We start from the raw sequence: 63989 nt of genomic DNA on the forward strand, positions 1-63989 counted from the left end.
TAATTATTATTACTAATAAAAAAAGACCCGGACATAAACGGGTGTCTACATATATAAATAATTATATCAATGTAAATACTTATATTCCCATTCACAGCTAAGCATTTCAATGTAAATAGTGATATTCATAACCCAGTTAAACATTTCAATATAAGTAGTTATATTCAAATCCCAGCTAAACATTTCAGTAACATTTCAATGTAAGTATTCACATTCAATATTTCTTCATCAGTTTTCATATTGGTGTTAAGAAAAATACCAATTTGTCTTTTCCTTTTTTTAATGGTCTTGTAATTCCCTTAGTTGTAGAAATCAAAGTGGCAGACTTCTTAATTGTTGAGGATGATTCCACAGTCGTATTTGTATTCAACTGTAAAATCATATAAGTTAGTGTATAAAGAACCTCCAAAATAAATTAAATAAGATTAAAGAATACCTGATTTAATAAGATTAAAGAATACCTGGTTTAGGGACTCATTGGCTCTTATTTGTGGACAAGTTTGCCTGTTGTGGCCCACTGTTTTACAAACACCACATATCATTTTAAAGCCTGATCTTGGGTATTTTCCACTTTTCAATTTTTGTTCATCTTTATCTTTTCTCCGCTTTTTCTTGGGTCTTCTAGGTTGGATCTTCACTATACGAGGTAGAATTGGAGCAAGATCCTTGGGCCAAATTTTTTTTCCTCTTAGAAGTTGCAGGATATATCTATTACTTGCCATATACTTCTCCTTATTATACCACTCAGAAGCATAGTCTTCATGTGCTTTTGATTCTTGATATATTGCACATATGGCATGACAACAAGAAATTCCACTGATTCCCCATTCCTTACAAGTGCATGTCAATTTTTTTAAATCAACCACATGTTGGTTATCTAAATGAATAATCTCAAAGCCCCATCACCATTCCATTGAAGCCTACATTGAGTGGAATTTACCATGTTCCTTTCTAGCTTTTCAAGTGCTCTTGGTGAAATGTTGGTTCTCCACTTTTGTTTACAAATTCTTTTAACATACATCCTAGTCATTACCATGATTCTAATTTGTTCAAGCATGTTAATGATGGGATTACATCTTACTTTAACTATCCATCCATTAAATGCTTCGACCATGTTGTCCACCACATCGCACTTGCAAGTATATTTAAAATAGGCCTTTGACCAATGTTGCACATGAATCTCTAAAAGGTCTTTTTAGGCATCTTGCCATAATGCTTCCAATTTTTGCAACTATTCGTCGAAGTCTTCAACAAAGATGGCTCGAACGGTATTTCAGAATTGAACTCTTCTGTTCATCCATTTTCATTTTTTATGCCAATATGCATAGATGTGTCATGCACACATCTTATGATTTATATCAGGGAATGATTCCTTTGAAGTTGGTATAAGTCATTGTAGTAACAAAAAAATATAGTTTTTATTTGTAACCAAACACATATAAATATTAGTTAAAAAATAATAAAATAACAAATTTCAACCTTTTGCATGTCTGACATTAATGGAATTCCCTTACCAGTAGGGTGATCTAAATAAAACATAAGTTTTTGTAAAACCCATCTTCAGAAATCTTTTCCTTCCCCTCTACAACATCCTAAACAATTAGAAGCATTTAATTATTTCCATCTCTTCCAATAGCAACAAGTAATATCCCTTTCATAATATATTTCAAAAAACAACCATCAATACCAATATATAAATGGTCTACAACATTCTTTCCAATATTCCTTCAGTGCATGTAAACAAACATGCATCCTATGGAATGTTGTTACACCAATATTATCTCTATTCATTTGAATTGTTATTGTACTTCCAGCGTTAGAGTGTAGCAACTCTGCAACATACCGTAAAAAAAGTAGCAAACTCGTTTATAAAAGAGCCGCGTATCTCCTTCAACATAACAAATCTTACTCTTTGACACATATTATATGTTGCATAAGCTTTTAGCTTTGTTTTGCACAATTCCTTCAATGTTGAAATTTTCATTTTCGGTTCCATTAAAATCCTATCTCTGAATTTGTTTTGGAGCATCTTACATGACAACATTGTGTGTTTATTACTCCTACAACATTTGTGCACTAGATTATATCTTCACAACATAACAATCGAATTGTCTGTCATGACTAGAAAATATTATCCAAGCAATCCCTTCCTTACAACACACTCGTATCCTCTTCACTTCATTTTTCAAAAGTTTCAATTACACACTTTTTGCCATAGAATACTTATTCACAATCTCTTTGAATTGAATGTTATTTTCAAATCGCATACCATGTTACCATGTTGGAATTTCACATTTTGGATCATATCTAGGTCTTATTGTTCGACATCTAGAATATTCCCCACAAATATTTGGAGAGTCATTATTGCACCACATTCTCCTGGATCAAATGAGTCTAAGTACTCACTATGATTATCACCATCATCTTCACTAATTTCAACATCCTCGCCATCGTCTTCACCCACTTCAACATCTTCATCACTACCTTCACTTACTTCAACATGTTTCTTTTCCCTTTTTTGCCCACTGATAAACTCTTTTCTTATTTATACAATTTCATCATTTATATCAGATGTTATTTCTATATCATGTAAGAAATAATCTTTATCATCCATATCAGTAGCCCCTAAATCAACATGTTCACCATCATAATCCTCGAAAATATCAATAGTAGCAGCTAACTCATCTACACGAGTAAGCCTAAACACTCCCTCAACAACCCCTAACCCATTTACACTAGTTGGCCCAAACACTTCCTCAACAACCCCTAACCCATCTATAACAGTTAGGCCACTTACACTAGTATACCCTACCTCAACAACCCCTAAGCCATCTACACCAGTTGCCCCACTTACACCAGCATCCCTTACATCACCCATAATTATCTTACCCTTAACCACCTTATTAACTTTTCACATCCAACATTAATTTTTGTACTATCCAAATCATAATTAATTGTGTGGTCCACATATATATCTACAATACCATTTTCAACAATAAATCTGTCATCTTCCTAACTGTATCATCATTGTGAATCAACACCCATTTTTTTCTTCATATCCTAAAAATTCCATATTTTTTTGCATATCCCATAGACAAACAATCTGGATCAACCTGAAATTTTTTAGAAGCTCCATTTATATATTCAAACCTAGGACTTGTCTTAAATTTACCACCATGAAAATATTGCAACACATATACTGGATCAAACATATGGAGCTTTGCTATCACATGATAACAACAAAAAAAGTACACAAGTAAACACACATGAATCACATGTCAAAATTTTACAAATGTGCTAACAAACAATAAAAACTTCACATAGACAAATAGGAACCACATGCTATCACATTTTATCAAATCTTTACTTTTACCATCAAACCTAAACAATGAAACACTAAATAAAGATATATACAAAATAACAGTCAAACATTCACAAATAGTAAAACTACATTAGCAATTACAATCAAACAATGTTGTTCATGCATATTACCTTGATGCTTTTATATTGATGCCAACCACATGAACATGTGAGATCAAGAATAAAAAATCGTTAGTTTTCTCAAAGTAATACTAATAATCTATAACAAACATAAAAATACTAAAGTATTTGGGAAAAAGTTATACATTTTTAAAGTGGGCATCCCTCATACTCAAATATCAAAACATGAGATTTTAGGGCTCTACTTCCTTCGAATAACGACAAGGATCTACTTTCTTCCAATTTCAAAAAATGAAAATCCCTAAAAAGTTTTGCTAAAACTTATTGATTTTAGGGCTCCACTTCCTTTTGAATGTTTTCACTTTTCCTTGTGAGGTTTATATTTTCGGTTTCCTGACTGAGTTTTTCACAAAAGCAACACTAGATTATGGATTTTAGAACAGACACATATTGGGTTTTAAGTCTGACTTCTGAATGAGTTTAGAACAAAGGTTTACTAAAAACAAGGATTTTAAGTTTCTTCACTAGGTTTTCACTTCATTTTTTCGACAAAAGCAAGAAAAGATTATGGGTTTCTTGACCGAGTTTCAAGAAGAAAGAAATTTTCAGACGAATGATTTTGACAATTAAGTTTTTTGATTCAAGGATTTGTTTCCCGATTTTCTAGGATGCAATGCATGGCGTGTATGTAAGTTTCATTTAGGTTTCCTGTAAAAATTAATTTATTTGTTATTAATTTTTTAATTTTCCTAGTTAGCAATTTTATCCTAGTCATAGCCTAATAATCAACAAAAAAGGGGTTAGAGAGCTTAATGTTCCACGTCGTCAAAAACTAACGACCCGTCGGTTAGAGATGAAAATCGTCGGTCAAATGATCATATTAAGTTTTTTTTTCTAAACTGGAGGGCAACATTGAGAGAGAAAAAAAATGAAGAGACACATTGCGGTTTTTTTTTTCTTGAAAAGTTGAGGGTCTGATATACCTTTTGCCTTCTTATAATTATTATAAGCAAACTGAGACGACTTGTTTTAATTAAAAGAAAAATAGTAGTTTCTCGAGTACAATAATGCCTATGCCAATGCCTTGCCCATTCAGTAAAGCATAACGAGTTCATGACTTTAAACAATTTTCAATTTTTATTTACTTTAAATTTTCTTAAAAAAGTAAATATTTTATGTCCTTTGCATGAAAATAATAACTCTTAAAAACATAATAAATTGAATAAAGTTTTCTTTTCCCTATTTTGCGTAGATTTTTACAGGGTTAAATGAAATTCAATGCCTGCCTTCTACTTTATATGGCTGCCTCAAATTTTGCTTGGTATTGTGATGAAAGTATGCATGCTAAGGTATTGAGTGATTGTTTGGCCAAAAAAACAACAGGCAGTTTACAATGTAGGAGAAAACAGCATTTTATGATCTAGAATTACAGAGAAGCAGTGGATTCAAAGAAACCATTTTTTTCAGCAAGAACCGAGTGGTATGTTTGAAACATGTCAATGAAAAAGGGGAAATGTATTAATACAATACAATGTAAATAACTTTTCGCAGAAATCAGATCAATTGCAAAGCCATTGTGGCTCACTTTCTTTTAGCTTCAGTTGATGTAGTACTTCTCAGCTTTAGTGACAAAATAGCTCAATAGGGTGGCGGAGGATAGATTCCGGCTGGGGCTGTAACAATCATCACAAATTCAGATAAAGTAAAAAAAAAATCAAGATTGACAGAAGTGCACAAGCGATAGCTAAGCAGAAATGTACCTGGTGGATAGCAAGGTGAAGGCTGAGGAGGAGGTGGGTATACTTGTGGAGGATAAGTATAACTTGCAGGAGGATAGCCAGCGTATGGAGATGGTGGATATGTTGTTGTTGTAGTAGGAGGATACGAATTGTAAGAAGATAGGCCGAGGGCTGCATATGGCATCGGAGTCGGATATGGAGCTGCTGGTGGATGAGCATACGGTGTGACCTGGGCTAAGGGGGCAGATGGTGCATATCCTGGAAATGACGGAGCTCCTTTTGTCATCCAGTTTTGCGGTTGCTACAATTGAAAACCATGGCATGGTTACTCGGTCAGGCTATACAACAGGATATCAATGATATATGGAATGGAACTTACTCTTGCATTGGGGTAGTACATTATTAGTCTAACTTCTCCTGAATGTCTGTAGCAAAAGAAATCAATCGGAGATGTACGAGGCTATGGTTATAATATATACCAAACCTTGTATTTAACTAACCTGCCAGTTTTGCTTTGAAGAGGCCAGGTGCAATCTTCAAAACCTTGGGACAGAACTGTGTGGAGTTGAATCCTGTAAAGCAAGTCATAAAACTGGATTTAGCTACAGGGTTTAGGGAATTTTTTGTTTTAATTAAATGGAAAGAGTGAATCTTACCTTCCACTGCCGATAAAATCATCGGCGACGAGAGTGTTGCTGTTCCAAACCCCACATTCAACTCCCTGAGGCCTTCAATAAGTGTGAAAATGAACTTCTCTTGAAAAGTAGGATTCCTCCCTCCATCTAATTACAAGATTCGTCAACTCGGGAGATTTATCACTTGAAAATGATGTCATATTAATTAGCAAATCAAACACCAAAAGAGACAGATTAATTACCTGTGCAGGTTTTGGTTCGATACTTGGCACTCCCATAATCTAGACATACATAAGGATCCTGTCTCGATACCCATTCCTTGTCTTGCAAGTTATAACATCCAACAACTGCATAGGGAATATTAGAATAAGAACTCGAAGCAGTGAAGACGATTAGGAACTGAGGTTAAATCAAATGTATCACTATCATACCTGTAACCTCCAAAGTCAGGCCATGGATTCCGAGATCGACATGATCGCAAGCGTGAAACCACTGTATCCCGATCTAAATCCTTGGTGTTACTTTGAAAATATACAAAGTATTAATTCCTACTACCAGTAGCATTTATAGGGATGAACGAAACAATCTCTATTAGCAAAAGGTTGACTGAACTCTTCTAGTCATCCAGGTGAGCTGTATTAACCATGGGGTGCTTTGGATTTTTAATGGAGAAACCAACCAACTTGCGGAAGTGTGAAGGAATAGGATAAGCATGCCATTGCGCGTTAATTGAGAAGAAAAATCTCCAATGCATGCTAATGCAGTAAAGTTTAGTAAACAATTACGGCCTCATGAAATGTTCACAAATTTAGTCATTTTAAAGATTAAATTCTATTCCAAATTGTAGATTGGTGAAAGTCACGGAGAAAAGGGGGGAGGGGGTATCTTACTCCTCCAGAGTTGACAATGAAGCGCTTCGCGTAAACTCGTTCTAATGGGGGAAGTCAATGGTTCTGTTGCCAACAACGTGCCAACTCAGTTTTGTTAGCTGATTCTGGTATTGACTTTCAGAGATGTTGCTAGGCATCCGACTGCCTTATCTTCATAAATCATGACCATGTCAAATCTAATAATTAATCACTATAATTATAAGCTAAAATAATAGTAGCATTTATGCAGGTAAGTTTAAACAACCAGCGAGTAAAAGAATAAATGCTCTGGGTCGAAAGAGTTGCCGAGTGACCCGACTGGGGCTTCTTTAGACTTGGGCCATTCTTGTCTGGGCTAAGCAGAAACTTGAAAGCTCAAAACTTGGCCTTCGCTTCTCCTCAGCCTGTTTTGGTTCAGAGGGAGGAAATCAATGACTGTCTCTGGGAGTAATGTTAATAAGAAGAATTTTCCTTCTTTCTTTGCTTCCTGTGTCTTTTCTTATTTTCTACCGTCGCAATTAGTAATCTAACAAAGAGTAGAAACGTGTCTTAATCATGCAAGATTTTTGTTGATTTGGACCTCTCAAAGACGGACGAGGACATGGTTTGAATTGTGAAGCTCAACTCATTAGTCATTAGGATAATCAAACTATATTATCATCAAAAGATATGATTTCTCTTCCTTTTGCTCATTCTTCTTATGTTCATGTCTGTGAAACATTAGAATTATTTAATAAGATGTAATAACCTTCGAACAGGAAGAATAAAAAACGGAGGTTAACATAGGCTGCATTGACCATGCATAATTATATTCAGTTCAAACTCCATAATTTGTTGAATTCATATATTTCAAATATTATATCTTCATCTTCGAATTTAAAATCATGCAAAACTGTTCAAATTAGCATAAAGGAAAATATTAAACTGATATAGAACCAACCATAAGAGAAGGATAGGATTGACAGATCAATTCTGGAAAGTTGTTGCAAAATGATGATTTATTATTGCTTAAATTATGTATTATTTTATTATTAATTACTCATTGATTAGTTATTTTAAGTTGTTAATTTGGACTTTTTTCGTTCATAACGTAGGACAATAGATTCTAAATTTTTTGTTAAAATTGATGAAATTGTGCAATTTTTTTATTTTCTGGAGTCATGACTGGATTTGTGGGCATGACTTGAGACATGACGCATCTGATATGGCGTCCAGTCAGCAACTTGGAGGGAACAGGAGATTCAGCTGCATTTTTCAAATTTAAATTAGGATTTATTTTTAATTTTAGGAATTATATTTCATTATTATATTTTAGTTTGAATATAATCTTTTAAGGTTGTTGAGGACTATAAAAGCCTCAATTCATCATTGAGATCATTCACTCTTGAATTCTCTTGTTTCTTTCTTTAGTTTTGTAAAGTTTTAATTTTTCTTTTACTTTTCTTTCTTTTATTTTTTTTAAAGATTTTCTTTTAAAAATGCTAAGTACGATTTCTATCATACTTAGCTAAGTTTTTTATAGCCAAAGGTTGAAGCGATGACTCAATTCCTAACATGAGAATTGAAAAGTACCTCATACCCTTTCGGGTTAAATTCTCAATTTTCTGGAAACTAGATTGGTGATCGGTCTTTCTTAAAATCAAAACGTTTTCACTTCAAAAAAATTTTTGGCTTGGATGTTGTGATGGATTAACGTTGGGATTATAGAATCAATTGATTTGAATTCCCTTGAACACACTTAGAGATGGCACGCGAAGGGAAATTGGGATCAAGTTCGACTTTCATAGATAAAACATAATTCGAGTCGGGTTTTTTCAAGTGCTTTAGAACTATTTTGAGTTAATAATGATAGTTGAAGTTAATCTGAACAAGGATTGCGATTAGTAAAATAGATTTGGAAAATCAATCACCAAAGAGGAAAATGAGCTACAAGAATTGAACCTTGTGGATTCAAACCATCATTTAACCGGAGGAAAATCTTATTCAATGATTGATTAGAATTTGAGGCAAAGCGAAAGCTTGAGGCTGTTTTTAATCATCTTGAATTTTTACATTTTCTTTTAATTTCTTTCAATCTTTATATTTTTTATAATCTTTCAAACCCCCCATTTTTCTTTTACTTGTTATTATTTGACTATTTCAAAAATCAATAACAACCAATTCAGAATCTTCCTTAGTCCCTGCGAATCGACCCTTACTCTCCCTACTTCATTGCCATACATCCCCGTGTGGAGGGCACTTTGGTGGGATGAGGACTGTTGTAAAGGTCCTCCATTCCACCTTCTACGGCCTACCTTATTCAAGAATGCACATGACTTCTATAAGTTATGTGATCGTTGTCAGCGCACTGGGAGCATATCGAAGAGAAATAAGATGCTATGGCAAAACATTTTGGAAGTTGAGCTCTTCGATGTATGGGGGATCGATTTTATGGGACATTTCCTATCGTTCTTTGGTGATTTGTACATACTCTTGGTAGTATACTATGTTTCCAAATGGGTTGAACTCGTGGCCACATCTCACAATGAATCCAAGACCGTATTGAAATTCTTGTACAAAAACATATTCACGCGTTTTAGAGCACCACGAGCAATTACCACTGATGAAGGTACTCACTTCGACAACAAATTAATTTCCAAGGCTTTGATGAGATACTGGGTGTGTCATATAATTGACATGGCATATCATCCCCATACTAATGGGCAGCCTGAGGTCTCTAATCGCGAGATCAAGCAGAATCTTGAAATGGTGGTCAACTCAAAGCGCAAAGATTGGTCGTCGATGCTCAATGAGACATTGTAGGCCTACCGTACAACATTTAAAATGCCACTCGGAATGTCTTTATTCAAGTTAGTTTATGGAAAGACGTATCATTTTCCCGTGGAATTAGAACACAAAGCATTTTGGGCCATTAATAAACTAAATATGGATGCGTAACTTGCTGGAGAAAGAAGATTGTTAGAGCTTAATGAAATGGATGAACTTAGAGCTCAAGCGTATGAAAATGTCCGCCTTTACAAAGAAAATACGAAAAATGGCATGACAGAAAATTTTTGCCTAGGTAATTTTTTCCTGGACAATAAGTATTGCTTTATAATTCACGACTCAAGCTATTTCTAGGCAAGCTGAAATCTTGATAGTCAGGATCGTTCATCGTACATCGAGTCCATAGCCGTGGCGTAGTAGAAATTAAGAACATGTATGATGGGTCAACCTTTAAGGTGAATGGTCAACGACTAAAGGCGTACAATAGAGCACCCATCCTGCGTGATAAATTGACGTCGTTAGTTCACGATGCCCAAGAGTTTGCCTTTCTTCCCTGAACAAATTTGGTTGCATAGGCAACAAAAATTTTTACTATGTACATAAATAATATGTTTTTATTTTATTTTACACGAGTTGTATACTTTTATTTTATTCTCTAGTTTTATTTCTTTTTGCAGCAAGGATACACGTGGTAGCGTAGGGTTTGTGCTCATGCATGGAAGGAGGAGAAACCCTAGAATAATGGTTTTGGTGGCACTTTTGAGAGGGAAAAATATTTTCCTTTATTATATTACTTTTAGTCAAATCAAATATCTTCCCCATTAATATAATATCTATTTTCCCTTTATTGATTTATTATTTTACCCCTAAAAAACCACCCATTACCCAAATATTTCTCCAAAACCGCCTAATTCCTCTTTCTCCACACCGTTCACTCATTTTCAACTCAGTCTTCTTCATCTTTTCTTTCCTTCGATTTTACACCTTTCACCAAAACCCTCCATTACTGCCATGAAAATCCTTTGTTCTTTCCCTAAATCTATCACAACAAACATCATGGCCTGATCCAAGAAGAATCCAGGTGCTTCTACATCCTCTGTCGCGGCTACACGTTTCGATCGCTTCCAAACTGCCAAGGCTGAGGCAAAGTTCAAGGCCCTGCAGAAGCGACAAGTTTACTTGGAGGGTGACTTTGTCTTCCCTAAGGCTGGAGAAGAACCGTTTAGGCTGGAAATAATGAAAATTGTTCGAAAGCATAAGTGGGAGAAATTCGCCCGGCACCTAAAGGCAGTGGCGCCGACAATTGTGCGAGAGTTTTACGCCTACCTAGGTGACCCATCCTAGCATTTTGTACATTATATGGAAATCCATATAGTTCACTCACTCGGTCTTAAACTAATACTTTAAACTTGACAAGGTGAAAGAACAACATACAAAAATTCTTGCCGAGACAGATTAATAAACATACGATGGTGTGTTGGAGGATTTGTGTTTTGAATGGGCAAAGTTTGAAGGGAATGAGCCTAACCGTAAGTGTATGGATCGTCGAGCCCTTAAGCCAGTATCCAAATTATGGAACCACTTTTTGAAAGACAGACTGATGCCTCACACAACACGATAATATTGGTAAGGCGATTGATGTTGCTGCACTTTATCATTTACGGGCGTACGATAAATGTGGGTGAGATAATTTTTGAGCAGATCCACGAGTGTGCAAAGAGGACCCGAGGTAATATACTCTTTCCCAATTTAATAACAGCTTTGTGCATGAAGAAAAAATTCCCTAAGGAGCCTTTCGAGGACTTTATCAAGTTGAAGGAAAGCATCACCAAAAGAAAGATGCCCGAGCTGATGAGTTTTGATGATAACGCTCCGCAAGAGGAATGACAGCAATGGTCACATCCACTAGGGAGACACGAGAGATGTTGGAGCGTTTGGAAGGTTACATGCAGACCTTCTTCAACTATGCCAAGGCTAGGGATACCTAGATGAATGTTTTCTTCAAGGAACGACTTCTAGTTACCAAAGAAGACCTGCCATATTTTCCCGATGAAATCCTACGCCAATCGCTACCTACAGGAGGCAATACAATTCATGCCTTGGCACAAAATGTTCCACCCGAGTCCCTCATAGATGTCACTCCTCTTGTCATGCATGTCTCCCCCATCCATGAAAAAGGCTACGACCAAACATATGGTTATCTCAGCTCCTCCCCCTCATCTTCTTTCTAGAACACTCGCGAAATCCTACCAGAATTCTTTGATGATGATGATTTTATTCAGTACCTGACCAACCTACTACTGAACAAGTATTTGAACATCCACCGGATCTTAATGTTGAACCAACTCTTGACCCTGAAGCAAGTCAACCTCAAGAAGTCCCTACTGAGCCCTCGCATACCGAGGAGATGCCATCATCTACTAGTCCCCCGAGTATGCGACATTGTCTCAATCGCACAGTTGGTCGTATTGCTATGTCATCTCCTTCTTCGTTTCCTTAATGAGACACTAGATCTGAAAAAACCCCTCCTCTCCAACGTCGCAGAACCTGCGCGTCTAGTCAAGCCTTTCCACCACAATAAGGTAATTTTTCTTCATTTGCATTTGCATTAGCAATTTAGAGTATTTTTCATTACGTTAATATTCATGCATTGAGGACAATTCATCCCTCAAGTTTGGGGGAGGTATTGTACTCCATACTTAGTTTTTTCATTCTTGATAATAATTGGTTGAAAATTTTGTTGTCATGATATGAGTTTCATTAGGATAGTTGTTGGAAAAAGTTGATGATGCCTGATGATGAAAGAAAATTTTATTGCCTAGGCCATAATTATTTTACATGACTGTTGAAGGCTAGAATCGACCTTAGGACTTGATTCTTTGTGACTCTTTGAACATGATTGTATGTTTTCTCTGCTTAAGGTGCTTAGAAATTTTTTAGGAAATAACATTTTTCGTGTCGTGCCAATAAATGTTTGAAAGGCTAAATTGAACTCCTTAATATTTTGAATTGTGTGAATTACAACAACAAAAAATGCCTCGACATAACTATAGAGGGACACTCCTCTATGTGTTGGCATAGCCTGGAAAATTTCTTAAATAAATGGTTGCCTTAGCATATGAGTGAATGAAAGTAGTCACAGGATGACTCTACCTGACTAGGTCGAGAGTGGAAGGTATGCTCCCTCTCATTTAGACTGTGAGATAGTAGTTGTGATGAGCTGACTCCCCTTGAAGTATGCATAAAAAACGTTGAAGTTACATGTTGAATAAATAGGAGTGAAACTATGCTTGATGAATAATTCGATTCATTGACAAAATAGAAGCGCTTATTTATGAGTTTTCTAACTATGTTAAAGCATATACTACTATACAATCACACACACACACCAACAAAGAATCCTGACCTAGGAAACGTACTTGACTTCTCGTACAATCTACCATGTTGAGGCTAAACTTTTTGTTGAGGGATAAAATTTTAAACCATAGGATTGTCCTAATTTTTTTGCTTTGCCATGGTAATTTATTTCTCTACTGCTTATTATCAATTGCTTGAGGACAAGCAATAACTTAAGTTTGGGGTGTGATAACTTCGTAAAAAAAACTATGTTTTCTGTCTTTTTACTTAAGTTATTGTGTGTCTAAAATCGTTGTCATAGCATTTTAGTTGTATTTAGGTCATATTTGCATATGGTTGATAAGTTTTACCTAAGAAAGATTTATTTGGCTTAACTGATGCTGTTGAGGAAGAAGGTTCTTTGTTGGATGTGTTGATAAAAGAAATAACTAAGGAAGAATTTATTTGCCGAGACAAAACAATTTCCCAGGGCTAGAGGAACATAAAAAGATGATAGTGAGGAACATATTTTTTCTTGTCGAGGCAATATTTATCTTGATGATCCGATGTGGCTCAACAACTGCTGACATTATTTGCCCAGCTTCATCCTCACGTGCAATCATGCCCTCATCAAGGAAATTGATCACTTCCAGCCGTTATATCATTCATAAAATGGGTAAGTCAACGAGGGTATTTAGGGAATTTTCAAAGACACAAGACCCTAGAAATTTCCACTATTAATACCCCATTATAGCTCTCAAAAAAGGGAGACAATCAAGGAGAGGATCTACTATAGGCTTGGAGTAAGTGGTCGCATCACCTTATTTTCCACAGTTCCCTGCTCAACCGTCCTTGGTGTCCTCCATAGACGGGCTTTATCGGAGCAGCAGTCAGGCCCTCGAGACTGGATGGCCGCTGGAGCAGGCATGATGGTGGTCAGAATGTCACGGCAGAGCTCTGTTTGGGAGTGTTTCTTCATTTGTTCTTAATTTCCATTTCGCTTAAATGACTTGTACTGAATGTTTAACTTTGTATGATATTTGTCGCACTACGAACTATTTTATTTGGTGTTGGTTATTGTTTTGATGAAATGTTATTTGAATGTTAATGAATGATGAAGTTTGCTGATGCCTAATGTTGTTTTGTTCATTGTTTTAATATTTTGCCTTGACAATGTAAAAGCTTTTGAGAGATTGCCTGGTGCCTCGGTAAAACATTCTTAGACTTTGTAAGAGCATTCGAGAGATTGCCATTTTTCTAGGAATAGATGCCTAATATCGAGAGAGGTAGGGTAGATCTACGTGAACAACAGAACTAATCCGGGATGGTGAGGTTCTAATTCGCCTTAGAGATATGGAAAGGGTTTTATTCAACTAAAAGGGGTAGCTACTTGAGTAGGATAGGAAACGATTGCAGTTTACGTTGAGGGGTATTGCCACAACAACAAATTGACAAACAATGGTTGTAGTTCCTTCCGAGTAGTATTGTCATAGCAATCGTCCTTGAATACTCTAGTAATCCTGTCGGGCAGCCTAAGCATAGTGCATTAAATCATCCTTAGCGTGAAATAATTTCTCACCATAGCAAAACTAACCTAAGTGCTCCATAAGAAGTCTGATTGTGTGAGGTTTTTCCTGAATATATTAAGCTCGACGTTTCTATTTGCCTCGACTATTTTTTATTTGTTTACTCTTGCAAATTTTCCTTGCCTCAACCAAACTTTTATGCACACCATACTTCACAATATTTCTTGCCTCGACAATACTTTTAATACCATAATATTACACAAAATAATATTTTAATTTTATTGATTGATTTATCACTTACTAATAGTATTAATTTTAATACCATAATATTACACAGAATCATATTTTAAATACGACACTCATTAATAGTGTTAACTCAATTTTTATAATAATATATAAAATAGTAGTTCAAATATTATGTTCGATATTCTGACAAAATATAGTTATCACAAAATGCAAATGTTATATATCATATTTTGTAAAAAAAAACTATCATACTAGACCATCATTATTTATAAGCTAAGTATATATATATATATAGTTTCAAACAAGCAAATAAGTTGAGTTTTGATTGCTGAGCCTGGGGGAATTTTAGAAACTAAACCAAATCGGTGGCCTGGCCCTAAACTTCAGAGTTGACTAAACATTCATCTACATTTTTGGATTAACCATGATGTGATCTTGCATTGCAGTTAGTTACAATCAAACAATGTTGTTCATGCATATTACCTTGATGCTTTTATATTGATGCCAACCACATGAACATGTGAGATCAAGAATAAAAAATCGTTAGTTTTCTCAAAGTAATACTAATAATCTATAACAAACATAAAAATACTAAAGTATTTGGGAAAAAGTTATACATTTTTAAAGTGGGCATCCCTCATACTCAAATATCAAAACATGAGATTTTAGGGCTCTACTTCCTTCGAATAACGACAAGGATCTACTTTCTTCCAATTTCAAAAAATGAAAATCCCTAAAAAGTTTTGCTAAAACTTATTGATTTTAGGGCTCCACTTCCTTTTGAATGTTTTCACTTTTCCTTGTGAGGTTTATATTTTCGGTTTCCTGACTGAGTTTTTCACAAAAGCAACACTAGATTATGGATTTTAGAACAGACACATATTGGGTTTTAAGTCTGACTTCTGAATGAGTTTAGAACAAAGGTTTACTAAAAACAAGGATTTTAAGTTTCTTCACTAGGTTTTCACTTCATTTTTTCGACAAAAGCAAGAAAAGATTTATGGGTTTCTTGACCGAGTTTCAAGAAGAAAGAAATTTTCAGACGAATGATTTTGACAATTAAGTTTTTTGATTCAAGGATTTGTTTCCCGATTTTCTAGGATGCAATGCATGGCGTGTATGTAAGTTTCATTTAGGTTTCCTGTAAAAATTAATTTATTTGTTATTAATTTTTTAATTTTCCTAGTTAGCAATTTTATCCTAGTCATAGCCTAATAATCAACAAAAAAGGGGTTAGAGAGCTTAATGTTCCACGTCGTCAAAAACTAACGACCCGTCGGTTAGAGATGAAAATCGTCGGTCAAATGATCATATTAAGTTTTTTTTTCTAAACTGGAGGGCAACATTGAGAGAGAAAAAAAATGAAGAGACACATTGCGGTTTTTTTTTTCTTGAAAAGTTGAGGGTCTGATATACCTTTTGCCTTCTTATAATTATTATAAGCAAACTGAGACGACTTGTTTTAATTAAAAGAAAAATAGTAGTTTCTCGAGTACAATAATGCCTATGCCAATGCCTTGCCCATTCAGTAAAGCATAACGAGTTCATGACTTTAAACAATTTTCAATTTTTATTTACTTTAAATTTTCTTAAAAAAGTAAATATTTTATGTCCTTTGCATGAAAATAATAACTCTTAAAAACATAATAAATTGAATAAAGTTTTTCTTTTCCCTATTTTGCGTAGATTTTTACAGGGTTAAATGAAATTCAATGCCTGCCTTCTACTTTATATGGCTGCCTCAAATTTTGCTTGGTATTGTGATGAAAGTATGCATGCTAAGGTATTGAGTGATTGTTTGGCCAAAAAAACAACAGGCAGTTTACAATGTAGGAGAAAACAGCATTTTATGATCTAGAATTACAGAGAAGCAGTGGATTCAAAGAAACCATTTTTTTCAGCAAGAACCGAGTGGTATGTTTGAAACATGTCAATGAAAAAGGGGAAATGTATTAATACAATACAATGTAAATAACTTTTCGCAGAAATCAGATCAATTGCAAAGCCATTGTGGCTCACTTTCTTTTAGCTTCAGTTGATGTAGTACTTCTCAGCTTTAGTGACAAAATAGCTCAATAGGGTGGCGGAGGATAGATTCCGGCTGGGGCTGTAACAATCATCACAAATTCAGATAAAGTAAAAAAAAAATCAAGATTGACAGAAGTGCACAAGCGATAGCTAAGCAGAAATGTACCTGGTGGATAGCAAGGTGAAGGCTGAGGAGGAGGTGGGTATACTTGTGGAGGATAAGTATAACTTGCAGGAGGATAGCCAGCGTATGGAGATGGTGGATATGTTGTTGTTGTAGTAGGAGGATACGAATTGTAAGAAGATAGGCCGAGGGCTGCATATGGCATCGGAGTCGGATATGGAGCTGCTGGTGGATGAGCATACGGTGTGACCTGGGCTAAGGGGGCAGATGGTGCATATCCTGGAAATGACGGAGCTCCTTTTGTCATCCAGTTTTGCGGTTGCTACAATTGAAAACCATGGCATGGTTACTCGGTCAGGCTATACAACAGGATATCAATGATATATGGAATGGAACTTACTCTTGCATTGGGGTAGTACATTATTAGTCTAACTTCTCCTGAATGTCTGTAGCAAAAGAAATCAATCGGAGATGTACGAGGCTATGGTTATAATATATATACCAAACCTTGTATTTAACTAACCTGCCAGTTTTGCTTTGAAGAGGCCAGGTGCAATCTTCAAAACCTTGGGACAGAACTGTGTGGAGTTGAATCCTGTAAAGCAAGTCATAAAACTGGATTTAGCTACAGGGTTTAGGGAATTTTTTGTTTTAATTAAATGGAAAGAGTGAATCTTACCTTCCACTGCCGATAAAATCATCGGCGACGAGAGTGTTGCTGTTCCAAACCCCCACATTCAACTCCCTGAGGCCTTCAATAAGTGTGAAAATGAACTTCTCTTGAAAAGTAGGATTCCTCCCTCCATCTAATTACAAGATTCGTCAACTCGGGAGATTTATCACTTGAAAATGATGTCATATTAATTAGCAAATCAAACACCAAAAGAGACAGATTAATTACCTGTGCAGGTTTTGGTTCGATACTTGGCACTCCCATAATCTAGACATACATAAGGATCCTGTCTCGATACCCATTCCTTGTCTTGCAAGTTATAACATCCAACAACTGCATAGGGAATATTAGAATAAGAACTCGAAGCAGTGAAGACGATTAGGAACTGAGGTTAAATCAAATGTATCACTATCATACCTGTAACCTCCAAAGTCAGGCCATGGATTCCCGAGATCGACATGATCGCAAGCGTGAAACCACTGTATCCCGATCTAAATCCTTGGTGTTACTTTGAAAATATACAAAGTATTAATTCCTACTACCAGTAGCATTTATAGGGATGAACGAAACAATCTCTATTAGCAAAAGGTTGACTGAACTCTTCTAGTCATCCAGGTGAGCTGTATTAACCATGGGGTGCTTTGGATTTTTAATGGAGAAACCAACCAACTTGCGGAAGTGTGAAGGAATAGGATAAGCATGCCATTGCGCGTTAATTGAGAAGAAAAATCTCCAATGCATGCTAATGCAGTAAAGTTTAGTAAACAATTACGGCCTCATGAAATGTTCACAAATTTAGTCATTTTAAAGATTAAATTCTATTCCAAATTGTAGATTGGTGAAAGTCAACGGAGAAAAGGGGGGAGGGGGTATCTTACTCCTCCAGAGTTGACAATGAAGCGCTTCGCGTAAACTCGTTCTAATGGGGGAAGTCAATGGTTCTGTTGCCAACAACGTGCCAACTCAGTTTTGTTAGCTGATTCTGGTATTGACTTTCAGAGATGTTGCTAGGCATCCGACTGCCTTATCTTCATAAATCATGACCATGTCAAATCTAATAATTAATCACTATAATTATAAGCTAAAATAATAGTAGCATTTATGCAGGTAAGTTTAAACAACCAGCGAGTAAAAGAATAAATGCTCTGGGTCGAAAGAGTTGCCGAGTGACCCGACTGGGGCTTCTTTAGACTTGGGCCATTCTTGTCTGGGCTAAGCAGAAACTTGAAAGCTCAAAACTTGGCCTTCGCTTCTCCTCAGCCTGTTTTGGTTCAGAGGGAGGAAATCAATGACTGTCTCTGGGAGTAATGTTAATAAGAAGAATTTTCCTTCTTTCTTTGCTTCCTGTGTCTTTTCTTATTTTCTACCGTCGCAATTAGTAATCTAACAAAGAGTAGAAACGTGTCTTAATCATGCAAGATTTTTGTTGATTTGGACCTCTCAAAGACGGACGAGGACATGGTTTGAATTGTGAAGCTCAACTCATTAGTCATTAGGATAATCAAACTATATTATCATCAAAAGATATGATTTCTCTTCCTTTTGCTCATTCTTCTTATGTTCATGTCTGTGAAACATTAGAATTATTTAATAAGATGTAATAACCTTCGAACAGGAAGAATAAAAAACGGAGGTTAACATAGGCTGCATTGACCATGCATAATTATATTCAGTTCAAACTCCATAATTTGTTGAATTCATATATTTCAAATATTATATCTTCATCTTCGAATTTAAAATCATGCAAAACTGTTCAAATTAGCATAAAGGAAAATATTAAACTGATATAGAACCAACCATAAGAGAAGGATAGGATTGACAGATCAATTCTGGAAAGTTGTTGCAAAATGATGATTTATTATTGCTTAAATTATGTATTATTTTATTATTAATTACTCATTGATTAGTTATTTTAAGTTGTTAATTTGGACTTTTTTCGTTCATAACGTAGGACAATAGATTCTAAATTTTTGTTAAAATTGATGAAATTGTGCAATTTTTTATTTTCTGGAGTCATGACTGGATTTGTGGGCATGACTTGAGACATGACGCATCTGATATGGCGTCCAGTCAGCAACTTGGAGGGAACAGGAGATTCAGCTGCATTTTTCAAATTTAAATTAGGATTTATTTTTAATTTTAGGAATTATATTTCATTATTATATTTTAGTTTGAATATAATCTTTTAAGGTTGTTGAGGACTATAAAAGCCTCAATTCATCATTGAGATCATTCACTCTTGAATTCTCTTGTTTCTTTCTTTAGTTTTGTAAAGTTTTAATTTTTCTTTTACTTTTCTTTCTTTTATTTTTTTTAAAGATTTTCTTTTAAAAATGCTAAGTACGATTTCTATCATACTTAGCTAAGTTTTTTATAGCCAAAGGTTGAAGCGATGACTCAATTCCTAACATGAGAATTGAAAAGTACCTCATACCCTTTCGGGTTAAATTCTCAATTTTCTGGAAACTAGATTGGTGATCGGTCTTTCTTAAAATCAAAACGTTTTCACTTCAAAAAAAATTTTTGGCTTGGATGTTGTGATGGATTAACGTTGGGATTATAGAATCAATTGATTTGAATTCCCTTGAACACACTTAGAGATGGCACGCGAAGGGAAATTGGGATCAAGTTCGACTTTCATAGATAAAACATAATTCGAGTTGGGTTTTTTCAAGTGCTTTAGAACTATTTTGAGTTAATAATGATAGTTGAAGTTAATCTGAACAAGGATTGCGATTAGTAAAATAGATTTGGAAAATCAATCACCAAAGAGGAAAATGAGCTACAAGAATTGAACCTTGTGGATTCAAACCATCATTTAACCGGAGGAAAATCTTATTCAATGATTGATTAGAATTTGAGGCAAAGCGAAAGCTTGAGGCTGTTTTTAATCATCTTGAATTTTTACATTTTCTTTTAATTTCTTTCAATCTTTATATTTTTTATAATCTTTCAAACCCCCCATTTTTTCTTTTACTTGTTATTATTTGACTATTTCAAAAATCAATAACAACCAATTCAGAATCTTCCTTAGTCCCTGCGAATCGACCCTTACTCTCCCTACTTCATTGCCATACATCCCCGTGTGGAGGGCACTTTGGTGGGATGAGGACTGTTGTAAAGGTCCTCCATTCCACCTTCTACGGCCTACCTTATTCAAGAATGCACATGACTTCTATAAGTTATGTGATCGTTGTCAGCGCACTGGGAGCATATCGAAGAGAAATAAGATGCTATGGCAAAACATTTTGGAAGTTGAGCTCTTCGATGTATGGGGGATCGATTTTATGGGACATTTCCTATCGTTCTTTGGTGATTTGTACATACTCTTGGTAGTATACTATGTTTCCAAATGGGTTGAACTCGTGGCCACATCTCACAATGAATCCAAGACCGTATTGAAATTCTTGTACAAAAACATATTCACGCGTTTTAGAGCACCACGAGCAATTACCACTGATGAAGGTACTCACTTCGACAACAAATTAATTTCCAAGGCTTTGATGAGATACTGGGTGTGTCATATAATTGACATGGCATATCATCCCCATACTAATGGGCAGCCTGAGGTCTCTAATCGCGAGATCAAGCAGAATCTTGAAATGGTGGTCAACTCAAAGCGCAAAGATTGGTCGTCGATGCTCAATGAGACATTGTAGGCCTACCGTACAACATTTAAAATGCCACTCGGAATGTCTTTATTCAAGTTAGTTTATGGAAAGACGTATCATTTTCCCGTGGAATTAGAACACAAAGCATTTTGGGCCATTAATAAACTAAATATGGATGCGTAACTTGCTGGAGAAAGAAGATTGTTAGAGCTTAATGAAATGGATGAACTTAGAGCTCAAGCGTATGAAAATGTCCGCCTTTACAAAGAAAATACGAAAAAATGGCATGACAGAAAATTTTTGCCTAGGTAATTTTTTCCTGGACAATAAGTATTGCTTTATAATTCACGACTCAAGCTATTTCTAGGCAAGCTGAAATCTTGATAGTCAGGATCGTTCATCGTACATCGAGTCCATAGCCGTGGCGTAGTAGAAATTAAGAACATGTATGATGGGTCAACCTTTAAGGTGAATGGTCAACGACTAAAGGCGTACAATAGAGCACCCATCCTGCGTGATAAATTGACGTCGTTAGTTCACGATGCCCAAGAGTTTGCCTTTCTTCCCTGAACAAATTTGGTTGCATAGGCAACAAAAATTTTTACTATGTACATAAATAATATGTTTTTATTTTATTTTACACGAGTTGTATACTTTTATTTTATTCTCTAGTTTTATTTCTTTTTGCAGCAAGGATACACGTGGTAGCGTAGGGTTTGTGCTCATGCATGGAAGGAGGAGAAACCCTAGAATAATGGTTTTGGTGGCACTTTTGAGAGGGAAAAATATTTTTCCTTTATTATATTACTTTTAGTCAAATCAAATATCTTCCCCATTAATATAATATCTATTTTCCCTTTATTGATTTATTATTTTACCCCTAAAAAACCACCCATTACCCAAATATTTCTCCAAAACCGCCTAATTCCTCTTTCTCCACACCGTTCACTCATTTTCAACTCAGTCTTCTTCATCTTTTCTTTCCTTCGATTTTACACCTTTCACCAAAACCCTCCATTACTGCCATGAAAATCCTTTGTTCTTTCCCTAAATCTATCACAACAAACATCATGGCCTGATCCAAGAAGAATCCAGGTGCTTCTACATCCTCTGTCGCGGCTACACGTTTCGATCGCTTCCAAACTGCCAAGGCTGAGGCAAAGTTCAAGGCCCTGCAGAAGCGACAAGTTTACTTGGAGGATGACTTTGTCTTCCCTAAGGCTGGAGAAGAACCGTTTAGGCTGGAAATAATGAAAATTGTTCGAAAGCATAAGTGGGAGAAATTCGCCCGGCACCTAAAGGCAGTGGCGCCGACAATTGTGCGAGAGTTTTACGCCTACCTAGGTGACCCATCCTAGCATTTTGTGTACATTATATGGAAATCCATATAGTTCACTCACTCGGTCTTAAACTAATACTTTAAACTTGACAAGGTGAAAGAACAACATACAAAAATTCTTGCCGAGACAGATTAATAAACATACGATGGTGTGTTGGAGGATTTGTGTTTTGAATGGGCAAAGTTTGAAGGGAATGAGCCTAACCGTAAGTGTATGGATCGTCGAGCCCTTAAGCCAGTATCCAAATTATGGAACCACTTTTTGAAAGACAGACTGATGCCTACCTCACACAACACGATAATATTGGTAAGGCGATTGATGTTGCTGCACTTTATCATTTACGGGCGTACGATAAATGTGGGTGAGATAATTTTTGAGCAGATCCACGAGTGTGCAAAGAGGACCCGAGGTAATATACTCTTTCCCAATTTAATAACAGCTTTGTGCATGAAGAAAAAATTCCCTAAGGAGCCTTTCGAGGACTTTATCAAGTTGAAGGAAAGCATCACCAAAAGAAAGATGCCCGAGCTGATGAGTTTTGATGATAACGCTCCGCAAGAGGAATGACAGCAATGGTCACATCCACTAGGGAGACACGAGAGATGTTGGAGCGTTTGGAAGGTTACATGCAGACCTTCTTCAACTATGCCAAGGCTAGGGATACCTAGATGAATGTTTTCTTCAAGGAACGACTTCTAGTTACCAAAGAAGACCTGCCATATTTTCCCGATGAAATCCTACGCCAATCGCTACCTACAGGAGGCAATACAATTCATGCCTTGGCACAAAATGTTCCACCCGAGTCCCTCATAGATGTCACTCCTCTTGTCATGCATGTCTCCCCCATCCATGAAAAAGGCTACGACCAAACATATGGTTATCTCAGCTCCTCCCCCTCATCTTCTTTCTAGAACACTCGCGAAATCCTACCAGAATTCTTTGATGATGATGATTTTATTCAGTACCTGACCAACCTACTACTGAACAAGTATTTGAACATCCACCGGATCTTAATGTTGAACCAACTCTTGACCCTGAAGCAAGTCAACCTCAAGAAGTCCCTACTGAGCCCTCGCATACCGAGGAGATGCCATCATCTACTAGTCCCCCGAGTATGCGACATTGTCTCAATCGCACAGTTGGTCGTATTGCTATGTCATCTCCTTCTTCGTTTCCTTAATGAGACACTAGATCTGAAAAAACCCCTCCTCTCCAACGTCGCAGAACCTGCGCGTCTAGTCAAGCCTTTCCACCACAATAAGGTAATTTTTCTTTCATTTGCATTTGCATTAGCAATTTAGAGTATTTTTCATTACGTTAATATTCATGCATTGAGGACAATTCATCCCTCAAGTTTGGGGGAGGTATTGTACTCCATACTTAGTTTTTTCATTCTTGATAATAATTGGTTGAAAATTTTGTTGTCATGATATGAGTTTCATTAGGATAGTTGTTGGAAAAAGTTGATGATGCCTGATGATGAAAGAAAATTTTATTGCCTAGGCCATAATTATTTTACATGACTGTTGAAGGCTAGAATCGACCTTAGGACTTGATTCTTTGTGACTCTTTGAACATGATTGTATGTTTTCTCTGCTTAAGGTGCTTAGAAATTTTTTAGGAAATAACATTTTTCGTGTCGTGCCAATAAATGTTTGAAAGGCTAAATTGAACTCCTTAATATTTTGAATTGTGTGAATTACAACAACAAAAAATGCCTCGACATAACTATAGAGGGACACTCCTCTATGTGTTGGCATAGCCTGGAAAATTTCTTAAATAAATGGTTGCCTTAGCATATGAGTGAATGAAAGTAGTCACATGATGACTCTACCTGACTAGGTCGAGAGTGGAAGGTATGCTCCCTCTCATTTAGACTGTGAGATAGTAGTTGTGATGAGCTGACTCCCCTTGAAGTATGCATAAAAAACGTTGAAGTTACATGTTAAATAAATAGGAGTGAAACTATGCTTGATGAATAATTCGATTCATTGACAAAATAGAAGCGCTTATTTATGAGTTTTCTAACTATGTTAAAGCATATACTACTATACAATCACACACACACACCAACAAAGAATCCTGACCTAGGAAACGTACTTGACTTCTCGTACAATCTACCATGTTGAGGCTAAACTTTTTGTTGAGGGATAAAATTTTAAACCATAGGATTGTCCTAATTTTTTTGCTTTGCCATGGTAATTTATTTCTCTACTGCTTATTATCAATTGCTTGAGGACAAGCAATAACTTAAGTTTGGGGGTGTGATAACTTCGTAAAAACACTATGTTTTCTGTCTTTTTACTTAAGTTATTGTGTGTCTAAAATCGTTGTCATAGCATTTTAGTTGTATTTAGGTCATATTTGCATATGGTTGATAAGTTTTACCTAAGAAAGATTTATTTGGCTTAACTGATGCTGTTGAGGAAGAAGGTTCTTTGTTGGATGTGTTGATAAAAGAAATAACTAAGGAAGAATTTATTTGCCGAGACAAAACAATTTCCCAGGGCTAGAGGAACATAAAAAGATGATAGTGAGGAACATATTTTTTCTTGTCGAGGCAATATTTATCTTGATGATCCGATGTGGCTCAACAACTGCTGACATTATTTGCCCAGCTTCATCCTCACGTGCAATCATGCCCTCATCAAGGAAATTGATCACTTCCAGCCGTTATATCATTCATAAAATGGGTAAGTCAACGAGGGTATTTAGGGAATTTTCAAAGACACAAGACCCTAGAAATTTCCACTATTAATACCCCATTATAGCTCTCAAAAAAGGGAGACAATCAAGGAGAGGATCTACTATAGGCTTGGAGTAAGTGGTCGCATCACCTTATTTTCCACAGTTCCCTGCTCAACCGTCCTTGGTGTCCTCCATAGACGGGCTTTATCGGAGCAGCAGTCAGGCCCTCGAGACTGGATGGCCGCTGGAGCAGGCATGATGGTGGTCAGAATGTCACGGCAGAGCTCTGTTTGGGAGTGTTTCTTCATTTGTTCTTAATTTCCATTTCGCTTAAATGACTTGTACTGAATGTTTAACTTTGTATGATATTTGTCGCACTACGAACTATTTATTTGGTGTTGGTTATGTTTTGATGAAATGTTATTTGAATGTTAATGAATGATGAAGTTTGCTGATGCCTAATGTTGTTTTGTTCATTGTTTTAATATTTTGCCTTGACAATGTAAAAGCTTTTGAGAGATTGCCTGGTGCCTCGGTAAAACATTCTTAGACTTTGTAAGAGCATTCGAGAGATTGCCATTTTTCTAGGAATAGATGCCTAATATCGAGAGAGGTAGGGTAGATCTACGTGAACAACAGAACTAATCCGGGATGGTGAGGTTCTAATTCGCCTTAGAGATATGGAAAGGGTTTTATTCAACTAAAAGGGGTAGCTACTTGAGTAGGATAGGAAACGATTGCAGTTTACGTTGAGGGGTATTGCCACAACAACAAATTGACAAACAATGGTTGTAGTTCCTTCCGAGTAGTATTGTCATAGCAATCGTCCTTGAATACTCTAGTAATCCTGTCGGGCAGCCTAAGCATAGTGCATTAAATCATCCTTAGCGTGAAATAATTTCTCACCATAGCAAAACTAACCTAAGTGCTCCATAAGAAGTCTGATTGTGTGAGGTTTTTCCTGAATATATTAAGCTCGACGTTTCTATTTGCCTCGACTATTTTTATTTGTTTACTCTTGCAAATTTTCCTTGCCTCAACCAAACTTTTATGCACACCATACTTCACAATATTTCTTGCCTCGACAATACTTTTAATACCATAATATTACACAAAATAATATTTTTAATTTTATTGATTGATTTATCACTTACTAATAGTATTAATTTTAATACCATAATATTACACAGAATCATATTTTAAATACGACACTCATTAATAGTGTTAACTCAATTTTTATAATAATATATAAAATAGTAGTTCAAATATTATGTTCGATATTCTGACAAAATATAGTTATCACAAAATGCAAATGTTATATATCATATTTTGTAAAAAAAAACTATCATACTAGACCATCATTATTTATAAGCTAAGTATATATATATATATAGTTTCAAACAAGCAAATAAGTTGAGTTTTGATTGCTGAGCCTGGGGAATTTTAGAAACTAAACCAAATCGGTGGCCTGGCCCTAAACTTCAGAGTTGACTAAACATTCATCTACATTTTTGGATTAACCATGATGTGATCTTGCATTGCAGTTAGTTACATTATTTTTATTCTTTGCAAATAAATGCATGTAGCATTGGATCTCTATTAAGTCATACTAGCAGATTTCTACAATGAACATCTCCCTTAATTTGGTTTTCACCTCAGCACTCGATTTTCACGCTGATATGTGGGTATTGGAGTACTAGTATTTCAGGACTTCCACGTGTGTTGGAACATGCCAATCAAAGGCATGGGATACTTGACTTCAACAACTGCATTTATTTGGGTTGCACCCACCTTTCCACTTATATCAGAAACAACCCCACCTCAATGTTAGCCCCAATTATAATTAGGCTAAACAAACTTCGAAACTTTACCCTATCCAATTTCCAATTCTCCTAAACTTGTCATGTTTTTCATAAATTTTAGGTCCCAATCTAATTTGATGGTTTATATAACAACTCTTTTGTTCTGGAATATTGTAGAATAAATTTTAATAAAATAAATTATTTTAATATTCATCATTAAAATAACTCTTTTTTTTATTAAAATAGCAAAAAAAAAATTAATTCTTAAAACGACACTCGTTTCTATCACATATGATAATAACACATTTACATAACAACCAAGGAAATGTCTTTATTTACGTGACAGGTCTAGAATAACGTAAGTATTTGGAGAAACAAACTTATCACGTAAACAAAAGCTCTTTCTTAAGGAAGAGATTTTCAAAAAAAAAATTATTATATTACCGCCCTATGTAATAAATATGAGTGTTATTTTGGAAAATAAAATTTCTTAAATATTATTTTTATAAAAAAACATCATTTTAATATTTTAACCGTTATTTTGCACTCATCAATTTTTATTCAATTTAAATAACATTACTTTTTAACCTTCATATCATTACATTGTCATAAAATATTATCAACGTCATCATACAATTTCAAATTTAATGATCTAATGACCATATTAATGTACAAATTGAGTATTCCTTAACCCTCCAATTGAATCTTTAATTTCATTGCATTTAGATTGTAATGCCTTAAGGCAGAATTGACTCGCTAATATAATAAATCTTTATTCAGAATACAAATTAAAATGTAGTATTAAAATTGAAATATTTTAAAATTTAGTGATAAATTATTTTAAATACAGAACTGTGAATTCACGTGGCAGCTGTTTGGCAGCGTCACATGTAAATCCAATAGTGAAAGCAGAAAGACAGATATCCTAATGGCAATAACCTCACCGAGAAAAAAACCAGAAATTAACAAAGACTATAATGGCGGACTTGGATAGTTGGAGTGGGTGGAAGCAGTTGGTCAATGGAAAATGGGCCAAGTGGCATCAACAACCAAATAAAGAGCGAGTTTATCAACCGTACAGAAATTTATAAAACAATTTTTTGAACGTTGATATTTAGGTGAAAAGCTCTATTATTATACCCCCAATTCTCTCCCTTGGGTTCACGTGATTCTGAGCTCCGACAGCTGCTCCCCTAGCTAACGTGCTTTTGTCTTCATATTGTGCCATCTAAAGTTGTCTTCTCCCAACACTTTGCCCTATCTGATTCATGGGAAAGAGACGGACTACTGAGCAAGCTTGTTGCTTTTGAAAAACACATAGTGAGAGAGCTGAGAAGGAATGCTGAAGAAAATACAGCCCCGTCTTCTTCACAGGCTCTTCTACATTTTGTTGTTAGTATTACGTAGTACAATTGCTTCTGCTGAAGCTGCAAAGCTAATGCCATCCCCTGAGGCTACTGCCCTTCTGGGTTTTCAGTCCAAAGCAGATTTGAGAAACCATCTCGGGTTCTCTCACAATGAAAGCTTTCGCTTCTGTGATTGGCAAGGAGTCACATGTTACCAGCAGAAAGTGGTACGTCTAATTTTAGAAGATCTAGATCTCGGTGGCGTTTTTGCTCCCAACACATTGTCCCACCTCACCCAGCTCAGCGTTTTGAGCCTCCAAAACAACTCCCTCACAGGTCCGATTCCTGATCTTTCAGGCCTCGTCAACCTCAAAACCCTCTTCCTTGATCGTAACTTCTTCACTGGTTCCTTCCCTTTTTCTCTTCTTTCCCTTCACAGAATAAGAACTCTTGATTTGTCCTACAATAATCTCACCGGTCCCATACCAAGCAAGTTAGCTTCTCTAGACCGGTTATACTACCTACGGTTGGACCGGAACCGGCTAAACGGAACGATTCCTCCTTTGAATCAGTCTTCCCTCAAAGTCTTTAACATTTCGGGGAACAATCTAACAGGTGCTATTCCGGTGACCCCAACGTTGCTACGGTTTGCATTCTCTTGTTTTTCGTGGAACCCTGGTCTTTGTGGAGAGATTGTCCGCAAAGAATGTCATCCATGGCCAAGCTTTTTTGGTCCCACAGCTTCGGTTGTGCCGCCGCCGCCGCCTCCTACGGTGGCTCTTGGTCAAAGTGCAGAAGTGCATGGGGTGGACTTGGCTCAGCCTCAGCCAAGTTCAAAGGAGCACAAAAGAACCGCGATTATTATAGGGTTCTCTACTGGGGTGTTTGTTCTTATCGGTTCTCTTCTTTGCTTTGTCATGGCGGTAAGGAAACAGACAGATAAAAAGCAATCAACGGCTGCGGTTGAATCTGATGACGGGGCAGCTACAGCAAAAGCTGTGGCGGTGATTCAAATGGAGCAAGAAAATGAGCTGGAAGAGAGAGTAAAGAGAGTGCAAGGAATGCAAGTAGCCAAGAGCGGGAACTTGATATTCTGTGCGGGTGAGGCGCAGTTGTATTCGCTGGACCAACTAATGAGAGCGTCAGCTGAGTTGCTTGGGAGGGGCACCATGGGGACGATGTACAAGGCAGTGCTTGATAATCGTCTGGTGGTGTCGGTCAAGAGGCTGGATGCAGGAAAATTGGCAGCCACAACAAAGGAAACGTTCGAACAGCACATGGAATCAGTTGGGGGCTTAAGGCATCCCAATTTGGTGCCTCTCAGGGCTTATTTCCAAGCCCAAGAAGAGAGGTTTCTTATCTATGATTTCCAGCCCAATGGCAGTCTTTTCTCCCTCATTCACGGTAACAGCTTCATCTTATTCAATTTGATTGGGTTGGAAACTTCCCAAAAACATGGGGATTAAGCGATGTAGAAAATCATGTCTCAATTTGTTAACTCCAAATTGTTTGTGCAGGATCGAAATCAACAAGGGCAAAGCCGCTTCACTGGACCTCGTGCTTGAAAATAGCCGAGGACGTAGCACAAGGCCTCTCCTACATCCACCAAGCATGGAGGCTTGTCCATGGCAATCTCAAGTCCTCTAACGTCCTTCTTGGCCCCGACTTTGAGGCCTGTCTTTCCGACTACTGCCTCGCAGCCCTAGTCACTTGCGTACCCGACGAAGATCCTGATTCCATTGCATATAAGCCTCCAGAAACTCGCAATTCGAATCACGAGGCAACATCAAAATCCGATGTTTTTGCATTCGGGGTTTTGTTGTTAGAGCTTCTGACAGGGAAACCTCCTTCCCAGCACCCGTGTCTGGTTCTGGATGAGATGATGCATTGGCTTAGGTCATGCAGGGAAGACGACGGAGGGGATGATGAAAGACTAGGGATGCTTATTGAAGTGGCCATTGCTTGTAGTTTGAGCTCTCCCGAACAAAGGCCCACGATGTGGCAGGTTTGGAAGATGTTACAGGAGATTAAAGAAGTAGTATTAATGGAGGATGGTGAATTTGACCCACTTTCTGGGATGTGTTAAATTAATTTATGATCGATGTTACCAGCATGTAATTGTAGTACTGTAGTATGCAATAGAGAACAGTGAAACCAACATATTTACACTGCAAGATAACAAATGCAACCGCTGCTATTTGTTACCATAGGAATTCATTTCTGACATTACGTTGTTTCATATTCATGGCCCCTACATCCACACGGGTACTTTCTTAAGCCTCCATGTCTATGTTCTTTTCTTTCATTATCTCACATACAAGAACTTTATCATCATCATCATCATCATCATCATCATCATGATGGCAGTTGCAGCTGATGTTAATGACCCGTCATTGTTTATTATTATAATTTTTTAAAAAATGTAAAATGATCGTTGGTTCGCCAGCGTCCAGCCCTTTTGCAGTTACTTTGTTCTACAAGCCTTCTGAGGCATCTCATCGTCTGTTAATCTCAATATGGACAGATTTCTATCTTCAACTCAAGCCAGTTTCCAGGGAGACGAAAATAATTGAATCTTTTTTCCTTATATAACAACTGAAAATGCTACAGACTTAAATTTTTTTAACAAAACTAATAACAAGCTTGCACACATGCAGAAATATATGGACCAAGAAATTACAAATTTGGGTAAAAAAATGAAAACCTGAAAAAGAAAAATACATTTAGACTGCAGCTTTCATACAAGTTTCTACCACTTACAAACAGTCAAACAGTTTCTTCCCTGAAAGTGTGTTATTTGATGGAACATACACCAAAACCTTAGAGACAGCTCAAGTAAGATCCAATATACTTATTTTTATTGCTAATGGAACCATCTCATGCTCGTGTCTTCAACTTATCCGACTTGCTTTGGGCAGCATCAACGCTTCTTTACAAGATGCTCCAGATTTTGTAATCACAGCGAAAAATTGGAAGATTACAAACCTATACGTTTGATATTCTCAAAAAATCAATTTAACCAACACGGTTCATGCAGATCCCAACAGCCAGTTCCAATACACTGCATCAACTAAGAAAAATATACCATAAGGCTCAAGCACGTTGATGAATGGGAAACAGGGTTTTGCTAATTCAGTTATGTTTAACCAAGCAGATCATGATTCTCATAAAGCCAATAGTCCCTCTAGGTCATTTCTGTTAGAGTTGGCTACCCTAGCAGTCATACTTGAGTGCGTTTACTTAGTTCACCAATTTCACCAATTTACTTTGTAAATTGTTCTCAAGTACTGTTAGAACTTATTTTTCTCGAGTTGAGATTTGCAAAATTGCTGACAACATGTAGTTTGACCTCAATGACATAAAAATCATGCTATCAAATGTAAATTTTAACAAGGGCATGAATAGCATATGATTGGAGGTTATACCAACATGAAAATATAAGGTAGAAAAAATTACCCATCTCTTTTCTAGGCTTCTCCTGAAGGAACATGCAGATAACCAAAGATACCTGTGGCCAATGTAATCGGGTGACCGTTGAATATCAGACTCTATGTTTCAGCACTTGAGAACGAGGCCTTGCCCTTATTAGTGTTTCATCACTGTGTCTGATCCATTCTGAAAGTCTCCATGGCTTCTGCCATTTCCATTTGAATTGTAGGAGCCATTGGTGGTGGCTTCTTTTCCACCTCCACAGTTTGCCGTTGCGAGCTTGTCCTATAGCTACCAACTTTTTTATCGGTAACTGCCCAAGTGGTACCATCTGCATGACCAGCAAATCCAATATTCCTCAGTTAAGCTTGAAAGCAGATTGCAGAACTATGATTCAAGTTGGACAATGAAGTTACCTTTCGTGTTTGATCCTTGAATGCTGCTGACTCTCTGCCTGGACCATTAACAATACCTGGGCTATATTTCAGCTGTTTCTGCGCTGGCACGTACATTGGAGATAACATACCGTTAATGTCATCAGTAACGTGTTTCAACGAATTTGGAGAGTTCCCCTGCTCATGGACACTTTCCGTCAAAAAGCAGTGCTAGGAGTATCAATGATGTTGATACATACAACAGTGGTAACAGATCCTGTACAATAACCTTAAAATTCTATTTATCTTACTACAAAAGAAAATCCTATATTTTAGGAGGAATCCTGTTTTTGAGACTCCTTGATGCGACACAGGTTGCAGTTCTAGCTATTCAGCTGAACAAAGGTTTGGCATTTTATGAGGGATAAGCAATGCAAACTCAGTTGTAGCCATGGAAGGACCCCCATTATTATGATGACATTTGAAGGAGGAAGTTTGTAATTCAAGAAAACAGTAAGATATTCACCATGCTGCCGTTATAAAGGACTTTTTGTTGATAATATAAAGGGGTTTTCAAGTTCTGTTGTATTATACCAGATGTGGTATTCTTGAGAAAAAAATAACTCATATTTTAGAATTTGGGAGTTTTATTCAAAGCATCTTATGAGCATCGTTCTTTTGAGCCATTAAAGAACTCCAAAAGTGCAATTCAAGATCCATAGTTGTAATCGTAGACTTCGACAACATGCTTAGGAGTTGGAAGTCAATTTAATCAAAATGATCTCAGAACCTCTTTTGGATTTCGTATATGTATCTAAGTTCAACATCATCTGTGTGTAAAGGTGAAAACAACTTTAGAATAATTTGCGATCAGTCCTATGCTCCTCAATGAGTTTAGTCTGTTAAGCATGCCTTGGACAAAAGCTTAAATAAAGCATTGGATGTAAAACCTGAATAAAGTTTCCATATAACTAACCGTTGCTGCTGTAGCCAATGCAACGGCATCAGCTTGCTCTCTTAATTTTAGCTCATTCTCAACTTCTTTTCTTCGTAACTCGCTCTGCCGCAACAGACCTACGAGTTCTTTAAATTGTTCTTTCATTTCCTTGATTTCCATGTCTTTTTCCCACAATTGGCACCTGTTCATAGTATATAAGCATCCATAATTGATTTGTTTTCTTCTCTCTCATCAAACTCCAGGAATAGGCCATTATGTTTGACGTATTTTCATGTATAATTACACATATCACACTAGGTGAGAGAAAGCACCTTGTATCTCCAAGAGAATTAAACATATACTGGAGTAGGTTCTTTGCATCTCCCATGGAGCGCAATTGATTCCAACGTCCACGATTAGTGAAGGCACGCTCCCGCTCTTCCGCCTCAGAAAGTTGTGAAGCCATTGCTACAAGTGAATTAGAGGATATGCTGAGCATATTCTCAAGTGAAGATATTCTGGCCACTCTTGCATATGGTGGCATGGAGGCTGCCCTGTGGAGAAGTAAAATATATCAATGCATGTTAGGAGAGGTTGCAGCACTTAGAGACAGGAGAACATATTGCATTTAAGCAATGTCCTCAAATTCATGTTGGATGGTAAAAGGATTAAAATGCTAGTATAAAGCACAACATTAGGCGTTAGATACCTGGAAAATCCATTCTTTCCTCTTGGAGGGCTGAGCCCCTTCGAAGCAAACTCATCTACTTGTTTCAAGACAGCTAATTCTTCTGCCAGTGCAGCTCTCCTGGAGGTGGCGCGTAATGAGTGACAGCGACAAAAAAATAGTCTATACATCCCGAACCAGTTTTATATACAAATAAGATTTTGTTACATACACTTGGCTTTGCTTCTCATATTCAAAACGAACTTCACGCACATTCACCATCACTTCTAACTCATGTTCTAGCCAACGTTGTAGTGCTTTCTCATTGGTCTACGGGAAAAAAGTTACCTAAATTGGTTTAAAGATGTGGGTATAGAAAATAACCCAAAAAAATCAAAGGAGAGACAGAGATCATCACCTGCCCATTTATTCCATTCCCATTGGTAATAGCTGGTAGAAAAAAAAAAGGATAGAAATTTGAACAAATGAAAGGAAGGGCATGAATTATGTTTACCTAAATAAAACTAGACTGTCTAGTATAAGAAATTACTAATATTCCTAGAATACAGTTGAATTGCTATGCCTCTATGAAGAGCATTATTTTAGATAGATGTGGAATGTCCAGGACATCAACCTTTAAAATGATAAAACCTACCTGAGTTGTCACGGACAGAAGATTTACGTGATTCCAGCAGCTCTTTAGCCTCTTGGTGGCCATGGCAGTCTCTTCGGTTTTTCTTTGGAGAACCTGAAAGTATGCATAGCTTCAAATTATTTCTCTACAAACAAATCAGTCAGTGGTAGGTACTTGTCACACAAGAAATAAAACATGCTCACCAGTTTCTGGCGTTGATTTAAAGCTTGCAGCTTATGCCTTTCATACTCATTTCTCCTGCCCTCTTTCCGTAACTGGTGGTGCATGCAATTAGAGCCAGTTAAGCATATAATACAAACAATATATGCAAATACCGGCCACAAATCCAAAATATAATTCCAGCAGTAAATGACTATCTTTTTCTCAGGTACATCACAATAAAATGTGCAATAGTTAATAATCTAACATACTATAAATTGTTTAAATTGATAGAAACAAAAGAAGCAATGCACCTGTAGCAGTTCCTTTTCTCGAGAGGCTTTCCACTGACGAAATTGTTCTGCCTCTTGTTTTATCCTATGTTGCAACTGAACCTAAAGCCACATAATAGGCAAGGGAAGGAAAAATAAATAAGGGCAGGGGGGAAGATGAGGAGATTTGGCAGTATAAAATATATATTATAATTAACCATAATAAAGACATAAGAAAAACATAAGATTTAACCTTTTGCGCTTTTATGTATTGAATTTCATCTTGCAGTCGTTTTGCTGCTTCGTCACTCTTCTGTTTCTGCTTTAAAAGTTGAACCTGGTTCTCTTGTTTCTTCTTAAGTTCCAGAATCTGGCTCAAATAAATATCCACAATTATAACGAAATCAGTATCAGCCCTTCTATTCAATCCAACAATGAACGCCATTTAGCCAAAACTCTTTGCACCTGTGCCTCAAGGGATTTCAGTTTCTGAGCATGGATATCTTGAACTTTTTGTTTTTGTCCATCAGAACCAGCAGAAATATTTCAATTTCAGCCAATAAGCGATCCCTTTCTTGCTGCAGTGAAGAAATAGGATAAGAAATGTTAGCATGCTTATTTTTTCCTTCAAGCAAAAAGTCTGAGAATTAAAAGATGTTTGAACCTGCACGGCTCTTTTCTCATCCTCTAATTCCTGAATTTTCTTCCCAAAATGAAGCTTAAGAGCAACTGCATCGCCTCCAAAAAGTTCATCTCGGACTGCTCAAACATAAAATAGAAAAATTAGCTAGTGTTGTAGAAGTTGCCAACCGTGCTAATAACAAGAGTTGCAACATACATTCAATCTAATTATCAAGAATAGAAAGCCCCCCTAAGAATTTGACTTCTGAATAACAACTACCGAACAATATTTCACTATAAAGAATACTATGAAAAAATATACCTCTTTCTCCTCTAAGCGTCTATTCAATTCAAGCAATTCTTTGTCCATGGTATTTTGTAAAGCGTGTGCTCCCACTCTTTCGCTACTGCTTCATCAATTCCTCTGGAAGCACCTGCTAAAATAGCCAGTATATTCAAGTCAAGAAACACCTTGAGAAAACAAAAGATCATAAAGAAGAATGATATGCGTCTTTTGCAGGTCAAGTAAGTCTGTACCTAACATGGTTTCATCCATTTGATAGTCGGAAGACTCTATACTGTGCAAATTCCTTTTCAACCCATCACTTTTGATAGAACAAGGACTACCACCCTGAAATAGGAAGTTTTTAATTCATAATCATTTGAATGACAACATAAATGATAAACCATTCCGAAAAATGAAAACTACATGATATAAACTTGCATGTAAATCAGCCAAGAAATTTCAAGTATAGATGAATTCAACAAGGGTTTCCCTAACATACTTGAGCATCAATTTCGTGTTGATTCACAATGGTGCATCTGCTGCGGAACTCCTGAAGTTCTTGGCAAAGATTCTCATTAGCAGCTTCAAGCCAAGCAATTCTTTCCCTGAGAACCTGCAAAATCAGTCCTATTAAAAGCCTGTGGGACTAATCCTATATGAGTTATCTCCAAGAAGAAGTTAAGGACCAAATATGTTAATTTACTTACCGTTGAAGTGTTCTAACTTAAGATCCCAAGAAACAATTAAAAATAATTATAAAGTTTATTTCAGTATTTAAGAGTACCATGATACCTGTACTTCATCAGAACCCCCGCGTGCGCAAAGTTCTGCTTGCAGATATTCTAACTGTTGACGCATCTTTAGCATCTCATTGGACATAGGATCTCGGTTAACCTATTTAAGTCAAAACAAGAGTGAAAGTTCTGTATGGACAACACTATCTTGAATATCATCTAATATCTGACAAAAGAAAGAGGAAACTTTGAAGTAACGAAAATTATATACTTACCACAGGCTTGTTTTGGATGTTGCGAGCACGATTTGCATACTTTAAAGTATTAAGTGTTTCCTCCGCATTGATGTCAGCAGGACTAATGCAGGCTGTTCATAAAGAAATAGTTAAGGACAATAATTGAAGTGCACAAAATTGGAAACGAACTAGAACATGTATGTGCCAAATTATGAGAGAGGAAACAGATGAGCAGGTTAAATAATTAGAAGAAATGGCAGTACCTATCATCACAGTTCTGCTGTTGCCACCAAGTGAATCCTGCCCAAAGAAATAATTAAGTTTTCATCACTTAATAAACAATCTGAGAGAAAATACAGATAACATATATATATATTTTTTTTGATAAGAAGATAGGCCTCGTTAAAAACCCCCCTTCATGATTAATGGAACAAAAAAATGTTCCTTAGTCAGCGGAAGGAGGAAAAGAGTGCCTTAATAACCATTAATAACAGAGTTACATAATGTTTAACAACAGAACTCTCCCTTACAATAATAAACCCAAATGCTGAAAGAATCCATACACACTGAGAACTAACCGATACCGGCCTTAGCTAAGCTGTCAGCCTCAACATTAGCTGATCTAGGAACCCATCTAATAATACCATTTAGATCTCTTAACAAAAACCATATCCTCACTAAAACTCTATAAACAACAGGACATCGATCATAGTTCTTGACCCACTCCACTGCTAGTTTGCTATCAGATTCAATAATAAGACGATCCTGAACCCTCGGAAGAAAAGATTCAAAGAAAGATAACCCTTCTTAATTGCCAAAATCTCCACCAACAGCGGAGGACCTGGACCAGCCGCCTCTAGGAAAGAACCCTTCACCGAGCCATCCTCCAATCTAAGAATGCCACCCACACCACTTTTCCTCCAATCACCACTCACTACTGCATCCACATTAAGTTTTATAAACCCTTTGGAGGGGGGGACCAAGACACAGTTTTGATTATCGAGGACCTTGAAAGGGAACAATAATCCCCAAGAGTAGGATCCGAAATAAGAGAGTCCTTCATAATAGAAACATCGTTGAATTTTGCTAAAAACCAATTCGCCAATCTGCACCTTGCCAAAAAGAACAGATCAGTCTGATCTACCCTTCCCCCATCGAACACAATGTCGTTTCTACTCTTCCAAATGGTCCATATAACCACTCCCGGAATGAAGGGCCAGATTTTAGAGTCTAACACCATATCATTCCAAGCAACCATAAAACTTTTAGCATTGTCCTGCAAAGCCGAACACACTCCCCAGAATTTCAAAAATTTGTTCCAAAGAGTCCAAGCCACTACACAAGTGAAAATAAATGTGAAAGAGATTCGGCCTCCTTTTTGCATAAGGGGCAAGCAACATCACCGATAGAGGAGACTCCTCTCCTTAGAAGTTCTTGTTAACAGGCAGTTTGTTGTGCACCACCTTCCACAAGAATACCTCCACTCTAGGAGGCACCAAACAGATCAGTCTAAGGCCTGATATTAATACCAAAGGGTCTGATGTCGAAACAGGACAGCAAGACTTCACACTGGATTTAACAGAATAAATTCCTTCTCCGTTCCCTCTCCAGACCAACCCATCAGACAACTCAGAAGAAAGAGTTATGTTGTGAATTATAGCCAATATATCGGTAAACTGACTCAGCTCCTAGTCGCTTAAATTTCTTCTCAATTGAACATGCCACGACCAAATAGAAGATCGAAACTGTCCATACTCATTAAGTTTCCCATCCCTATTTAAAGAGAGGACAAACAGTCTCGGGAAAACATCTTTTAAAGGGAAGTCAAGCGCCCAACTATCAAACCAGAACCTGATTCTCTCACCATTCCCCACTCTAACTTTGAACTGATTTCGAAACCTGGCTCCAAACTGATCCTCATTGAAATGATTGTGAACTACTGATTTCCAAATCCAAGAGAATGAGAAGGAATATTATCCTTGAAAAACAGAGATCCAATGTCCATATTATACTTAGTGCAAATTACCTTCTTCCACACAGATTCCCTATCATTTGCAACCTCCACGACCATTTACCTAGTAGGGCTCTATTCATATGATTGAGATCCAAAACGCCAAGACCACCAACTTCTTTAGCAGAGCATACTGTAGACCAATTGATCCAGTGGATTTTTTTAACCTCTGCCCCTCCTCCCCATAAGAAACTGGCCATGATGGAATTTAGTTTTGTCACTACCGAGGAGGGAATTTTGAATAAAGACATGAAATAGATGGGGTAGGGAACACAAGACAAACTTCAATAAAACAACTCTCCCTGCCATAGACAAAGTCTTAGCTTTCCATCCGGCTAACTTTTTATGAAATTTCTGGACGATCGGATCCCACAAAAGAATGGAGTTCCTCCTAGCACCAAGCGGCAATCTCAGATAGTCCGAAGGGAAGTGCCCAACTAAACACCCAACAGCATTAGCCCACTGCGATAATTCATCCTCACTGATATTAATACCAAATAATTGCTCTTAATGAGATTAAGTCTAAGGCCTCACAGATAACATATTAAAGGCCGAGTAATAGTATATCTGTTCTCTTGTCTAGCTACTTATAAGCAAGCCTAAAAGGTCAATATCAAACAAAATAAACCTTCAATTTCACGTTCTTAATAGATTTCTGAAAAATAGTGCAGGATAAATAATGCCTAGCGAAGAGGGAGTTACAGACTTCTTAAAATATTCATACCTGCAAAAGCCGAGTAAGTTTACTATCTCGATATGGAACGTGAACACCTTCTTTCGCTTTCTTTCATCACCAAGGGCACTGATGACATTACCAAGTGCAAGTAGACCCTTGTTGATATGAACTCCTGTTTGGATGACAAAGCAGTCCACTATTAGGTTTGATTTGGAGAAGAATACTTTCATCTTCATGACATAAAGGAAGGACAAGCAGTACAACTAACCTTCTTTAAAACGCAAACCATCGGAGCCTGTTCTTTTTGCTCTCTCCGATCCAGCAAGATCTACCAAATGTAACTTGGCACAAAGGTATTCTTCACTTGTTATGTCATTAGGACTTCCATCTCCGGAAATAGGATTGAGTTTACACATTTGCTCTAAGGTGACGGTGAAGATTGCATGTGAGCGACTATACAACCACATGAAATAGATTATCAAAATTCAGCAAGGCATATAAAACTATAAAAACTAAAATAAGTCGAGAGAGCATAGCTCGGTATGCATCATGGGATTTATCAAAAGTAACAAGCTCCAAAAACCCAAAACCTTGTAACATTTTCAGAGTTTTTTTTCTTTTAAAAAGACTATTAATTACAAACATAAAATAAAGTACTTCATAAAAACAAATTCAGAGCAACATATGAAACATATGAGCCATTCCATATTTTGTAATTCCCCATTCTGGGCTCATCCATAGCCGAAGATTGCCCAGTTTTCCTCATAAACTAAGCTAAAAACATTACCAAAGAACAAAGAACCACCAGAGAGCATCTTCTCCACAGTTTCGAAGAAATTAAAGTGCATAAATACCCAAGAATGGAACGTGAATTAACCTTGATTGGTTGTTCATGTTTGTACTCCCCGTTGCTCGACTCAATGATCCCTGTTCGAGGCAAGCAGCCATTTCTTTAATGTACTGACACTGTACTGACACTAACTTCGGTAGATCCTGCCGCGTAATAACACCATTTGATGATTCACGGATCTGTATTGGTGGTTTTCCTGGGACATGTACTTTCCCTGCATTCGGACTTGCTGTATCTGATTTGTTCAAAGAAGTAGGATCCAGCAAATCTCGTACTCCTTCTTTCAGAATCTATTACATCAAAATTAGATAAAATTACATATTTCAGAACTATAAACTATAAGAGACGCCCGTCATATCGCAAAACAATGTGAACACCCATTATACTGCTAATAGCATGACTGGAAACAGAAACAAGAAAGGAATGCTGAGTATTTAACAAACCTCAATGAAGGAAACTGCAGCTGAAAATCTGTTTGATGTTTTAGACTTTCAATCTTGGTGAACAAAGTGTTCATCACTTGAGGAATGATTCCTGTTTGACAACCATCTTTGAAGCCTGTGCCCATAGTATACGTTTACCTGATCCAGTCTGCAAATTTATCGAATCTTCAATCACAATTAAACAGAACTGCAATATTTAGCAGCTGCCTTGTGCGAGATTCAGCTGTACCTGACCATAAGCAAGAACGGTAGCATATATCCTTGGAATAAGCCATCAACGAGAGGAACAATGCATTCCTCAGACATGGAAGAGATGGAGAACCAGTGCTCCCGTAGACATGATCAAATGTAAAGGAATGTGCCCCAATTTGTACCTGCATCATAGTCAAACCAATATGAAACTTCTTTTCTTTTCAAAAAAAAAATGGTTTCTTCCTCCTTAAAATGGATTATTTCACCTAACAGAAGTTTCAGAGCAATTAAAATCCAGCATCAACCAATTCAACTTAAGAATTCACGTAAAGAACCATATTTTAAAGATTCATAGCTTCCTACTATAATAGGATCATAAAGTAATAGCCCCAAAAATGGAAACATAAAATAGAACCATCATAGAAACCAACAGAATTCTGATCCCAATTATAGCAAAAAAACCAACAAGCATCAATTATAGAAATTGTAGTAATGACAAAATTTCTGATCCAAAATCAGACTGAATCCTCACGGATCAACCATTGAATCATCGAAAGATCCAGATCTCCGTATACTTAACCCACAACTGGATACTCAGAAAACCAACACACTCCCAATAAATCGCCTATAGAAGAAGAAGTTAACAGTGAAGAGCAGCATTCTCTACCTGTGGCTTTTCTGGGTGACAGTAACACAATCTTACAGCCTTGAAGTTTTTCATCACCAATTAGCGGTCTTACATGAACCGCAACCTTAACACAACAATCCTCGGAAGCTGCAGAAGCTTCCATAGGAAGCAGCTAATAATGAAGAATTCCACAATTTCCGAACACAGGGGGGGAAAACCCAGAGACAAAGAGAAAGTGCTTATTTTTTTCTTCTTTGAAAGTTAATTTTATTTAATGTTAAAGAGTTAAAAGATCAAATCTTTATTTTCTTTCTAAAAGAACGTTCACCTTGGAAACAGGTATGTCAGGACAAGAAGGTGATGCAAACTAACGAAGAAAAAAACACAGAGAAAGATGAGTGAGTTCTCCAGACAAAGGGTTGCCGCTGTTATTGTAGGGAAGTGTAAGAAAAAGAGAAAGAAGAGAGAGAGAGTCTGAGAGAAAGGTAGTTGAGGATTTAGATGCTATGGGGTGGCATTAGCATAGAAGAATACACAGCAATGAGTTAACTGTAGTGACAACCACCCACTATCATTTTCCTTGGCCTTCACTACAAATATCTCTGTAAAAATATATGTATAAAAATTAACTTTAATAACACTCTTTCCCCTTTTACCCTTCGTATTGCTCACCACCTCTCTTTCTAACCTTGTACATGGAAGTTTTTATTTTTGATCCTTCCCCCTAGTTTTGTTCTCATTTTTACGATTCTACCCCTTTCACCACCAATCTTTCTGCATTTTCCCGTTTTAAAAAGAAAAAGAAGACAGATGAGTGTGCCCAAAACCACAGATCATGATTGTGCCCAGAATACGGTAGAAAACAGGATGACACAGCACATAAGCCACGTGACTAAGAATCATCTACGGTTGTGTTGATCATACATATTTCTACGCCAACAATACATGCACTTTTTTTTAATCTTTTGCATGTGATTATATAAATCTTTTGAATTTAAAGATCATGTTCTATAATTACTAAAGCAATAAGCGGTGTATAAATGCAAAGACAGATGAAATCAAATTAATGATATGTATATACACATTGATTCATCACCATCCACCTCCATTATATCTTAATAATTGAAATTAAGTTAAGAAATAAACAAAAATGCAACTAAACATTGAACGAAAGTTTGTATAAATGATCTTTCTTTGAGAGCTAACCCGTGAAGTGGTGAAGAAGAAACAAGGAAAAGAAAAGACCCCCACACTCACATGCCCCTTCCTTTGTTCTAGCTCCATTTTAAGTGGACCCCACTTTTACTTAGTCAGACTTATGTTTGGTCTAGGATGGCAATGGGTCGGTCGGGTCGGGTCGGGTTTTTGGGCCACCCGACCCGACCCGAGAAAAAAGGTTCTCCACCCGTGACCCGACCCGACAAATTAATGTTTCACCCGACCCGACCCGACCCGAATATATGACTTAGAAACCCGACCCGACCCGACCGACCCGAAATAAAAAAAAAAATTTAATTTAATGAAACAGTGACTTAATTGAAAAAAATTATATATGGAGGGATATTATTGTAATTATCCCTAATATATAAGATAAAATTATATATATTTTTCGGTCGGTCGGGTCGGATTTTTTTTACCCTAAACCCGACCCGACCCGAACAGTGTATTTTTTAAAAAAAAACCCGACCCGACCCGACCCGAACCCGAAATTTTTTTAAAAAAATCCGACCCGATCGGGTCGAGTCGAATCGGAACCCGTCAAATTCGGGTTGAGTTGCCATCCCTAGTTTGGTCCCACCCTTTTTACTGATAATCAGTGTCACTTAATTCATTATCTTCTTTTTTCCACTAATACCTCGAGGGAGTTCTGTTTCCTATCATTTTAATTTGAATTCAACATAAAACAAATTAATTCTCAATTATAGGTTAAGGTTTAGGTTTAGATATTTTATAAATTCTATACATATTTTTAATTAATTATTTTTTTATTTTACTCAAGTTGTTTACACAATTTAATTAATCATGAAATTAGATCTGTTTCCTATCATTTTAATTTGAATTCAACATAAAACAAATTAATTATCAATTATAGGTTAAGGTTTAGGTTTAGATATTTTATATAAATTCTATACATATTTTTAATTAATTATTTTTTTTACTTTACTCAAGTTGTTTACACAATTTAATTAATCATGAAATTAGATCTGTTTCCTATCATTTAATTTGAATTCAACATAAAACAAATTAATTCTCAATTGTAGGTGGTGGATAAGAAGTACAGGTTGTATCATTAAGTTTGTATCCAAGTCTGGTTCTATTCGAAGTCTTCGTGGATTTGGAGGAATATAGTAAGCCCTCTTAGTAAGAGGGGGGATATTTTACAAAGAACTTTTGATTTTCTTGTGGTGATGGTAGACGTATTAATTTTTGGGACGATTTCTAGACTGACGTTCCATCCCTAAAGGTAGCTTTTCCAAGGATTTTTAATATGGCGATCAAGAATCTGGTAAAATTTCTGAGTTTGGTGAAAGGTTGATGGTGTATAGATTGGAAAATAGAAGTAAGGAGAATTCTTTTCGATTGAGAATTACGTATATAGGATGATTCATGGCCACGATTAATAGAGTGTTCAAGGGGGTAGCAAGGTCGACAAAGTCAGGTGGTGGGTGCGTCGAATGGATTATATTATGCTAGAAATTTCTCTAGAGTTGTGACTAGCGATGGGGAACCGTTAGATAAGTTCTAGTAGCTTGTTTGGCCTAATTTAGCCCCTTTTAATGTTGAAGCTTTTATTTGGAAAATTGTCCTGCAAAGAGTCTCTACTCTCGTTGAGCTAGAGAGAAAGGGTGTGGTCAAAGTCGATGACACTTTGTGTGTTTTATGTCTAAAAGAACCTGAGTATCAATCATTTATTTTGTCATTATGCGGTCTCTTGGAGGTTATGGCAAAGATGGTGTTGAATTGGCGCTGTGTGTTCATTTGTCTTGGTAACTTTAAAGACTTACTTCTTTTGTGGATTGAGCAACCTTTTTATGTCTTGAGTAAACAAATTCGGTACTTAGCCTTCTTCGAAATTTGTTGGTCTATCTGGTTGTTTAGAAATGAGGTTTTGTTTAACTAGAAAGTTTGTTGTGAAGAGCAGTTGCATATTTCAACTATGCCCAGAATTGGGCTCTGGTTGAAGTATTTGTGGTCGGATTCGTCCTTCGTTGCTTGATAATTTCAAATGTTTAAGCACAGTAGCTCTGGGAAGGCTTGATATATGGGTTAAGTTTCCCTCTGCTACGGTTTACGTGTGGAAGTAGAACCCTTTTTTGTTGATGTTTTATGAACCTGTCATTGGATTTGATTTCAGAAGTTGATTCCCCCAGCATTGCAGCAGGCTGAATTTTCATTGATATGGGCAATATGCTTTTCTATGATTTACTATGAGGTTTAAGGTTCATTTTATTGGTTGTTCATGGGATAATGTGATTCGGGTGGCCATATTTTTTCATTGTTTAGTTTGATTGGGTGGTTACAAAGTTCTATTGTGAGTATTAGATTGGATAGGGTTTAGTTGTATATTTTCCCTTAGTTGATACTTTCATGGCACACTCTTTTTCTTTTATTTAGGAAGAGAGGTTTTTTAATGAGACTCATGTTAGTATTCTGTTATGTATGTATTCCTTTATATATAATACATAACACCATTTTCAAAAAAAAAAAAAAGATTTATGCTAAATTTAGACATCCCTTAGAATATGTAGCTAAAATGGGTAGAAACTTTAAATTTATTTTTCTGAAATTAAATTATTTATGTATATAATCATAAATATATTAATTAAATCTTCGAGTTGATATCACGAACTAGACAAATAATTGAAAAATAATAATTACTATTTTTATAATATTTTGTACTTTTATATAAACTTTAAATAAAACACAAGATGGATAGTTCTTTTACTAATTTCTCTGTAATTGTCTATTAAACATAATTGTAAATATTTTCATTCTTTTTTTATGGTTACAAGAGAAATCTATATATATATATTCTTTTCACTAACATGGTAAGTAGGACAATTTTGTATTATTTCCATGTGCTCTAATGTACTGCATCGTGTCGATACGCTACCAAAATAGAGGGTTAACAAGAAATAAACAACCATAAATTGGGTTTTATTCCAAAAAACCAGTGTTTGAAAAAGAAAGCACACGGCCAAAAAGTTTGTAAATGTTTGATTTGTAGGGTTGGACCCTCTAAATTAAAACGATAGCAGTACCACCCAAATGCCGGTGGTTGTGCTCGTTAAAGGTTTACGAATTTGTAGATCAATTTAACATCATGATTAAGGCCTTACATAATTAGCTCGACAACAACGCTTTGATTAAAGGTTTCCATTGCAGGGCATGTCTGCTTACAGATTTCAGCATGAAAACTCGGAGAAGAAGGGGGAAAAAAACTCCTACCATGAAGCTAAGAAAGGGTTACTGCAATGCTTTACCGTTTTGGAATTTGTAAATACTTTCTCCACCCCATGCATAAAAGAAAACAAGGTTTGTAAGATTTCCCCACCATCTCAAAGGTAGCGTGCTACTGCGCACTGCTCCTCTGGTGGGCCGCTCCCGCTGCTGAAAAATCTTGTCCGCAATATCTTTATTACTTTGAAAAACCATCATTTAACATTTTATGTATAGGAATTATCAGTTATATTAGTAGTTGAAAGTGGTGTTGTTACTTTATAAGTTTTATTTTGTGTTTGAAGAATGTGTGTGCATTATTAATGATTATTTTTTTAAATATTATTAGGATCCACTTGCACATATAAAACTAATAAATTTTACATCAACTTATCTATTAGATTTAAATAAATAATTATTTAGATTTAAATAAATAAATGATTATATTTAAATAAACTTTATAACCCATAAATAAATACATTTTTTTCGGTTGCCCTCCCCGGTTCTAAGGCTTCGCCTTGATTAATTCGGACTGACCCGCATCAAACCTAATTTTGGTGGGTTTGGAATTGGGGTAAAAAGATATTATGTTACTATGAGTTAAAGATATTTATTTATGGGTTATAAATTTTAGTAAATCTAAGTCGTTTGTTTTTTAAATCTAGTATCTATAATTTGGTGTAAAACTTATTAGTTTTACAGAGTGGAAGTGGATTTTGCGATATATAAATATATATTAGTATCCTGAGATAGGAGGAACATTTGCCATCAATTTGCTCGTAAAAATGTGATTGACACTGAATTGTATCCGGGGGTGTTGAAAATCGTAATCAAGGTTAATTGGACTCTTAATTTCATAGGATTGGGGTATAACAAGTGACATTTAGCTAGAGCTAACAACTGATTATGATTAACCAGAACAGAAAAAAGATGCATACGCGTTTGCTTTGCTTGCTTGCCATTTCATTGATGCGGTGGACTGCAAGTTAAAGCAAACTTGTTATCGCACCAATTCTCCGAGGCACATGTAAAACACCTGCTCAACATCGGCTAAAAAAGAAAGGTTGATGCAAAAAACCCTAACCCCATGTTTCCTTTTCCTCTACCTACTCAACATTTCACTGGATATTTTTCCCCTTTTTTTCATTTCGACCGTTAGATTGGACACATGCCAAGCAACTAAAGGAACCCCCTTCTTCTTCTTCTTCTTCTTTTGTCGTTTTATGTCGGGTGCGTGCTTATTTTATCATAAAAAATGGGTGTGACATTCTTGTTACTCTGAGACGTTTCCCTCTATATTTTAAACTGATAACTCCAGCTACCAACTTTGAAAATGGTTCCGAAATAACACATTCTTTTTGTCAATGTTATGAATAATGTATTACATCTCAACTATAAAAAGGCAGCATTTTGGATGACTGAAACAGTTTTTATTTTTAACATCCGACCAATTATGACCTGGTTTTCTCTGTACGTATGTTTGTGCAGTTTTACATGTGTCATATGCTCACATGAGCACACAAGTATCTGCCAAGTGTCAACCATTCATTGGTGATTGGACATTTACTACGTTATCCGTGTTCTAGAAATATTACAAAACATATCTGTATGGAAAACGTTTTCTGAAATTGAGTCATGTGCACATACGAGTACAAAACTTCAAGCAATACACGAGCTCCTTCAGCGAAAGTTGAGCATACAACCAAGAAAGTTGTGTTCCCCACCTTGCAGATAGAGCCTAGAGGAAAATCTCATACAACAATGAACGCCAGCACCAGCCAAAGGACATAAAGCTTGTACTTGTTTTATTCTTTGCCTCTATTCTACATATAATTTTTATGAAACAATAGAAACTGGTCCTTGTATTCCTCTAGCCCAATCTGCTTTCAACTACGCTACACGTGTATCTTCTAAACAAACCAACTTATTGGAATCAGTCAACAAACGGATCAGCTTTCAGCAATTTAATGAACTGCTTAAAGATACTGGAACTAGACCAATTTTAAACTCGTTCTCTATTAACTAATTTCAGAAATGCCTAGCAAGCTAGCTACTACAAGTGTGCAGATAGCATCATTACTATTATTTAATATTCCCAACCTTCTCCGGTATCCTGCACAAACATTTTTTTCCCTCTTCTTTGAGCTTTCATTCTACCCCATGTGGAGCTTTGCATCACATGCTCCACCTCCTTTATATCACTAAAAAATATTCTCGGGCTTTTACCTTTTTTTAAGTCCAACACCAATCTTTCTGTCCCCTTTCATTCTATCATTCCCACAAGCAAACTCTTTCGGTCTTTCTACTTTATAAATAAGAATCATTAACAAAGTCATTAACCTATTTTGGATTATCCTCATGCAGTCTAATCACTCAGTTACGCTAATCAGTGCACTAGGTTTCTTTTATATATACATCAAGTACACTTTTAACATGATCTTAAGGTTTCATGGAAAAGTTATGATCTTGAGGGCATAATTACTACAGCACCTAGTGTCAACCTGGAAGCCCAATAACCAAATCTAGATTGTGTTTAGTTTTTTGTTTTTCTGTCCACCCCCATCATGATCTTGAATAAAAACATCAAGACTAATGCTAAAAGATCTCTGTGCTCTCTTATTGTAAAACCCTTTGATGATGAAATTAAAAAGCCTCCTTTTTTTTCCCCCCCAAGGTGTTGGGGACAGATACATGTGCAGGATTCTAGGCCTTCATCATGCGCCTGTCTTCTTCTTGCAACTAATTGTGGGGTTCATATTCAGAAAGATGCTCCATTTGTTAGTATGTAGTCATAAATCGCAATCAAATGTTTGATCCCAAAAGAAAATTCAGAACCAAATGCATTGATGATTGGCTCCTCCAACAGTCATAGCAATGCAGAGATGTTTCCAGCCACATAGAGGCCATGCAATTTCTCTCTTATCTCTTCCGGATCTGTTAGTGTTTTCTGTCCTTTTTTTCTTCTTTCTTGGATTCAACTAAACAACTTTACGAAGAAGAATTATTATTAATATTAATAATGTAACTACAATGATTTAATTGAGAAATAAGTTCTGATTTGTGTAGCATAAGTAAAGCTCATGCTTATTCATTAACACCAAGCCTTTTACTTTACTCTTTCCTATTTTGCTCACTAAACTTTACTCTCCTATTTTACTCATCGTACTTTCAATTTTTTTTATTTTGCTCACTAAACTTTACAGATTGAATCATTTTTCTCACTCTGTCGTTAACTTTCTAATAGTATTATGACGTGGCACAGTAATCAAAACGATGTCGTTTTGAAAAACTCAAATATACTCTAAATTACGTCGTCTTGGTGAGTACAATATGAGAGAGAATAAAGTCCAATGATTCATGGTGTAATTTACTCTTTTTTCCTTATTTTCTTCATTTCTCTCCACCGACCACTACATCATTTTCATTATGGCCACCGTCGATCGCCGTAGATGGTGGTTGTTCGATCCTAAATTTCATGGGTCGGTTCGTCTTGACCCCCCTGAGTCCGAATCTGCTGGTTGTCTCATCGGAACATGTCCAAAAACCCGTAATTTGGACTAAAACATTTTGATTTTCTCACTTTCAATCTCAAATTTGTGGACTTTGAAGCAAATTCCGACAAAATTGTGGTCGGATTCGGACTCAAGGTGTCGATGTAAAGCGACCCATCCCATTTTGGGACCAAACGACCACCATTTATGACGGTCGACGGTGGCATCCTTCCACCTTTTGTTTTTATTTTATTTTTTAATTATTTTATGCGAAATAATAATAATAAATGCAACATCATCAGTTGTTAGAGAGAAAATGATCGAGCGAGCAAAATGATTTGATTGTAAAGTTCAGTGAGCAAAATAGAAAAATTGAAAGTACAGTGAGAAAAATAAGAGAAAGAATATGGTTCAATTAGGAATGATGTAATTTACCCTATTTATAAATACATGAATTCACACTACTGATTTTTACTCATCCGTTACTTATGATATTGAGATGAGTTCAGATTGATCGTTTTTTCAATTGATTCTTGATTTTTCAGTACTAATTTTAATTTTTTGAATTCTTTTATTTTATTTACACAAACTGTTTTTAATTTGTAATTTTTTTAGCATTGTTTGGTAAAATTTCCTAGTATTTTTTATAATAAATATTAAAAAACAATATTATATATATATATATAATATTATCTTTAAGTAAGTTTCACTATTTTTTTTGGGTAATACTGCTAAGATGAGCTCCATTTAGAGCTTCAAGATCGTTCAGCAAAAGACTTTCCACCTCCCTCGGTGCAGACTGGTAGTGCACAACCAATCGGTTTTCCCCTTGCTAAACTAGCCAGCTTGTCCACAACACAATTGGCCTCACGAAATACATGGCTAATCCTGATTTGCCACTCTCGATTATGCAATTTCCTCCTAATCAGCTTTAGAATCGAGCTTCCCTCTTGGGGTCGCTATTTTCAGCAAGGAGTTCCACTGCTTTCGCACAGTCTGTTTCCACCATTACTTTCCTAAATCCAAGTTCCCAAGCATATTGCAGCACATCATGGATAGCCCACAACTCGGCATTAAGAACCGAACAAATGCCAATACTACGAGCAAAACCAAAGATCCATGCACCCTGAGCATCGCGAATTACACCCCCAGATGCCGCCATGTTTCCTAACCCACCAACAGCACCATCCGCATTTGCTATAACCCAGTCCCCCATCGGTCTCTGCCACCTCGTTATCTCTATAGCTCTCACTCAGCTTGGATCCTGGTTCAAAGCAGTAGCCACGACTTCCTCCTTCAGACGTAAACATTGCACATCAAATCCTCATGCTCAATAAAGCCGGTTGAAAAACAATAGAGCACCTTCTTTTCCATAGCCTTCAACAAACAATCGCAAAAAGCAGGTTCCAGTGAATCATCAATCGCAAAATGCATTTGATTTGTCAAGTTGGCCATGAGCCAAGCAGAATCGGTCATTGACATAAACATATCAATCTTCTCTGATTTAATAAACTTCTTCCACATCACCGACGAAGAGGGACACCTTCGAAGTACATGCTCCATATCCTCCACATCGTGACCACAAAGAGGACATCGGGCACTAGGAGCAATATGACGCCTGAACCTTTCTTCATTTGTCATTAATCGTCCATGGAACACAAGCCACAAAACTTTAATTCTTTGTGGCACCTTAGTTCCCCATATCACCTGCCAATCTTTTGCGGAATCATTCTGATCCAATATGGCGTATCACTTCCTAGAGCCGGCTGAGGAGGGTAGATGGCTACAATCCGATTACAAAATATTATCTTTTACTATAAAATAATATTAATTATAAATAAATAAATTTGATTTGATTTGATAACCAGACCTTTTAACTTGTGAACCATAAACCGTGTGAAACCCACGGTTTAGCTCGATTTAGATTTCTCAATTTGTTTTGAACAACCCCACTTATAATTTGTTATAATACTATTTTTTATTAACTCATTACATATAAAATATTAATTTTTAAGAGAATAATTTAACAACAAAAATAATAATATTATCTAATCGAACTAAATTCTCAATTTCTTTCTGTAACGACCCGAAACCTAAATTAGAAGTTCGGGTCAACCCGAGACCCATAGTTGGAGCCCAAGGACCTATTATAACAGCTTAGACCAAGTTTAATTGGAATTGGGCTGAGTTGGGCCCAAACGAATTCATGAAAGGTGATGAAAATTTATGAATTAGGAAGTTCAAGGACCAAAAATGAAATTTTCCCCTTGAGGTTTTGAAAGATGAAAACCCTCCTTTTATAATCAGATTTCACGTAAATTAACCCCTAAAAATCTCACCAAACCTCCTCCTTCTTCCTTCCATCATTTTCCATTCCTTTTCCCTTTAAAAGTCTAGTTTCCAAGCATTTCCATTCTAGTTTGGCTTAGGTAAGGTAAGATTTATAATTCTTATCATCCTAACTTCAATTATCCATTTCTCTAGTTTTTAGTCATGGAACCAAAAATGAGCTTTAAGGGGTTTATGAGAATCTCTAGATTCTAGCCATTTTTAGTAAGATTCAAGTCATAAAATAATTTTAAACCCCAATCCAAAATATTATTTGAGATAGTAACCCTTTTACTTACCCTTGTTTAGAGAAGGAAGTGTGAGAGAGCTCAAATGCAAGGGGGGAAAATTGACACTTGGTTGAATTGGAGAGGTTCTAGCAGCCTAAGAAATAAGGTATCCACACTTGCAACTCTTTCATACTCTTTGTGGGTCTTTAGAAATTTAACATTTTCAGCACCCAATTGCTCACAAAGCCTGTTGCTGTCTGTGTATTTCTAAATATTGCAGAGGTTCCAAGTAAAATATATCAACCTTCTATGGAAACTCAAGTGCGTCCATGGCCATCAATGCCAGTCTCACATGAAACACTTCATTCAATGCCAAAACCAGACACTCATTGCAGAAATAAAATTGTCCGCATTGAAGCTACAAAACTGAGTTGGGGGATCTTCCGTTGCCATCCAGTATGATTTCAAATAAATCAGCCTCGGATTCCTCATCGAAATCCATCGTGGGATAATTACTCCCGTTGTTGTTGTGGCTGCCTTTAGTTGTGCATCTGTTAAGCCATTGGGAGTCGATTCTTCCCATTGAAAAAAGCTCTTTACTGTCTTCATAGCCCAGAGCGGCCGCAGGGGAGTTTACAAGGGGCCAATGAAACATGGATTTGGCGTCCGTTGTCCATTTGCCGGTGCATATGCAAAGGCACTTTGTCCAAAATTAACTAGAACCGTTACATCATCGTTTGCTGCAAGAGTTGGATAAAGGGGAGTTCCGAATTCCTCAGACTTGCAATTTATTACACGTACCAGCTCCGAATCTAATGTGAAGAACACTTTCTTTTGCCTGGGATCGAACCCGCAACCTATCACCTTCTCTGTCTTCCCCCACTCTTCTTTCTTGGATTCAAACACTAGTTTAATCCCTAGAATATGAGAACCAGATGCTTATCAAAACTCGAGAATTAAAACAACACGAAACAAACAAGAGGAAAGAAGTTGGATAAAGGAGCGAGTGGCATATGACTAGAAAGTTGAACCACTTAGCCTAAAGTTTTATAATTACAGATCATACAGCAGTAACAATAAATTAGAGGAAAATGCTGCATCTTTTTTTGGGTCAGTAGCTTACACCTACCCAACAGTGACGAATCTAAAAATTTAAGAATAAGAATCTAAAATTTTAATTTTTTAAAAAAAATAATGGATATGCAAAATTTATAATTTTTTTTCTTTTTTACTTAACACGTTAAGTTAAATTTAATCACTTCTTTCAAATAATGGATGCACTTGGCCATGGGCTTAGTGCATCCGCCACTGCCAATACACTGAAGGGTGGCACTATTGACGTATAGTAATTCATTCATGACCCTGTGGCAGTGGGCCTTTTCTCAACCACTTCAGGGTCAGGCTAATTTGGAGACCTTTTAGTTGAGAGATTTGTTCCGTTCACTGGTGGACGGTTGCCACATTTTGTTATTGCTAAACACAAGAGTCTAGCTTCTGAACTACTATTATATTTGCAGATGGAGTGTGCTTAATCTCCATAAACATTAAAAAATGGGTTTCTAATGTAGGAAAAAAAGTGTATATTGAAAATTAATTACCATCGAGATAGACAGAACCATCGGAATTGAAACCAATGGATCCTGGATAGCTACCAGGAAGCTTCAAAGGAAGAGAGCCTCCTGCAGTCAGTCCCACCGATAGCATTACTGTTTCACCCTTTCCGTCATCTTTAATTGCAAGCTTTAATTCCTCGATCGTATTAATATCATGACTGCTGATAGCATGGACCAAAGATTCTGAACTTGCTTTCGGATTTGAATTTTCTTTGATGAGTTTTATCTTCTCGTCTTCTCTTAGCTTGCCGCTTGGACTTGAATCATGATCATCTCGGCGGCAATACAGAATCGTGATCTCGAAATAGGCATCTTGAGGGAAAACTGAGCTTCCCAAAGGAGGCCCTGGCAAGGGCAGAGCTGTTCTGATAACAGATGCTGCCTCCATGGAATGATGGCCTAGACTCCCTTTCTTTGACCCAGAGCTGAGCCTGATCTTTTGCATGAAATCTGATGATCCTTGGCAACTTCCCAGTTCACCTCTACATCGTTTCCTCTTCCAAAATCACCAGCCGCACATAATCCTAACAGGCTTGATCGTGTAGAAGGAGACGACATGTAATTCGTGAAGCCAAATCGAGACCATATGTTCTCAACTGCATCGGTGACGAGAGATGGATGATCAGCCCAATTAAACAAAGGTTTTGTCGAAACCCCGTGTCGAAAAACATAGTAATTCCCCCTTCTCTTGCTATCTAAATCAATCTGATGATGATGATGCAGACTCGCCTGGTTTAGTCTAGCAATCCCGTCTTGAAAATTTTTAGTCCCAACGGCTCTGTTGTCGTCAACAATATCTTTACGGTAACACCAGCGACGCATAAACACAACCAAAAGGATCAAAAGGATAACGACGACCACCGCTGCTACCGCCACACGAGTCCATTCAGGCATCGCTCTTCTAGTATTTTCTTTGCCTATATAAATTTTCAAATACAAATAAAGAGTTTATCTTTTTCCCTGAAAAATGTATCAGGGGAGAAAAGGGAGATGATTGATAAAGAGATAGAAAGGTCAAGGGAAGAGTGGACCAAGACTGGATCAAGAAAGGTAAGCAAATATGGTAAAATAGTAAAGGAGAGCGAACCAGTTCGTGGGGGATTTGGGCAATTAACGTTTTTTTCTTCTTCTTTATTTATGGTCCATTCTTTATTTAATGTGAACCGACAATCCTTCTTCATTAAAAACGCGTTTATTAATTCATTTCCCTTTTATCTTCTGGGTTTTCAAAGGAGAGAGAAAGAGGAGATGATGCCTACTTATTGTTTGTTTGTGAAATCGCAATCCCTTCTAGAAAACCAAGAATTACAAGCCTGGCCACCGAGGGCACTTTCATTGTTACGATTGAACATTTGGGAGTCGAGCAAATGCCAAAGCAGGGGAGAGACACTGTAGGAAAAAAGTTTTAAAAGAGTGAGCACAAGCTAAGGAACAGGGTTTTATTGTACTGCGTGCTGGTCGTTTCACGGTCAATTTCATGTAAAAATTACTCGATATGATTTGAGGAAGAAAACACGGGAACTTCTGTTGTGCGATATTTAAAAAAAAAATTAAAATTAAAAATGATATAATCTGTTAAATAAGTAATTGATTAAAATTTAGATTAATTATATTATATCATTTAACTAAAATATTGTCAAGTACAATAATATATTAAGTAGCGTTTATTGACCTATTTTTTTAACTAAACATGTATATTATCGGTTTTGATGTTTTTAGGATTGATATAATTTTAAATGTATCGATACTTTATGCGTATGCCTCGTTGTGCTTTCATTTTAGGAAAAAAGTCTCGACACATATTTAAAGAGTATCGATACATAATGTAAACTATTTGTTAATTAACCAGTATATTTTTACCAGTTACATTGTAAATTTACCTGTTACATAATAATTATTTATTTCGATATTTTTTGGATCAATATTTTTCATAAATGCATCGACATTTATGCGTACACCAATTTGAGTTCTTCAATCAACAGTTTCAATGACACAAAATCCTAACCAAAAAATAAAATTAAAATTGACCTAACTTTATCCTATGGAGATAATAAGAGTATATCATAAGTTTGCGTTGAGAGATGTCTGTTTCTGGGTTTTTGTTCTTTGAGAAATTGATAACATGGTGGGTTTCCCAATGTTATTCTTTTGTTACTGCAAAGTTTTTGTTCTTTTCTTACTGAATTTTGCTTAAAATATCCAACTTTTTATATTAAAAAATAAAAATTCTGAAATAAAAATGACCACAAACACACTTTTTTACTACCGGTTTTGTCATTTTGAGATCGATTTTGTCATATTTGTACATGATATATTGTTATGGATCGATACATTTTTATAAAGTATCGACACTGTATTAGCGCTATAACTTCTTCTCTTTTAAATTCCAAAAGTGTCGATACTTATAATAAAGTATCGACACTATCAACATATCTGGTAGTGCTTTACCTGTTTTGTCATTTATAAACCGGTTTGTCATTTGTTTACCTGTTATATTGTTATTGATCGATACAGTTTTATAAAGTATCGACACTTTCAATATATCCGGTAGCGTTTTACCTGTTTTGTCATTTATAGACCGGTTTTGTCATTTTTTACATGTTATATTGTTATAGATCAATATATTTTATAAAGTATCGACACAAACCGACAAGCTAAATTTGCCGGTTGCCAAATTTTTTAATATTTCTTCATGATTTCTATCTATTACATTATTATTACTCGATATTTCCGATAGCGCTAAATTAAATTTATCAAATATCTTTTAATGTATCTAATAATATCATATATTAATCGTATTTTAATCCACTTTTATGAGACAACCCACAAAATACATGTATTTGCACATTAAAAATTTGTCTCATTTAAGGCATTGTCTCTGGCCTCGGAAAAACAAAAGGCTATCCCCATGGTGGGGGCACTGGATTCTTGTATTGGTCTTGATGTTTGAAGTTGAGGGTGGGGATTTGTTTTAGGTACCTTTAGGTGTCTATGTAGGACCCTGTATCTGTTAATCATTGGTATTGATAACTAGTAATATTGGAAATAAAGTTTTTTTTTTCGATTAGACATTGGAAAAAGTGTTTTTTTAAGGGTGTTCCCGATTGTGTATGATTTCCCTGTCAAATTATAATATAGTTAGAATGTTTTTGAGAAAATTGATATCTGTTAAGGAATTGAATTTTGAAGGAATTTGAATTTGAATCTGATACATGTTTAGTCGATAGGAAATTGAATTGAAATTTAATTTTATATTCTGTTTGGTTCGTAGATATGTCAGATAAATTTGATTTCATTAATATAAAATGATAGAATTATTCTTCTTATTTTTTTACTTAATTTTAGTTTGTTTTATAACTTACATGTAATAATATATTATAAAATTTTAAAAATATTAAAATTTTCATTTTATTGATTGATTATTCATTTTAAATAAATTATAAAAACATACTAATAAACATCATAAGTTAAAATCATCCCAATTAGGGATGACCATGGGTCGGGTTGGGTAAGGTTTTGGTCCACCCGACCCGACCCGAGAACAAGGAAACCTCCACCCGAGATCCGACCCGACCAAAATAAAGTTTTACCTGACCCGACATGAATATATGAATTAGAAACCCGACCCGAAATAATAATAAATATTTTATTCAATAAAAACAGTGGCTTAATTGAAAAAAATTATATATAAAGGAGTATTATTGTAATTATTTCTAAATATATAAGGTAAAATTATATTTTTTTCGGGTTGGGTCGGGTATTTTTCACCCTAAACCCGAACACGACCCGAATATCACACTTTAAAAAACCTGACCCGACCCGACCCAATTTTTTTTAAAAAAATCCGACCCGATCCTGAATTTTTTTTTAAAATACACGACCAGACCCGAATATCACACTTTAAAAAAACCGACCCGACCCGAATATCAAACTTAAAAAAATTCGACCCGACCCGACCTCGAATTATTTTTTAAAAAATCCGACCCGAATACGTAAAGATTGATGATGGTAGTATGATCAAATTTTACATTCCTTCCTCCAAAAGATTTTAATTCCATCATGTTATGGATGTAATGTACTTTCACTCCCTTGATGAAATTGGATTCTAATTCTCTCTTTAAAAACTTGAACCAAACATGAAAAATGGTATAATTGGATTTCAATTCCCCTAATTTCAATAGATTCCAACAAACCAAACGTAACTTAAGTGTAGTGGGAGGCCTCCATTTTCTTGCAAACCCATTAAAACGCAAGAAAATGAAAAACAACAAATGAGAAATATATGTTGACCTTTTTGTAACTATCCTATTTAAAAGAGCGAAAATACTATTTTTAGTTTAATTTAATGTCATCAATTTTGGGCATCCATTAACCAAACACAAAGGTCTTTCATAAGACCTCAAACCACCAACCTCATAAGTAGGAATGGGATGGGATTCTATCTTAACATCTTTCGATCCAATTTAATTTTATAAGATTTGATTTTTTTTTATGAAAAAAATTAAATTTGAGTCGGATTAGATACTTTTAAAAAGATAAGATAGATTTGATCGAATTTAAATTTAAAATAAAATTTTTTGATTTAATGATTTAATATAATAATATAATTATCTTTTATATATTTAAAAATAATTATAATAATACATCTCTATATTTTTTTTAACTAAGTTCTTATTCTATTTAATAAAAACGAGAATACTAAATATTTGTATTGAGTTGAGTTACGTCAAATCAATTGCAAGTTTTATCCCTAGATAGGATCACATGAAAGTGGGTAGTTCTGCGGTGCGGCGCCTAAAAAACGGCTAATATACGGCGTGACCGGTTAAACAAGTAACCGGTTAAAATTTAGACCGGTTATGTTATATTATTTAACCGAAAATATTATAAAGTACAATAACATACTAGGTAGCGCTTATATAATGTAATAGGTAGCGCTTATATTTACCTATTTTATAAGTAAACCGGTATATTTATACCGATAGCATTGCAAATTTACCTATTACATTATATATTGAAAGTGTCTATACTTTTTATAAAAAGGATCGATACTTTAACAGTGTTTCATGTTTTCCACCTACAATATTAATTTAATAATTTCATTTGCACAAAAATTATTTGATTGTTTTGATATTTTATAAAATAATATTAGAATTTTTAATTTAATAATAATATATATCGTAACGTAAAAAATAAATCATTAGACGCCTATAATTACTAAATTAATATCTTAAAACTCACTCAAAAGATAACCTTAAATTAATGTTTTCCACAGTGAAAAAAGTATGGACACTTTTATAAAAAGGATAGACACTTTACAATATAACCACTACCTATTACATTATATAAACGATACCTATTACATTATATAAGGGCTACCTATTACATCATATGTTTACCTATTATATTGAAAGTGTCCATACTTTTATAAAAGGATCGATACTTTTTTTAAAAGTTATGTAATTTATGTTTCAATTTTTTTAACAGTGTTTCATGTTTTCCATCTACAATATTAATTTAATAATTTCATTTGCACAAAAATTATTTGATTGTTTTATATTTTATAAAATAATATTTAGAATTTTTAATTTAATAATATATATCGTAACGTAAGAAATAAATCATTAGACGCCTATAATTACTAAATTAATATCTTAAAACTCACTCAAAGGATACCTTAAGAACACTTGAAGAAGCAAGAGAACAACTATCCAAGCAATCAAAAACGAGAAAATCCCAACATGATAACAACTGAACATATCATATCAATGTTCAAACTCAAGTTGTAGATTTTGATTTCCTTTTGCTTGGCATCATATGAGATTTGGATTTTGATTTCTTTTTGCTTGGCACCATATGAGCTTTAGATTTTGATGAGCATCGGAAGTATTTCAGACTTATGATTTGGGTGGTACTCAACTTATGATTTTAGTTGCTATTTGTTACATTTCTTGTATACCACCCAGATCATACGCCCGAAACGTTTCTGACGCTTTAAAGTTGACCAAAAAATAAAATGGTCGGGATTTCCCTCGCGTTTATACGTTGGAAAAAAAACAATGGAAATTAGGAATAATCAATGATAACATGCATATTGGCTTGGGCTAATATTTATAGTGGAGCCGAAATATATATTGAAATTCAAACTCAAATTGAAATTTAAATTCAAACTCCAATTACATATGAAATGAATTTGAAATGCAGTGTTAAATTGAACATGAAAATTGCATAATTGATTCATATTGTTCAAGTAACATGCTTTATGAACCATCAAGCTAAAAGACAATATTGATTGAGTTCAAAGCTGAGTTGTGAGTTGATGGAGTTGTCACACTTGTCACATGGTTGGAATAAAGTACTCACATGCGAGATAGATTGTTTTGTTATACATAACCCATCTCAACGAAATTAATCCAATGAAAAAGAGTTATTTCTAACAAAGTCCGAAACATTATTTTTCCAAATAATGTACCCATAACAATGTTCAATTAATGTACCCACAACAATATTTAATTGATTTGTTGTTTAATTTTCAATTTGAATTATTTGATTTAATAATTTAATTTGCACAAAAAATTATTTGATTGTTTTGATATTTTATAAATAATATTTAGAATTTTTAATTTAATAATAATATATATCGTAACGTAAAAAATAAATCATTATACGCCTATAATTACTAAATTAATATCTTAAAACTCACTCAAAGATAACCTTAAATTAATGTTTTCCACAGTGAAAAAAGTATGTACACTTTTATAAAAAGGATAGACACTTTACAATATAACCACTACCTATTACATTATATAAACGATACCTATTACATTATATAAGGGCTACCTATTACATCATATGTTTACCTATTATATTGAAAGTGTCCATACTTTTTATAAAAAGGATCGATACTTTTTTTAAAAGTTATGTAATTTATGTTTCAATTTTTTTAACAGTGTTTCATGTTTTCCACCTACAATATGATTTAATAATTTCATTTGCACAAAAAATTAGTTGATTGTTTTGATATTTTATAAAATATTATTTAAATTTTTAATTTAATAATAATATACCGTAACGTAAAAATAAATCATTAGACGCCTATAATTACTAAATTAATATCTTAAAACTCACTCAAAAGATGTATATACCTAAATATGTAGTTAACAAACATACCTAAATATGTAGTTATTGTACATACCTAAATTTAATGATAATATACTTGTAGTTATTGTACATACCTAAATATGTACTGCGAATTTAATGTTGTACCCACCCTTTAACTACCACTACCTAAATTGGATTTTTTTGATATCAGCCAATTCAGACATCAAAATGTCGAAGTTACTCTGTTTTGCTTCACCGTCGTCCCTCACCTTCATCCCCCAATACAACCATCCCTCCTTTCTTCTCCTCTGCCTCCACTGCCTCCTCTACATCCTTGCCAATAACCTTCAAAAAATTAAATTACAATATTAAGACATTGATTATATTCTTAATATTATTTAATTACATTTATTACCATTTCTTGCTTCTTCCCTCTATCCAACTTCAACTTCACCATCACTCTAACCACCTCTTCCTTCCCCCATGCACGGATGCGTGCCACTCCGGTTCTTTCATAAGCCGGCACTGCCTCACAGCCCGACCAAAAATCGAACAGTGCAACCTGCATTTATAATAAAATTTATATTTTTATATAAAAACACAAAAAAGTGATTCAACTCATTTACCTCTAAGATTGCTATGCACCCTTTGAGGTATCTCTGGCTGCCCTTTTTAAAGGTGATTATTGATTCAATCAATCTCGAATGGATATATTCAGCCCAATTGAATTCACCCTTCAAGCCTTCATCGCAAATGAGCTTCATATATTCCTTGTTCGTTGACGTATCACCCGTTGGACAAAGAAATATCCCGACAAGGTACAATAGAACTCGGGCCTTCAGCTCATCCCCCAAGTAAGATCCACTTTTGATATCCTCTTCAACTTCAGTATATGTCACCTTATGATTCAAACCATATTTGGAGGCAAGTGCTTTCCAGTTCTTACTCCTACAGACTTCTATAACACTTTTGCCTTTGTTTTGTACCCCCAATACGGCTGCAGCAGTCGATACCCCCAGAGGGAATGAATAATCACCATACTTAGCCATACATTGACTGACGTCAAATTGTGCCATCAAGGATCGACACAATTCCCTCCGAATAGGTCGATCCCTTACTCCGATCAACGATCCAAAACCTATTTCTCCCAGCACATTCAACTGACCCTTCTCCTTAAGGTGTTTAATTAATAAATTCACCCTTTTAATGCTGCATCTTGTCGACACTTCCTACATTTTTAACAATATATATGTTATAGTTCTTATATATTTTGTATCAACGTATTTACAAGTTTAATGAATACCTTATTTTCATGTGCTTTCCTCCGTTCTTTGTATTCTTTACTATCATTCCTTGACTGTGTGATGTAAGGTTCCTTTTCAGCATCACTCATTGAATTCCATTTGGACCTCACATCTTTTTTCACCTAATATTAAACATAAACGTTTCTTAATCAATACATTAACACTAAATACTAATACTACTCAATGTCAATTTCATTTTACATACCGAACCGCTCTGTGTGCCATCTCCCTTCATCCTTTTGCATTCGGCCATACTGTTAACATTTAAAATTTGTAATCAATTTAAAGTTTATCGATACTTTAATCCAATTACCATTTCAACAATAATAACAAAAGACATTGATACTTACTAGAAGTACATATATCCACCCTTTGGTTGCTTTCGAGTCTCGCCTCAATTTCAAAGTCATCTGCTCCACCAACAATTTTCCAACCCATTGACTCCATTTTTCCTTCATATATCAGTTTACGCAAATCAAATTATTTTGTTACATACACTTTTCAATAAACAAATATAGATAACTACTCTTGTGGTAAAACGGTTTTCTTCAAAGAATTTGAATGGCCACACCAAAATGTGTCGGCACATTTATACAACCTATAATCATCATTTTCTACCTATAATATTTAATAAAAGTATCGACATTTATTTTTCCTTGAATATCTATTTCTACCTGCAATCGGTCCCAAATGCTTCCTTACTCCAAAACCCCAAACAACACATAAAAAACCCTATCGCGATTACTGTAATAATAAAAAATTAGGGTTTCGACAACATACTTTTCGATTCGACTGCAGCAACAAACAAACAAACTTCGCTTTAGAAACGCCTTTGAAATGCAGCAACAATTACTCATTTCAAAAACTCGTCCGTTCTATCTTTTTTTCAGAAGATATTTAGCTTGGCCTTTATTTTCATCGGAATGTTAATCGATACAAATACAAAGTCGATACTTTTATGTCAGGTGTCGATACTTTCGAAAGGATAATTACCTATTTCTTTGAAAGTGTCGATAATTTATTACACGTACTTACGAAAAGTATCTTTTATGTCAGGTGTCGATACTTTCGAAAGGATAATTACCTATTTCTTTGAAAGTGTCGATAATTTATTACACGTACTTACGAAAGTATCGACACTTTCAATATATCCGGTATCATTTTACCGGTTTTATCATTTTTACCGGTTTTATCATATTTTACCTGTATATCGTTGTGGATCGATATATTTTTTAAAGTATCGACACATTATAGGCGCTATAACTGCTTCTCTTTTAAATTCACAAAGTGTCGATCCTTATATAACGTATCGACACTTTTAAATTTACCGGTTTTATCATTTTGTTACCGGTTTTATCATATTTTTACCTGGTATATCGTTTTGGATCGATATTTTTTAAAAGTATCGACACTTTTTAGGATTTAAAACTGCTTTTAAAGTTATGTAATTTATGTTTCAATTTATTTAATAGTGTTCATGTTTTCCACCTACAATATTAATTTAATAATTTAATTTACACAAATTTTATTTGATTGTTTTGATATTTTATAAAATATTATTTAGAATTTAAATTTAACAATATTAACCAAATATAATAATAAATATGTTTCAACAGTGAAATAAGTATGGACACTTTTATAAAAATGATATATACTTTTTTGAAAGTTATGTAATTTATGTTTCAATTTTTTTAATAGTGTTTCATGTTTTCCACCTACAATATTAATTTAATAATTTCATTTACACAAAAAATTATTTGATTGTTTTGATATTTTATAAAAATATTTAGATTTTAAATTTAACAATATTAACTAAAGATAATAATAAATATATTTTCACAGTGAAATAAGTATGGACACTTTATAAAAAGGATAGATAATTTACAATAAACAGGTAAAAATATGACAAAACCAGATTCATTATGACAAAACCGGTAAAATTTACTTGATATGTTAAAGTATGGACACTTTTATAAAAAGGATAGATACTTACCGATAACCAAAGTTTACCGGTTACCAAATTTTTAATAGTTTTTCATATTTCTACCTAAAATTATTAGTTGTCAACATAATAGGTACCGCTAAACCGAATTTATTAAATACATTTTAATGTATCCGGTAATGCTGTATATTAGCGTATATTAACCCGCCTTTCCTGAGACA

The 63989-nt window shown here is 35.5% G+C and overlaps 3 protein-coding genes and 3 pseudogenes across 3 annotated transcripts; 1 reads left to right on the plus strand and 5 right to left on the minus strand.

Moving 5' to 3' along the window:
* Positions 1-5020: 5020 nt before the first annotated feature.
* Positions 5021-6534, minus strand: LOC120216569 (annotated as a pseudogene).
* A 10034-nt stretch (positions 6535-16568) lies between these two features.
* Positions 16569-17879, minus strand: LOC120216573 (elicitor-responsive protein 1-like). Its single transcript, XM_039213940.1, has 7 exons — positions 17801-17879; positions 17612-17716; positions 17390-17516; positions 17234-17305; positions 17111-17156; positions 16753-17032; positions 16569-16665 (listed from the first exon to the last, which is right to left on the minus strand). The coding sequence occupies exons 1-7, from the start codon at positions 17841-17843 to the stop codon at positions 16631-16633; spliced, it is 708 nt and encodes a 235-aa protein (XP_039069871.1). The 5' UTR covers positions 17844-17879; the 3' UTR covers positions 16569-16630.
* Positions 17880-28148: 10269 nt separating this feature from the next.
* Positions 28149-30316, plus strand: LOC120216617 (probable inactive receptor kinase At5g67200). Its single transcript, XM_039213977.1, has 2 exons — positions 28149-29574; positions 29688-30316. Exons 1-2 carry the CDS (start codon positions 28164-28166, stop codon positions 30254-30256), a joined length of 1980 nt encoding a protein of 659 aa, XP_039069908.1. The 5' UTR covers positions 28149-28163; the 3' UTR covers positions 30257-30316.
* A 491-nt stretch (positions 30317-30807) lies between these two features.
* Positions 30808-41482, minus strand: LOC120216570 (annotated as a pseudogene).
* Positions 41483-52091: 10609 nt separating this feature from the next.
* Positions 52092-53877, minus strand: LOC120216619 (annotated as a pseudogene).
* On the minus strand, positions 53872-54485 carry LOC120216571 (the record flags this gene model as incomplete). Its single annotated transcript, XM_039213938.1, has 2 exons — positions 54187-54485; positions 53872-54150 (listed from the first exon to the last, which is right to left on the minus strand). Coding segments are annotated over exons 1-2 (408 nt in total), but the record flags the coding sequence as incomplete, so codon positions are not given.
* Between the last annotated feature and the right edge of the window lie 9504 nt (positions 54486-63989).

This window comes from Hibiscus syriacus, unplaced genomic scaffold (genome assembly GCF_006381635.1).
Source record: "Hibiscus syriacus cultivar Baekdansim isolate YM2019G1 unplaced genomic scaffold, ASM638163v2 tig00110162_pilon, whole genome shotgun sequence".
Lineage (NCBI taxonomy): Eukaryota > Viridiplantae > Streptophyta > Magnoliopsida > Malvales > Malvaceae > Hibiscus > Hibiscus syriacus.

What these genes read in the sequence shown, in the direction of transcription:
- LOC120216573 (XM_039213940.1), bottom strand. Translation starts at nt 17,843, where the DNA reads ATGTCGATCTCGGGAATCCATGGCCTGACTTTGGAGGTTACAG. An exon ending in TCGAACCAAAACCTGCACAG is followed by an intron (nt 17,517 to 17,611) that starts GTAATTAATCTG and finishes TCTTGTAATTAG; the next exon opens with ATGGAGGGAGGAATCCTACT. An exon ending in CTTCAAAGCAAAACTGGCAG is followed by an intron (nt 17,157 to 17,233) that starts GTTAGTTAAATA and finishes CTTTTGCTACAG; the next exon opens with ACATTCAGGAGAAGTTAGAC.
- LOC120216617 (XM_039213977.1), top strand. Translation starts at nt 28,164, where the DNA reads ATGCTGAAGAAAATACAGCCCCGTCTTCTTCACAGGCTCTTCTACATT. An exon ending in TCTTTTCTCCCTCATTCACG is followed by an intron (nt 29,575 to 29,687) that starts GTAACAGCTTCA and finishes TTGTTTGTGCAG; the next exon opens with GATCGAAATCAACAAGGGCA.